Source organism: Tachyglossus aculeatus, chromosome 9 (genome assembly GCF_015852505.1).
Source record: "Tachyglossus aculeatus isolate mTacAcu1 chromosome 9, mTacAcu1.pri, whole genome shotgun sequence".
Taxonomy (NCBI): Eukaryota; Metazoa; Chordata; class Mammalia; order Monotremata; family Tachyglossidae; genus Tachyglossus; species Tachyglossus aculeatus.
Genome location: NC_052074.1, coordinates 62,593,667 through 62,665,755, shown reverse-complemented (window position 1 = coordinate 62,665,755; position 72,089 = coordinate 62,593,667). Strand labels below are relative to the sequence as shown.

The window sequence follows — 72,089 nt, the reverse complement described above, 5'->3', positions numbered from 1 at the left end:
TGACTTGCCCAAAGTCACACAGCTGGCAATTGGCAGAGCCAAGATTTGAACCCATGACCTCTTACTTCAAATCCCGGGCTCTTTCCACTGAGCCACGGGTAGATGAAAGGTCATCACGTTGTCCCACGTGGGGCTAACCGTCCTTATCCCCATTTTCCAGATGAGGCAATTGAGGCACAGGGAAGTTAAGTGATTTGTCCAAAGTCACACAGCAGACAAGCAGCAGAGCAGGGATTAGAACCCACTACCTCTGACTCCCAAGCCTGGGCTCTTTCCAATGAAGCCACACGGCTTCTCTGCCTGTTTCAATGCCTGTGTCCCCCCTTCTAGCCTGTAATCCCATTGTGAGCAGGGATTGTCTCTGTTACTGAATTATACTTCCCAAGTGCTTAGTATAGTGTTCTGCATGCAGTAAGCGCTCAATAAATGCAATTGAATGAATGAATGAGTTTAGACAACATCTGAAGTATCCTTGTATTAGGCAATGGCCACCCAGGCTTCAAAGCTTTGGGATGAAGGCATGTTTCTCCCCTAGGTTTCTCCTCTGTACTTGGAGACAAGGAAAACCTTGCTGCCATTAATAATAATGATGGCATTTATTAAGCGCTTATTTGCAAAGCTCTGTTTTAAGTGCTCGGGAGGTTACAAGGTTATCAGGTTGCCCCACGTGGGGCTCGCAGTCTTAGTTCCCATTTTACAGATTAGGTAACTGAGGCCCAGAGAAGTGAAGACTGCGAGCCCACTGTTGGGTAGGGACCATCTCTATACGTTGCCAACTTGTACTTCCCAAGCGCTTAGTACAGTGCTCTGCACACAGTAAGCTCTCAATAAATACGATTGATGATGACCTCTGACTCCAAAGCCCGTGCTCTTTCCACTGAGCCACGCTGCTTCTCCGACAAGCAGCGCAGATTTGGGATGAGAGACGGAAGCCATGTATGAGCACGCAATTATGAACTTAAAGTGTGAGCCAAAACCGCTATTAGATATTGTGAAGACATAGATTTGGATTGAGGGACATTGGGAAAGTCCTAGCAACAGATAGGAATTTGTATCTCAGGGGGATTTCACATTTCTGCCTTTCCCCTGAGGGCAGGGGTAACAAATTTTACTGCTGTTTTCAGCTTTGGCTGAGACTATCCCCATTGCCTCGGGAGCTGTAAGTTATTTCCCTACCCCTACGGGAATAGATAGTCAAGCCACCAGACCGAACTCTATCAGCTGTGATTGTTTGTAGCTGCAGAAGCTCAGGTCATCAATGCGATGCCATTTGTTTCAAGTTCTGTTAGAGCCTCTAGCCTGGTGTTTTCTTCTGAGAGCTTCTTTTTCTATCTCCTATGAGGATGGATGCAATTCTTAGAATCCCACCAGACTATGAGAAGATCTTTAGTATGCAGGTCCTTCTGCAGATTCATAGAGGAGAATAGAAAAACAGTCACCTTTTCTGTCCAGACAAGGAAGATCACCGCTTAGAGTTCACTTGAAACTCAGCAATATTAGCAGAAGAATCCTAAGTGATACAGGCGCAGTTTGCTGTGTATCCTTTAAAACCACTGTGTCCATGTCTAATGTGATTGTAAAATGTCAGATTTGATAAACCCAGGTACCCAGAATGAAGTCCTTATTTAGTCACAGAACAAGATCACTATTACTATTTATTCCCAATTTTCCTAAGTGCCCTTTTACCAAGGTCTTCTTTTTAAAGGAGGACCATCCTCTTTTTCAATGTCCATTTAATTTCTAGTCTTTTCATTCTGTTGTAATCACATCATGGACATGGGATGGACTATTATCTGACAGGTTTTGGCAAGCTCTGACTGCTGAGAAAAAAATTTCTAGTAAAACAACATGACAGTGGATAGAACACAAGCCTGGAAATCAGAAGGACCTGGACTCTAACCCCAGCTTCTTTGCATGTCCACTGTGTGACCCTGGACAAAATATTTCACTTCTCTGGGTCTCAGTTGCCTCATCTGTAAAATGCAGATTAAGACTGTGAGCTCCATGTGGGAATGGGAATCTGTCCAGCCTGATTTTCTTGTATCCCCCCATATCACTTAGTAGGGTACATAGTAAACACTTAAATACCATAATTATTATTATTACTGTCACAAACTCCGCCACCCCAGCTCATACCAAGCAGGACTTTCTTGGACCAGAGGAGCCTCAGTGACACATAGTAGAGGCAAACAATATCACTGATCACCAAGGTTACTGAGGAAAAATTTTTTACTCACTTTTACAAAGGGGCAAGGGAGTGCTACATACATACTCTCTCACTCCACCAAGGGTCCAGTACCAGCCTGCTGGGCAAGGGAGTCCATTTGGCTGATGTCTCTTCTTTCAAGTACAACTGCTCTTCTCCTTCCCTACTTACTTCTCCCTCCATGCTTACCTCTCTCTCCCTCCTCCACTGCTACTTTCTCCCAATTCAAAACGACCGCCTTTTATCTGCCTTAGGGGGTCACAGCTGTGGTTCTATGTGGTGGTCATTGATTGAGCAAGGCCAATTACAAGGTAGAATGGGGAGAGAAGGCCACACTTCCCTCCATGCTCCACCCCAACAAGCCAGCAATCACCTGTCTCAGGTAAAGCCCATCACTGCCTTCCCCAGTCTCTTCCTTGTTGTCGTTAGCAGGATCACAAACAGTCACTAATAAGGCAGCTTGTTCATTCATTCAATCATATTTATTGAGCACTTACTGTGTGCAGAGCACATACTAAGCGCTTGGGAAGTACATGTTGGCAACATATAGAGACGGTCCCTACCCAACAATGGGCTCACAGTCTAGAAGGGGGGCTCGTTGTGTGGGCTCACCACAATTATTACGAAGAATACAATCTGTCATCATTCATTCATTCAATCATATTTATTGAGCACTTCCTGTGTGCAGACCACTGCACTAAGCGCTTGGAAAGTACAACTGGGCAACAGAGACAGTCCCTACCCAACAACTGGCTCACAGTCAGCTTCTAAGTCAAGCTGAATTGCAGTATATACTATTCTTAGCATTTCTATTGCTAGGGGTGGGAAGTAGCATATTTGGCTACAAAGAATCCCCTCAATCCTGTGGTAAAGCATCTTCCACAATGTTGTTGCTGAGACCATCATTAGGGAAATAGAAACGCATAGTATCACAACTGCACCTTGTTTGGATATGATAACATGTCAAGCGAAGCAGTGTGGCTCAGTGGAAAGAGCCCGGGCTTGGGAGTCAGAGGTCATGGGTTCGAATCCCAGCTCCTCTGCCTGTCTGCTGTGTGATCTTGGGCAAGTCACTTAAGTTGTCTACTAGCACTGTTGCATTGCACCTGTATATATGTATATACCTGTATATATGTTTGTACATATTTATTACTTTTTATTTATTTTACTTGTACATGTCTATTCTATTTATTTTATTTTGTTAGTATGTTTGGTTTTGTTCTCTGTCTCCCCCTTTTAGACTGTGAGCCCACTGTTGGGTAGGGACCGTCTCTATATGTTGCCAACTTGTACTTCCCAAGCGCTTAGTACAGTGCTCTGCACACAGTAAGCGCTCAATAAATACGATTGACCGACTGACTGACTGACCTTTCCAATCAATCTGTTAATCAATCAATCATATTTACCGAGCCCTCAATCCTGCAGCATCCACTCCACTCGGCTACTATGAATACTAATAATAACTGTGGTATTTGTTAAGAACTTATTATGTGCCAGGCACCATACTAAGTGCTGGGGGGAACACAAACTAAGCAGGTTGGTTACGGCCCCTGTCCCACATCGGGCTCTCATAGTCTTAATCCCCATTTTAGAGATGAGGTAACTGATTCACAGGGAAGTGAGGTGACTTTCCCAAGGTCACACAGCAGGAGAGTCACAGAGCCAGGATTAGACCCCATGACTCTGGGCCCATGCTCTAGCAGCTAGGCCATGCTGCTTCTCTGACCCAAAGGTTATGCTGATCAGTTATCCTAGGCCCAGTTCTTCCACATTTGTCTCTTCCCTTCTAGATGGGGGTAGTGCTTTGCACATAGTAAGCGCTTAATAAATGCCATTATTATTATTATTATTATTTCCTTGGGACAGGTGGTAACGTCTGGCTGAATCAGTGGTACGGGTCATCAGCAATGGACATTCCTTCCTATTTAGACTGTGAACCCTCTGTGGGACCTGATTATCTAACATCTACCTCAGTGCTTACCGTGTGTGTGAAGCACTGAGGAGGATACAAAGTGATCAGGTTGTCCCACGTGGGACTCCCAGTCTTCATCCCCATTTTACAGATGAGGTAACTGAGGCACAGAGAAGTTAAGTGGCTTGCCCAAAGTCACACAGCTGACAGCTGACAAGTCACAGCTTCTAGACTGTGGACCCGCTGTTGGGTAGGGACCGTCTCTACGTGTTGCCAACTTGTACTTCCCATGCGCTTGGTACAGTGCTCTGCACACAATTAGCGCTCAATAAATACAATTGAATGAATGAAGTGGTGGAGTCGGGATGATATTTACTATTCTATTTATTTTGTTAATGATGTGTATCTAGCTTTATTTTATTTATTCTGGTGACTTGACACCTGTCCACGTGCTTTGTTTTGTTGTCTGTCTCCCCCTTCTAGACTGTGAGGCCATTGTTGGGTAAGGACCATCTCTATATGTTGCCAACTTGTACTTCCCAAGCGCTTAGTACAGTGCTCTGCAAACAGTAAGCACTCAATAAATACAATTGAATGAATGAATTCTGAGGGTAACATCAGGCCTCCTGAACTCATCATAGTACCTAGAATAGCATTTCCATATTGCTTTCCTAGTCCCTTACTTCTTACGAATCATTTTTACTGAGCATTTACTGTGTGATGGATTGATTAATTGATTGATTAAATGATGAAGCTCTTAGGAGACTGAGCCCCCTTTTTCCTCTCCTCCTCCCCATCCCCTCTGCCCTACCTCCTTCCCCTCCCCACAGCACCTGTATATATGTTTGTACAGATTTATTACTCTATTTATTTTACTTGTACATATTTACTATTCTATTTATTTTGTTAATGAGGTGTATCTAGCTTTATTTTTATTTATTCTGGTGACTTGACACCTGTCCACATGTTTTGTTTTGTTGTCTGTCTCCCCCTTCTAGACTGTGAGCCCGTTGTTGGGTAGGGACCATCTCTATATTTGTCAACTTGGACTTCCCAAGTGCTTAGTACAGTGATCTGCATACAGTAAGTGCTCAATAAATATGACTGAATGCATGAGTGAATTTTAGCAATATAACAGACACATTCCCTGCCCACAGTGAGCTTACACTGTAGAGGGGGGATAGACATTAATATAAACAAATAAATCATGGACTCATACATAAGCTGTGTGGGACTGGGAGGGGGGATAAATAAAGGAAGCAAGTCAGGGACACAGAAGGGAGTAGAAGAAAAAGAAAAGAGGGCTTAGTTAGAGAAGGCCTCTTGGAGTAGATGTGACTTCAATAAGGCTTTGAAACTGGGGAGAATAATTGTCTGCCGGATAAAAAGAGGGAGGCATTCCAGGCCTGGATGTGAGTGAGACGTCATTGGAGAGATAAATGAATTTGAAACACGGTGAGTAGGTTGGCGTAGAGGAGCAAAGTGTGCAGGCTGGGTTTTAGGAAGAGAGTAGCAAGGTGAGATAGGAGGAGGCAAGGTGATTGAGTGTTTTAAAGCCAACAGTGAGGAGTTTCTTTTTCATGAAAGTGGTGGCGATTTGGGGGAGTGACTATTCTTGGACACTGTATTGGCTGACATTCAACATCTGGCACGCACATAGTCCAGTACACTCATTCATTCATTCATTCATTCAATCGTATTTATTGAGCGCTTACTGTGTGCAGAGCACTGTACTAAGCGCTTGGGAAGTACAAGTTGACAACATATAGAGACGGTCCCTACCCAACAGTGGGCACCCAGTCTGGAAGGGGGAGACAGAGAACAAAACAAAACATATTAACAAAATAAAATAAATAGAATAGATATGTACAAATAAAATAAATAAATAGAGTAATAAATACATACAAACATATATACATATATACAGGTGCTGTGGGGAGGGGAAGGAGGTAAGGCGGGGGGGGGTGGAGACGTGTGTGACCGCATCTCTACCCGGAGACCTCGTTATCACTCAACCCATTCTGACGTTTCGAAAACGTCATTGTCCCATTTCAAATAAATACCGGGAACAATTGCCCAAATCAAGGGAAAAGCAATTTTGGCTTTTGACTTTTAATTAAGAGGAAAAGCTTGCTCCAGTAAGTCATTTATTCTGTGTTCATTTTCTATTTAGCTTTCCCACATAACAATCCACTTAAATCTGCAAGCTTAGTTTTGCAATGGCCTAGTCATCCAGAAGGGAAAGCTCCCTCAACCCTCCTCCTGAAAGAACTCAAGGGTTTCAAAAAGAAAAATCCCCTTTTATAGGGAAAGTAGGTTGTTAAACATCTAATTTTGCTACAAACGTGCTGCCTCATCCAACCAAGAAATAACAATTTTAAAAGATTATAGGAACCGTTAACATTCAAATAATTTTAGGAACCACCTCTCGTAAACAAGCAGAAGTCCGCCTATAAATAATATTAATGTATAAGAGAATCTTTGAACTTGTCTATGATGAGGAAAAGAATTTCTAAAAACTCTACATAGATCAAAATCCAAAACCCAAGCCACTTAATTCAATTACTGACTTTATTCCGTTATAAAACTTTCCTTCCAGTCACTGCTTCCATTAAAAAAGGCAGAGAAAGCCTGATCTAAAGATTGTCATTTCCTCCTGACCTGATCACACAAATTTTAGATCAGTTCTAGGACCGTGGAGCTGAACAGGAATATTCTGTAAGGAGCTAATCATGGGGCTGGAACACAGGCTGAGCAACAGAACTTTTAAAACAGCATCCCTGACTCCAAAGACACGTCTGCTGTGTGACCTTGGGAAAATCACTTCACTTCCGTGTGCCTCAGTTACCTCATCTGTAAAATGGGGATTGTGACTGTGGGACAAGTACTGTGTCCAGCATGATTTGCTTGTATCCACCCCAGTGCTTACCACAGTGCCTGGCACAGAATAAGCACTTAATAAATACAATAATAGAAGAGTCCATAAACCTATATTGTATCAGCTCTTCTACTGCTCCTTGCCTCATGAAATGTCATTCAAAGTTAGGAACATTCTCAATCCTAGGCAACTTGATCCCCACATATATTTTCTTTTCCTTTGATCCAGATGTCAGAAACTCCTACTTTTTAAGCACTCAGCAGAAATAACAGAAAGATTGTACATAATACCAAGATAAAGATTTGAAAATAACCACAGATGCTTCACATGGCGAAAGGCAATCCATAAATTGCACCTTCTGTGAACTTCATTTATGAGAACCCTCCTTTAAACACTTGAAATTCCCTCCACCCTCAGCCCCACGGCACTTAGGTACAAATCCGTAATTAATTTGAATGTCTGTCTATCCCTCTAGACTGTAAGCTCCTGATGGGATGCCAACGTGCCTGCTAACTCTGTTGTATGGTACTCTCCCAAGCTCTTAGTAAAGTGCTTTGCACATAGTAAGTGCTCAATAATTACCATTGATTGACAAATAGATTTTTTAGCTGGTGGCAGGAAAAGGTTTTTTGGTCTTCCGAGTTACAAGGAATGTTTTGTAGCTGTGCCGTGTCCATCTGTTCTCCTTTAACACTAAATGTTAGAGAAAAGGGATAGAATAGCAGCAGGGAATATTTGGATATGGCCTTAGGAACTGAGAAATTGCAAACTGTGAGATTTGAGCGCTATAGAATAAACTGTTAAGGCAGCTTCTTCCCTGGATATTGTGAAGAATCCAATTCAAGTCCTATATGTACTAGACTGTAAGCTTGCTCTGGGCAGGGAATGTGTCTACTGATGCTCTTGTACTCGGCCAAGCGCTTAGTACAATGCTCTGCACCTAGTAAGCACTCAATCAATACTATTGATTGATGGAGGCTGGGAAAGGTGACTTCTCAAGCAAACTCATGACTTTAGACTCCCTTCCAAATCCATGCACTATGTTTGTGTTTCCAAGCGCAAGAAGGTCCCATCTTTTAAATAAAAAGATGAATAAATTGCTGTATTTATGAAGTGCTTACTATGTGCCAAGCACTCTTCTAAGTACTAGGGCAGATACGAGATGATTGGGTTGGACATAGTCCCTGTTCTAGAGAGGGCTCAAAGTCTCAATCTCCATTTTACAGATGAGGGAACTGAGGCACAAAGAAGTTAAGCTCAATGCCCAAGCAGACAGATGGAGAAGCTGGGATTAGAACCCACATCCTCTGATTCCCAAGCCTGTGCTCTTTCCACTAAGCCACGCTGCTTCCTTTTTACTCCGCAGAGCCTCAGTACATTCCACCCCAGTCCACGGACCTTAGGAGTTTGTCTTGACTTGGTTTGCACATCCAACTCAAGGATCGGGGGGAAATTTAAATGGGAACACTTCTCCTCGGGTAATTTGTCCTGGGTGAGAGCAAGGGCAAACAGAATGAAACAGAAAGGAAAGGAGAATTCTTCTATTGACTGAATATAAACTGGCATCTTTATTGATTTCAATTCCAGCAACCCAACCTCTTTTCAGAAAAGGCTGGGAGATGTTGGGAGGAGAACTGATTCAACTGTCCATTCCACTCATCTCTGTTCAGATGGCCCCGTCCCAGCTGGGGCTCTGAATCTGATGCTTGTTCTGAAACTGGCTCGCTCTTTCTGACACGGAACGAGTTCTTTTACCAGGAGGGTCAGGGTACTTTAGGAGGAGAGGAAAAGGTCCGCTAAAAGTTTCTCTTTGTGAAACTTTTAATGATCTTCAAGTGCCTCCCAATTCCTCAAAACAGTCTACTTCACTTGGGTACAATCTACAGTAGTGAAAGGGGAGAAAAGTGAAGAAATCATAACAGCAGGGCCTAGTGAAAGAGCACAGTGCTAGGCCTCAGAGGACCTGGGTTGTTTGCTGCGTGATCTTGGGTGAGTTACTTAACTTCTCTGTGCTCCAGTTACCTCATCTATAAAAAGGGAATTAAGACTGTGAGCTCATGCGGGTCATGGATTGTGTCCAACCTTATTCATTCGTTCATTCAATAACATTTATTGAGCACTTACCATGTGCAGAGCACTGTACTAAGTGCTTGGAAAGTACAATTTGATGATGGTATTTGTTAAGCACTTATTATTCAGCAACAGATAGAGACAATCCCTACCCAACAACAGGCTCACAGTCTAGAAGGGGAAGACAGACAACAAAACAAGTAGACAGGCATCAGTAGCATCAAAATAGATAAATAGAATGATAAAGACATCATCAATAAAATAAATGGAATAATAAATATGTACAAATATACACAAGTGCTGTGAGGGGAAGAAGGGGATAGAACTGAGGGAGGGAGTCGGGGCGACGGGGAGGGGAGCAGGAGCAGAGGAAAGAGGGGCTCAGTCTGGGAAGGCCTCTTGGAGGAGAAGGGCTTTGAAGTAGGGAAGAGAGCTAGTTTGGCAGAGGTGAGGAGGGAGGGCATTCCTGGCCAGAGGTAGGACGTGGGCCAGGGATCAACGGTGGGACAGGCGAAAGCGAGGCACAGTGAGGAAGCTAGTGGCAGGGGAGCGGAGGGTGCAGGCTGGGATGGAGAAGGAAAGAAGGGAGGTGAGGTAGGAGGGGATGAGGTGATGGAGAGCTTTGAAGCCGCGAGTGAGAAGTTTTTGCTTGATATGAAGGTTGATAGGCAACCACTGGAGATTTTTGAGGAGGGGAGTAACATGCCCAGAGCATTTCTGTACAAAGATAATCCGGGCAGCAGAGTGCAGAAGAGACTGAAGCGGGGAGAGGCAGGAGGTTGGGAGATCAGAAAGGAGGCTGATGCAGTAATCCAGTCGGGATAGGATGGCTGATTGTACTGACAAGGCAGCAGTTTGGATGGAGAGGAAAGGGCGGATCTTGGCGATGTTGTGAAGGGGTTAAATCCATTTCAATCCTCTAGACTGCAAGCTCGTTGTGGGCAGGGAATGTGTCTTTTATTGTCCTATTATACTTTCCCAAGCTCTTAGTACAGAGCTATGCACACAATAAGCACTCCAAAAATATGACTGGATGAATGAAAGGCAGAAGAGGTAGTTGTGATTAAAGTGTCCCTGACTGGAAAAAAAACTGGCAAGGGGGATTTTGAGAGGGAAAGAGGAGGGCTTAAAGGAGTAAATGTAGACCTGACTGAGGAATAATGGAATCTGGTTCATTGTATGAAAGATGTTGAATGGTTGTCCAAAACCACGAACAATGATAAGCACTAGTAAAATGGTTAGAAAACAGGATCCCTTATCCTGAAATCCCCCCTCTCAGGGTCGCACCTGGAAAGTTTCCAGGACTCTACTAGTGTTGGCTACAGGAGGGAGAGTCAAGCGGAGGCATACCCATTCCATTCCTGGCCAGTGGCTAGCAAGTGGAAGGCAATCTGCTACAAGTCAAAACTCCCCTGTGTTGGGCAGCAGCGGCCTGGAAGAGAGTCCAGAGCAGAGATTCAAGTTGACTGCGCCAAAGGAGGCAACTGTAAACCACTTCTGCAGTTTTACCAAGAAAACTCTATAGATCCACTACCAGAACGATTGCAGATGGAGGTGGGGTGTTCTGGGAGAAATGCATCCATGGCATCACTATCGGTCATGTAAATTGAAGAGCCGGGCTTGGAAGTCAGAGGTCATGGTTTCTAATCCCGGCTCCGCCACTTGTCAGCTGTGTGACTTTGGGCAAGTCACTTAACTACTCTGTGCCTCAGTTACCTCATCACTAAAATGGGAATTAAGACTATGAGTCCCTCATGGCACAATCTTATCACCTTGTATCCCTCCCACCCCAGAGCTTTAAACAGTGCTTCACACATAGTAAGTGCTTAACAAATGCCATCATTATTATTATAGCTATAATTGTATTTATTTTGGTGGTATTGACCCTCATCTACTTGTTTTGTTTTGTTGTCTCTCTTCCGCTTCGAGACTGTGAGCCCGTTGTTGGGTAGGGATCGTCTCTATATGTTGCCGATTTGTACTTCCCAAGTGCTTAGTACAGTGCTCTGCACACAGTAAGCGCTCAATAAATAAAATTGATTGATTGATTGATTGATAGAAAGAAGCCCATTAGCACAGCACAGTGCTCAGAACAGTGTCTGGGACATAGTAGAGGCTTAACAAATACCATAAAAGAAAGGGCAGGAAGGATCTATACTTTGGGATCAGTGATGTGGGAGAGAATGCCAGTCAAGCAGCAGAGTTTGCAGCCCCACTCAAAGTCAGGAAAAACACCCCATCATCAGTAGCACTATTTTAGAAAACATGGATAACTATCAATCTACTGATCTAGGAATATAGTCTAAAGAATTTTCCAGGAGAAAATTCCACTTCTTGCCCGATTCTGCACGGATCGGTCCAACATTTGAGGGGCAAAACGGCTGACCTTAGCGAAAATCCCCCTGGCCCTTCAGGACAGCCAGAAGCAACGCCCGAGACTCGGTTGCATAATCCTTTGCTCAGCTAGGCTGCGGTACAAGTGAAAGCTCAGAAACCAAATCCCCAGAACGAGTACGGGCTAGCCGCTCTGCTACGATTAATGCGGCTGAAAGATTAAAAGAGGATTTCCTGAAGTTTTCAGCCTGCTATTAGATTCATCCTGCGTACACACGCATATCCAGTCTCTAAGATATAACTTTTTTGAATCAATCAACTTCTTGAGTTAACTATGTGGATCTTGGCAATCAAAGCAGATCCTGGATCTGTATTCCCAAATTGTTTCTTCTGACTTTCCCGAATAAGGATTCATATTGGTTTTCTTGGCAACTTTGAAGTGCTGATTCAGATGCCATATATTAATTACAGCAGTAACCCAACCTAGCAAGTAGTAGTAATACTGGTGTTTACTAGTAATAATGATGCTATTAATTAATAAGGATAAGTCTGCTAGCCCCAAGTAGAACAGGGTTTGTGTCCAATCTGCTTGTGTATTATTATTTCTAGTATGATATTTGTTAAGCACTTATTATGTGCCAGGCACTATACTAAGCGCTGGGGTTTGTCTGACTTATGCCGTCGAGTTGTATCCGATCCATAGCGACACCATGGACACATCTCTTCCAGAATGCCCCACTCTCCATCTGCAATCGTTCCGGTATTGAATCCATAGAGTTTCCTTAGTAAAAATCGGGAAGCGGTCTACCAGTGCCTCTTTCCACACAGTAAACTCGAGTCTCCATCCTCGACTCTCTCTCTCTCTCAGGCCTCTGCCGCCCTGTATGTGTGAGATTAGAGAAGCAGCATGGCTCAGTGGAAAGAGCACGGGCCTTGGAGTCAGAGGTCATGTGTTCAAATCCCGACTCCGCCAGTTGTCAGCTGTGTGACTTTGGGCAAGTCACTTAACTTCTCTGGGCCTCAGTGACCTCATCTGTAAAATGGGGATGAAGACTGTGAGCCCCCCACCGTGGGACAACCTGATCATCCTGTAACCTACCCAGTGCTTAGAACAGTGCTTTGCACATAGTAAGCGCTTAATAAATGTCATAATTAATTAAATACGATTGAATGAATGAATGAATGAATAAAAACACTATTACTGTTATTATTATTATTACTGTTATGTCAGGGAGGGATTTGGCAGTAGTCAAAGTAGGAAAAACAAAGTGGAAGGGCCAAATCCCCTCTAGGCTGTGAACTTGTTGCGGGCAGGGAATGTCCCTATTTAATGTTGTATTGTACTTTCCCAAGCTCTTGGTACAGTGTTCAGCATGTAATAAACACTTAATAAATAACATTGAATGAATGAATGAAACCATGGGTAGAAATGACCACTTCCTTTGAACCCAAGTTCTCTCCTTGTATTCAGAAGGTGAAGAGGAGGAAGTTTCAGATCTAGAAAATTCTAACATGGTGAATTTAAGGATATATTCTTGCCCATTTGGATGGGAGCCAGATAGGAAATCAGAAATCATTTGAATAAACTTCCATTTTCTCTAGCACCCCCGGAATCGCCCCAACAAGCAGATGCCAGCCTTACCAACCCCAACCCCCTTTAATACTAAGAAATCAATATGATCACTATCCTAGTGGAAATTGGCCAACACCAGAGAAGAACCCCCAGTGGGTTCAGGAGGACACCCAGAGATGAATAGGAATAAAGAGAGCCAAAGCCTTCTCTCAAACAGCTACCTAGTGATATACCCTGTCACCTAAACAATGGACAATTTTGTCCCTCTCTGCTAAGGTCAAGAGTGAAATGATGATGCCCTTCCCTCCTCCCCCCTGCCCAAGCCCTCACCAAGGCTCATCAATTTCCCAAAGCGAATCAGAATGACTTTGAACCCCTTGGAAGCTACTGCATACACACTTAGCAACAAGAGCCATCTCGCTTGTCTTCTAGGGAGAAAGAAAATAGCCTCGAATCTCTAAGGCAGGCCAGGTTAGTCCCAAGAGGAGAAAGAAGAGCAATAAATACTGAGCTAGAGCATTTCTTGTCAGAAAGAGGCTAAGAAGGAAGCTTCTCTGGGGGGCTTTCGTTCTCCTGAGGGTCAGGGGTCACGACTCCAAGTTCCCCGAGGAACTTGGAGGTGTGGCTATTCCTGAGGCAGACTAATTGTGTTTAACATAAAATACGGACGTACTAGAAATTCACATAGAGGAATTATCAATCCAAGCCGAATTGTTCCTCTTTCTAAAACCCGTTGCTTAATCTATGTGGTTGGTAATAAAGCTGGTCCTCCCTGGGTTCCCCATTAGCAAGTAACCCCTGTGGGTTTAGCCGGGATGTGGAGCAGAGCTCGTCATTAATCCTCCTCCACAGACTATCCTCCCCCAGTTATCCCACAGCGAGGGACAGAGTCGTGTGAATACAGTTGCGGTTATTCCCTGGGTCGCGTGGCAGACCCCGGCTCCACAGCTGGGCTCTGTCTCCCATCGGGGCTCATATTTTTATGACCGGGTTTCTCGTAAGTGCCTCCCTGGGGGTAGAGCGATCAATAATCAATCAATCAAGCAAGCAAGCGATATTGGTAATTTCCCTTCCTGCCCACACAGTCTACCTTGCAGGCTTAACATGCTCTTCTATGTTACCTATGCTTAGACATGATGTTTCAAGTGAGTCGCTTGTGACAGAGAAATCATTATCACTGCACTGTGCATGTTTGGTTAATTAATCAGTTAATCTGTTATTTATTGAGCTCTTACTGTGTGCAGAGCACTGCATGAAACACTTGGGAGCAGCATAGTGTTGTGGATAAAGTATGGGCCTACGAGACAGAAAGTCATGGGTTCTAATCCTGACTCCAACATATGTCTGCTGTGAGACTTTGGACAAGTCACTTCATTTTTCTAGGCCTCAGTTACCACATCTGCAAAATGGGGATTGAGACTCTGAGCCCCACATGGGACAGGGACAGTGTCCAACCCGATTTGCTTGTATCCACCCCAGTGCTTAGTACAGTGCTTGGCACATAGTAAGCTGCTGAATTGTACTTTTCAAGCGCTTAGTACAATGCTCTGCACACAGTAAGCACTTAATAAATACGATTTAATGAGTGAACAAATACCATTATTGTTATTACTAATACAAAGGGTGGTTGACATTATCCCTGCCCTCAAAGAACTTACAAACCCGAGGCAGAGACAGAGAAGCAGTGTGGCGTAGGGGAAAGAAAACAACTGGATGTCAGAGGACCAGAGAAGTTAGGTGACTTTTCCAAGATCAAACAAAAGACCTGCCAGGATTAGAACCCAGGTCCTCTGATTCCCAGTGCCGCTGCTGTGTAATCTTGGATAAGTTTCCTAATTTCTCTGTGCCTCAGTTTCCTCACCTGTAAAATGAGAACTAAGACCGTGAGCCTCACGAGGGACATGGATTGTGTCCAAACCGATTAGCTTGCATCTACCCCAGCAGTTAGTCACTTAAATTCTCTGTTCCTCAAAGAATTCCTTAATTAATCCATTAATCAGCCACATTTATTGAACACTTACGGTATGCAGAGCATTGTTTGCAGCTCTTGAATACAATATAACCAAGTTGGTAGACACGTTCCCTGCCAAAATGATAACCTTGGAATAATAATAACTGTGGTATTTGTTAAGCACTTACTGTGTGCCAGGCACTGTAATAATAATAATAATAGTATTTGTTAGGCGCTTACTATGTGCAAAGCACTGTTCTAAGCACTGGGGAGGTTACAAGGTGATCAGGTTGTCCCACGGGGGGCTCACAGTTTTAATCCCCATTTAACAGACGAGGTAACTGAGGCACAGAGAAGTTAAGTGGCTTGCCCAAAGTCACACAAATGACAGTTGGTGGAGCCGGGATTTGAACCTCTGACCTCTGACTCCAAAGCCCGGGCTCTTTCCGCTGAGCCATGCCGCTTCTCTAAGCGCTGAGATGGATACAAGCAAATCAAGTTGGGCACAGTCCCTGTAGCAGTCTCAATCCCCATTTTACAGATGAGGTAACTGAGGCACAAAGAAGTGAAGTGACTTGCCCAAGGTCACAGAACAGACAGGTGGCGGAGCCAGGATTAGAACCCAGGTCTGTGCTCTATCCACTATGCCATGCTATCTACCCCAGTGCTTGCCACATAGTGAGCCCTTAACCAATAAGGTAATTATCAATGGGATTATTATTGCCATTACTCTTACAAGAAGTTTGCACTTTAATGACATGTCTGGGTTCAGGACTCGGAGAATACAATTTCCTGCTGGGTTCATATTTCTGGAGTTCTGAATCAGGTTGCAATAGAAAGAGACTTTTCTTCCCTCTTATTTTGCGACATCATTCACTGTAAAAAGGCAGGAGATTTGACCGGTAGAACTAGTTTATTCATCTGTTGCATCCAACCCTGCCTTCCTATCAGATGTGTCAGTACCAAATTCATTCATGCAAAACAGTGCACCTGGCCACCCTGAGGTTATAAATCTTCCATCGGCTCTAGGCTACAATTAAAGAGGCTCCAAACATCCTGAAATGGAGCATGGTGTCAGCCGGCTAGAAACGCTGTCGCCCTGCTGTTCTTCACCTTGATGCCACCTTTTCTTTGGCAGGATAAAGACACGACTGTCAATTTTTACATTCAGTGAGGAGTGTGTTATTCTTATTCCTCTGACTAGTTTTCTCCGTGCAATTATGGCCAACAACCAGTCTCTGGAAAGGAGTTAATCTCCGCAAGAGAGCAGAAAAAAATATTAGCGTCCGAGGTCCATTAAGGCAGACTCAATCCATCAATGGTATTTACTGAGCACACAGAGAGTTTAAGTGACTCCCCCGAGGTCACACAGCAGACAAGTAGCAGAGTAGGAATCTCTACTGAGAGTAGTAGACTCTCAGGTCTGTTCTCTATTCACTAGGCCATGCTGCTTGGTATTTGTGAAACACCCTCTTTGTGCCAAGCACTGTACTAAGCACTGGGGTGGATACAAGATAATCAGGTTGGATATAATCCCTGTCCAACATGAGACTCACAGTCTGAATAGGAGGGAGAGCAGAGATTGAGCAGGAATAGAGAATCAGCTTGGTTTAATGTATAGCGCACAGGCCCGGGAGTCAGAAGGGCCTAGGTTCTAATTCCAACTCCGCCACTTTTCTGCTGCTTTTCTGCCGTGCGACCTTTCTGCTGTGTGGAAAGGGATCGCATCTACCAATTCCATTTTTACTCTCCCAAGTGCTCAGTAAAGAGTTCTGATCGGGTAACCACTCCATAAATAAAATTCGATTTTAACTCTCCCAAGTGCTCAGTAAAGTGTTCTGACAGGGTAACCACTCAATAAATACTACTGATTGATTAATTAATCTTCTAGGGGAAACCACACTCACAGAGAATGTCTTGATGAATTATCTGTTGCACAGACAGGACACTGAACCTTAAAGAAGAAAAAGACTTCCCACCCAACTACTCATTAACTTGTGTTATCCCTCAAGACTAATTACCGATAACATCACTGAAACTCAGTCTTGAAAATTAAACTTCAATCCTTTAAGGGACTCTAGGCTTAATAATAATAATAATTAATAATAATAATAATAATGGCATTTATTAAGCACATACTATGTGCTAAATACTTAGCACTGTTCTAAGCGCTGGAGAGGTTACAAGGTGATCAGGTTGTCCCATGGGGAGGTCACAGTCTTAATCCTCATTTTACAGATGAGATAACTGAGGCCCAGAGAAGTTAAGTGATTTGTCCAAAGTCACACAGCTGACAATTGGCGGAGCCGGGGTTTGAACTCATGACCTCTGACTCCAAAGCCCGGGCTCTTTCCACTGAGCCACGCTGCTTCTCAGGGCTTCAGTTTCCTCATCTGTTGAAGGGGATATCCACCCTTCTCCCTCCTAGACTGTGGGACATATCCAATCTGACTGCTCTGTTTCCTCTATCTCTAATCTACTTTAACGTCTGTCTTTATCTGTAAACTGTAAGCTCCTTGTGGTTAGAGATCATATCTAGCAAACTCTCTTCTGAGCACTCAATACAGTGCAATGAACTCGGATAGTATTTAATAAGTGCCACCAATTGTCCGGTATCTACCCGGATGTTTAGCTCTAAGTAAGCCCTTAATAAATAACATTATTGAGAGCCTCGTTTTCCTGGAATTGAAAGGTTACCAACGTCAGCAACACAATGCTACAAATGATTCCGCTATCTGGCGATTAGCTCCCCGTCTGAACCATAAGAAGCCATTCATCTAGGTAGATTTTCTGTCAGTTTAATTGCCCTTTTTGCTGGAAGAATGGCGAAGAGGCAGGAGTCTGACTGACTTGGTAGGCTGGATCCCCTAGGAATTTTCCAGCACTTGTCAGTTGGAAGGCCTGTCTTCACCAAATGTTTTCTTCCTCAAAGCTCCAGAGGAAATTTAGTAACATTTAGAGGCTCACAGGCGACTGTTGAGAAAGCACTGCTTTCTTTTTTTCAGCCTCCCTTTTTTTAAAGCTCATTTCATAAACAATAGTGGCATCTGCTGGTAAACCGCAATGTTTAAACCCTAACAAGTTTCTTCAAAGCCGAAAGCTAGTGCGAGGCATCTTTTCTAGATGTTGTAACTTGGCTCCACCAGTTTTCATCACTGGAAAGAACCCAGAAAAGTCAGGTACTAATTGCCCAGCACCGTGAAGAGCATTTTCCTGCAATGTTGGCCTGAAACCTTGCAGAAATACTGTATTGTACAAATGGCATATGCCAAACAACGCAAGGAGAATCAACACCTCTACTCTGCATTAATTTATCTTTTAAAAGACTTGGACACTCCTGGCAAACTTGGGCTCTGGCTACTATTAACCAAGTTTAGATGCTTTCAGGAGCTCTCCAAGTTTCTCAGTCTAATCACTCGAGGTTTGACCAAACCCATTTGAGCGAATTGATTTCGTCCCATTCGTTCCCCTTCCTCGGTGGATCAGTCCACGAAAGGGAACTAATCAGCGCTTATTCTTGTCAGAGCACTGTATTAATTGCTTGGGAGGGTACAATAAAGTAAGTAGATACCATCCCAGCCCTCCAAGAGCTCACAAAATAACGACGGAGGCAGACACTAAAATAAATTTCAGGTAGAGGGAAATGAAACCTGTCCTGTCCAATGGTATCACATTCACTGAATTTATCTTTAGTAGCTTCATTGGAGGACAAAAGGAGCAATGCTAGTATTAAACTGAACACTCAGAATCACTGAAAACTTTCAACTTAACCAGCTATTGGTCTTTTTGAGATCATCATCATGGGGCTTCAGTCTGCGATGATGGACGGTTTTATCAACAATAATAATAATAATCATGGCATTTGTTAAGCGCTTACCATGTGCAAAGCACTGTTCTAAGCACTGGGGGGATTCAAGGTGATCAGGTTGTCCAACGTGGGGCTCACAGTCTTAATTCCCATTTTACAGATGAGGTAACTGAGGCTCAGAGAAGTTAAGTGACTTGTCCAAGGTCACACAGCAGACATGTGGCAGAGCAGGGATTCGAACCCATGACCGCTGACCCCAAAGCCCGGCTCTTTCCACTGAGCCACACTGCTTCTCTCCAATGTTAGGAGAAGCAACTCGGGCCAGCGTATGGAGCAAGAGTTTGGAAGTCTGTAGGACCTGGGTTCTAATCTCGGTTCCGCAACTTGCCTGCTGTGTGAACTTGGACAAGTCACTTCATTTCTCTTCTCCATGCCTCAGTTACTGCATCTGTAAAAGGGGGATTAAGATGGTGAGCTCCATGTGGGACTTGGACTGTGTCCAGTATGATTAGTTTGTATCTACTCTAGCAAAAGTAAGTGCTTAACAGATGCCATAAGAAAAAAAAATGCTATTGATCAGGAATAAGTACTTAGTACAGTGCTTTGCACACAGTAAGTGCTCAATAAATATGATTGAATGAATGCATGACTAAACCTGAAGACAAATAGCACATTTCCTAAGAGGCCTTCCCAGACTGAGCCCCTTCCTTCCTCTCCCCCTCGTCCCCCTCTCCATCCCCCCATCTTACCTCCTTCCCTTCCCCACAGCACCTGTATATATGTATATATGTTTGTACATATTTATTACTCTATTTATTTATTTATTTTACTTGTACATATCTAGTCTATTTATTTTATTTTGTTAGTATGTTTGGTTTTGTTCTCTGTCTCCCCCTTTTAGACTGTGAGCCCACTGTTGGGTAGGGACTGTCTCTATATGTTGCCAACTTGTACTTCCCAAGCACTTAGTACAATGCTCTGCACACAGTAAGCGCTCAATAAATACGATTGATTTCCTGAATGACTAAACTGATTACTGTTTATGCTTCAGTAGAGGTTGACTCTTCCAGGAGGCTTTCCCTGATATTGATTCTTCTAGGTCATCAGGATTTATTCCAACACCTTAGCACTAACCCATTCATAAGCCACCTGTAGGCCCTTTTGGCATAAAATTTCACACATTCTTCTCCATCCTACATGTGAATTATTGTGTGACTGCCCATTAGGTTGGAAAGCCTCTGAGTCCGGTCACATATCCACTATCTCTGAGAGTCAGCGGATTGAGAGGCAGCATGGCTGAGAAGCAGCATGGGTCAGTGGAAAGAGCATGGGCTTTGGAGTCAGAGGTCATGGGTTCAAATCCCGGCTCCGCCAACTGTCAGCTGTGTGACTCTGGGCAAGTCACTTAACTTCTCTGTGCCTCAGTGACCTCATCTGTAAAATGGGGATGAAAACTGTGAGCCCCCTGTGGGACAATCTGATCACCCTGTAACCTCCCCAGCACTTAGAACAGCGCTTTGCACATAGTAAGCGCTTAACAAATACCATCATTATTATCTGGGTTCTAATTCCAGCTCCACCAACTGTCCACTGTATGATCTTGTATGGCTCACTTAACTTCTCTGTGCCTCAGTTCCCTCATCTGCAAAATGGGGAGTTAATACCTGTTCTCTCTCTTCTACTTAGATTGTGAGCCCCGTGTGGGACCTGATCATCTTGAGTACAAAGTGTTCCACGCAAAGTGGGCACTTAATCAATACCATTGATGGATTGATCGGTAAGAGAAATACCTGCTGAATGAGAGGAAAGCAAAGCCACCTGGTAAAGAAGAATAACATCAGGCTAGATTACAAAAACTGAAAAAGATAGCATATGTCTGGTGATCTGTACAGCTAGTTATTTTTTTAATGTTATTTGTTAAGTGCTTACAAGGTGCCAGGCATTGTTCTAAGCCCTGGGGTAGATACAATCCGGTTGGACACGGTTCATGTCCAGCATGGAGCTCACTGTCTTAATCCCCATTTTACAGATGAGGTAACTAAGGCACAGAGAATGCCCAAAGTCACACAGTAGACAAGTAGCAGAGTCAGAATTAGAATCCAGGTCCTTCTGACTCAGAGGCCCATGCTCTGACCACTGTGTATGTTTGTTTTTTATATCTAGATGTTTAAACTGAATTACAAGCTCCTCACTAGACTATGAGCTCCTTGAGAAAAGGGTCATTTTTACTTTGGCAAAGCGTTAGTATCCATCAATCAATCATATCTAATGAGCGCTTACTGTGCTAAGAGTACTGTACTAAGCACTTGGGAGAGTACAATATAACAACATAAAAAAGTTGGGAGACACATCCCCTGCCAATGCAAGTGCTTAATAAATACTTTTGATTGATTAATTGTACTTCTGGTTGATTGATTGATTGAAGATTTCCAGAAGAGATGCCATAAAGTCTTTCCTTAACCAATTCCAGTTTTTAGAAATTCAGACTGAAAGACATTTTTTCTTTACTTGTTATGAATCCCAAGGCCATTGGGTTCTGTTTTAAATCAGGAAGCAGCGTAGCCTAATGGAAAGAGCAGGGGCTTGGGAATCATAGGCCCTGAGTTCTAATTCTGGCTCCGCCACTTATCTGCAGTATTATCTTGGGCAAGTCATTTAACGTCTCTGTGCCTCAGTTCCCACATCTGCAAATTGGGGATTCAAACCTGTTCTCCCTCCTACTTAGACTGTGAGTCCCATGTGGAAACTGTTTATACTATATCTACCCCAGCACTTAGTACGACACTTGGCATATTAGTAAGTGTTTAGCGAACGCTATCGTTATTGTTATTATTATTATTTCCTCTTGATTCCTATATTCTTTCAGGAAACAGTACTCCTAATTGACACAGGGCCTTAAGGCTAACTATAGCCGTAAAATGAGTTCAGAAACAGGATTAGAGATCCAATTTTTAAATTCAGCAGAAGATTTGCCCTGACTGTAACTCAAGCCTTCTTTTATGTGCACTCTTGATACATGTTACTGGAAAGTTCAAAGGATTTGTGGACAGGGAAAATGTCTACCAACCCTGTAGTATTGCACTCTCCCAAGCATTTAGTACAGTGTTCCGCACACAATAAACACTCAATAAGCATCACTGATATATTGATTAGGCAATTCCACAAAAAAGTCAGGTGTGTCATTGTTCGTGAGGGACAGTGGCTTGGTGTATTCATTCATTCAATCATATTTATTGAGCGCTTACTGTGTGCAGAGCACTGTACTAAGCGCTTATGACATTAGTCAAGTCACCCAACCTCTATGGGCCTGTTTCCACCACTGTAAAATGTCTCTTTCTATTTCAGACAGATGTAAGGCTAAAAAGAGATAATGCACTTTGGAAAAAAATTAAAACACTATACAAAAAACAGGGTATCATTATTATTATTACAAGGCAAGAGGGGTATCATTGAATCTCTAGAGTAGAAATTCCAATCTTTAATATCAAAATGATTGCAGTAAGACTATTATATAGGCTGCTGACTAGGAACAGGAAATGTTAGATTAGAGTGGGAATAGTACAGAGCTAAGTACAGAGCAAATGATAATAAAATATTTCAATTATCCTTACATGGTCTGACAGAATCTCATTAAGGTAGGAAACCGACATAAAGATCCGGTACAGGAAAAATATTGTTTATACGGAGCAACTAGCCCCACAGATCCAGTAGAAAAAAAAATAGCATATTGAATGGACTTCTGAATAATGTACAAGAATTGGTGCAGGATACGTAGTTGAGAGAAAAACTAAGAGCCATCCTGTCACAATGAAGTTTTACACTGATTGTGAAGTGAGAAGATCTAACAAAATTAACATTAGTTAAAAGGGATAATAATAAATGTGGTATTGTTAAGTGCTTACAATGTGCCAGGCACTGTACTGAGCACTGGGGTAGATACAAGTAAATCAGGTTGGACACAGTCCCTGTCCCACATGGTCTCACGGTCTTTATCCCTATTTTACAGATGAGTTAACTGAGACCCAGCAAAATGAAGTGACTTGCCCAAGGTCACACAGTGGACATGTGGTGGAGCCAGGATTAGAACCCAGGTCCTTCTGACACCCAGCATGGTGCTCTATCCACTAGACCACACTGCTTTTCTAGTAGTAGCAATAGTAGTGTTTATTAAGCTCTTGAGGGTTGGCTGTTTTCTAGGCAGTGTCAGGAAGGAAGTACCAGTGAAGTAATTAGTCAATCAATCAATTAATTAGATTTATTGAGCGCTTACTATGTGCAGAGCACTGTTCTAAGAGCTTGGGAGAGTACAATACAATTTAGAGCTTAAGGTCTAGGGGAACTGTAGTAAATGAGGAGAAAGTATAAGGCAAAGAGACTTCCTGTTCCAAAATCCTTTTGATTTGTGGCCTTGCTTTCAGGTAAGATTGGTATGTTGCCAACTTGTACTTCCCAAGTGCTTAGTCCAGTGCTCTGCACACAGTAAGCGTTCAATAAATACGATTGAATGAATGAATGAATGTCACCTTGGGCCTGTCAATCAAGCTGGGTGACCCAGGCTGTCATTTCTTGACTATGGTCTCATTGCTCTTTTCTTTTTTTAAGTGGAATTTCTCAGGTGCTTACTGCCGTAAGTGTTGGCAGAGCCCGTCACGGTCTTCTGGGGGTCTGTAATAAGACCCCCAGAGACAGGTGGCCCATGCTTCCCCCCAGCTCAGGACATGGCCCATCTCTCCCACATGGCATCCAGCTGCAGATTTTGGTAGGAGATCGGCTGAGGTGATGAGACGGGATTCTCCTCCCTGGTTGTCTTATGCCGCCAAATCATCTCTGTCCCATAGGATGCCATGGACACATCTCTCTCAGAATGCCCACCACCATCTGCAACCATTCTGCTCATGTATCCATAGGGTTTTCTTGGTAAAAATCCAGAAATGGTTTACCACTGCCTCCTTCCGCGCAGTAAACGAGTCTCCGCCCTCGACTCTCCCAGGCCGCTGCTGCCCAGCATGGGTGAATTTGGACTTGTAGCAGATTGCCTGCCACTCACTAGCCACTGCCCAACCTAGGGATGGGATGAGTAGGCCTCTGCTTGACTCTCCCTCCCATAGTTGAGGCTGGTAGAGTACTGGAAACTCCCTAGGTGAGATCCGGAGAGGGATTCCCCTCCCTGGTGGGAAAGAAAGAATCGCCCTCTCTAAGTAAGGCACAGGATGGGTGATCAGAGCGGCAAGGACCCAATCACACGAGGGGGCTTTCTGGCTCCCTTGGGGGTGGTCCCAATTTGGGGGTATCATATCACTGGCTTATGTTGCCAACTTGTACTTCCCAAGCGCTTAGTACAGTGCTCTGCACACAATAAGCGCTCAATAAATACGAATGATTGATTTCTGGGAATTGGTAACCACCTGCCCGGCCGAGATTCCAAGTGCATTCCAAGTCCATTGCTGCCAGGTGATCCGGAGAGCTGCTTCTATCCTTGCCAACTTCCATCCCTCTCTCGCCCACCCGAGCAGTGAGAGGTCAGAGAGACATCAGCTTCCCCTCCATCTCCCCTGGCCATCTCTGTCCTAGATTTTAGTTCGGTTGCAGCTGTAGTTCTGAGCTGGTGCTGATGTGAGGGATAACAACCTCTCGTTGTCGCCCAAAGCCCTGCTCAAGAATCACATTTACATCCAAGGAGAGCCAGGCTTGGTGTGAGAGTATAGACTCTAGGCTGTAACTCACTGTGAGCAGGGAATGTGTCTGTTATATTGTTATTATTGTGACGGAGAAGCAGCGTGGCTCAGTGGAAAGAGCACAGGCTTGGGAGTCAGAGGTCGAGGGTTCTAATCCCTGCTCTGCCACTTATCAGCTGTGTGACTTTGGGCAAGTCAGATAATAATAATAATAATAATAATAATGGCATGTATTAAGTGCTTACTATGTGCAAAGCACTGTTCTAAGGGCTGGGGAGTTTACAAGGTGATTAGGTTGTCCCACGGGGGGCTCACAGGCTTCATCCCCATTTTACAGATGAGGGAACTGAGGCACAGAGAAGTTAAGTGACTTGCCCCAAGTCACACAGCTGGCAATTGGCGGAGCTTGGATTTGAACCCATGACCTCTGACTCCAAAGCCCGGGCTCTTTCCGCTGAGCCACGCTGCTTCTCTTCTCTGTGCCTCAGTTACCTCATCTGGAAAATGGGGATTAAGACTGTGAGCCTCATGTGAGACAACTTGATTACCTTGTATCTCCCCCAGGACTTAGAACAGTGCTTGGCACATAGTAAGTGCATAACAAATACCAAAATTATTATTATTATTATAATGGCATTTATTAAGTGCTTACTATATGCCAGGCACTGTTACTCAGCGCTGGGGTGGATACAAGCAAATCAAGTTGGACTCAGTCTGTGTCCCACATAGGGCTCACAGTCTCGATCCTCATTTTACAAATGAGGAAACTGAGGCCCAGAGAAGCAAAGTGACTAGGCCAAGGTCCCATAGTAGATAAGTGGTGGAGCCGGGACTAGAACCCATGACTTTCTTACTCCCAAGCCCGTGCTCTAGCCCCCACGCCAGGCTGCTTTATTGTGCTGTCCTCTCCCAAGCGTTTAGTACAGTATCCTATACGCAGTAAGAGCTCAGTAAATAGGATGGATTGATTGAGAGCTCTGCATTGGTTGCCAAAACAGCTCTAGAGTGCAAATTCCCCTCTCCATACCCCCTGCAGAGGACTAATCTAGGGTCTCTGGTCTGAAAGAGGGTGAGATCTTTGAAGATCACCCCTCTTCATTTAGCTTTCCTCAACTTGGGCGCTCGTTCTCCTGGGGGGGACTGCTGACATTTATTGAGGACGTTCTCTGCATTTCTCATGTCTCCTAGTAATATAGTTTAGGAAATTGGATTCTCTTGAATTCCCGTAGGAAAAAAAAAGCAACTCAGGAATACAAAGGAATACACTACCCGTCGAACGTTTAAAAATCTATTTTTCTTTGGGTTTTTTGGTTTGTCTTTTAATGGGATTTGTTAAGCACTTACTACGTGCCAGGCACTGTACTAAACTCTGGGGTAGGTGCAGGTTAATCAGGTTGGACTCAGTCCCTGTCCCCCATGGGGCACACAGTCTTAATCCCCATTTCAGATGAGGTAACTGAGGCACAGAGAAGCTAAGCAACTCGACAAAGGTCACATAGCCGACAGGAGGTGGGGCTAGGATTAGAGCCCAGGTCCTCTGACTCCTAGGCCCTGGAGTCAATATTATAATATTCTTTTATTATATAACTTTATTATATATACTTTTATTATGTAACAATATATTGTTATATTATCATAACTATAACCCAAGTTCCATCTGTGATTTCAAATGACCCGGAAACAAAAACACAATCAGTTTGGCCTGATTTATTCTAATGTGATTTCTCTAATTATCTGGAACAACACTTTGGAACTCTTTGGAAGCTCTTTGGAGCTAACTAAGAGCTAGCAACTCTTTGGAAAATGACAACCGAGCATTAATCGGGTTAACTTCATCATAAATGGTTGCGGATCATAGGCATGTAGTATATTTCATTAAATAAAGACCATAACGTCAAAATACAATGAAGAAATGTAAACTAAGGCAGTTATGTTGTACAAAAGAACAAGTGATATGCAGCTCAAAGTTATAGGTTGCATAATGCAAAGTAATGATTCTTAGGAGCACAGTGAGAGCATAGGGAGTCTACGCTGAGATCAGGCGCTCCTGAAATGAGACTTGAAATAAAGATTTAATCTCAAAAATGATTGAAAGTAGTTGTGAGGATCTGATTAATCTCTTAATCTCTAAGCACTCTGCCTGTTGCTTCTAGAATTGATTTAAATCTAAATGAACTTAGAAAAACCTTCCGATTTTCACACAATACTTTATTTTGTATGGAAAAACAAAGTTGATAGAATCTCTTCCCTTGTTAAAAGAAACGAAATGCTCAGCTTGAACTCAACACAGACCGATAGTTATGAATTTTTTATGGAGAACATTGGAACAAATAAAATTAAAATTAGCTGGCCAGAATCTCTTTTGATGTCAAGCAATAAATCATTTGATGATATTTATTGAGTGTTTACTGCATGCAGGGTACTGTATTAAGTACTTGGGAGACTACAGTAATGCAAAGTTGGACACATTCCCTGTTCCACATGGGGCTTACAGTCAAGTAGGAGAGAGAACACTTATTGAAACCCCGTTTTGCAGATGAGGGAACAGAAGCACAGAGAAGTTGGGTGACTAGCCCAAGGTCACAAAGCAGATACATGCCAGAGCTAAAATTAGAATACAGGTCCTCTGATTTCCAGGCCTATGCTCCTCCTACTAGGACATGCTGCTTCCCATTATTTATTATTATTAATTATTATTTAAATACTAATTTAATACTAGCTTTCAGTAATAGTAGAACAAATGGCAATTTTGACATTCCTTGAGGTGTTAACCCTTTCAGAAAGCTTCTTCACTCTTGGGCAGAGAATTGATTAGTGTCAGATGCTACCCATTCATTCATTCAATCACATTTATTGAGGGCTTACTGTGTGCAAAGCACTGTACTAAGCACTTGGAAGAGTACAATAGAACAACAAACAGACACATTCCCAGCCCACAATGAGCTCACAGTCCAGAGGGGGAGACAGGCAATAACATACAAAAATAAATAACAGATGTGTAACATATGTGTTGTGGGGATGGGAGGGAAAATGAAGGAAGGAAGCAAGTCAGGGCGACACAGAAGGGAGTGGGAGAAAAGGAGAGGAGGGCTTAGTCAGGGAAGGCTTCTAGGAGGATATGTACCTTCAATAAGGCTTTGAGATGGGAGAGAGCAATTTTCTTTCTGATATGAGGAAGGAGGGTGCTTCAGATCAGAGGTAGGATGTGGGCGAGTTGCGGGTGGTGAGATAGATGTGATTGAGTTCCAGTGAGAAGGTTAGCATTGGAGAAACGAAGTGTGAGGGCTGAGTTGGAGTAGGAGAATAGCGAGAGGAGATTTTTACACCTGTCTACATGTTTTGTTTTGTTGTCTGTCTCCCCCTTCTAGACCGTGAGCCCATTGTTGGATAGGGACCATCTCTAGATGCTGCTGACTTGTACTTCCCAAGTGCTTAGTACAGTGCTCTGCACACAGTAAGTGCTCGATAAATATGACTGACTGACTGAATGAATGAATGAGATAAGAGGCTCAAGATGATTGAGCGCTTTAAAGCCAATGGTGAGGAGTTTTGTCTGATGCGGAGGTGGATGGGCAACCACCGGAGTTTCTTGAGGAGTGGGGAAACACAGTCTGAATGTTTCTGAAGGAAAATGATTCAGGCAGCAGAATGGAGTATGGTCTGGAGTGGGGAGAGACAGGAGGCAGGAGGTCAGCAAGGAGGCCGATACAATAATCAAGATGGGATAGGATAAGTACTGGCATTAATGTGGTGGTAATTTGGATGGAGAGGAAGGGGTAGATTTTAGCGATGTTGTGAAGGTAGAACTGACAGGATTTAGTAATAGCTTGAATATGTGAGTGGAACGGGAGAGGGGAGTCAAAGGCTATGGGCTTGTAAGATGGCAAGGATGGCTGTGCTGTCAACAGTGATGGAAAATTGAGCAGAAGAACAGGGTTTGGGTGGGAAGATAAGAAGTTAAGTTTTAGCCAAATTAAGTTTGAGGCAATGGAAGGACACCCAAGTAGAGATGTCTTGAAAGAAAGAGATGAGAGACTGCAGAGAGGGAGCGTGATCAGGGCTGGAGATATAGATTTGGGTGTCATCAGCATAGAAGTGAAAGTTGAAGCTGTGAGCGAGTGAGTTTTTCCAGAGGAGTGGATATAGATGGGGAAAAGAAGGGGACCCAGACCTGAACCTTTAGGGACACTCACAGTTAGGGGGTGGGTGGCAGAGGAGGAGCCCGTGAAAGAGACTGAGAATGAACAGCCAGAGACATAGGAGGAGAATGAGGAGAGGACAGTGTCAGTGAAGCCGAGGTTGGATAATGTTTCCAGGAGAACGGGGTGGTCAACAGTGTCAGAGGCAGCTGAGTTGTCATGGAGGATTCGGATGGAGTAGAGGCTGTTGGATTTGGCAAGAAGATCATCACTGTAGGCCTTTGAAAGGGCAGTTTCTGTGAAGTGAAAGGGACAGAAGCCAGATTGGAGGGGGTCAAGGAGAGAATTGGAGGAGGGGAATTTGAACAAACCTCGCTCAAGGAGTTTGGAGAGGAATGGTAGGAGGGAGATGGGGCGATAACTGGAGGGAGCCATGGGGTCAAGGGAGGGTTCTTTTTTACGATAGGGGAGGTATAGGCATGTTTAAAAGCAGTGGGGAAGAAGCCATGGGAGATTGCACAGTTGAAGATGGCAGTTAGGGAGGGAACAAATGTTTCTCTGAGCTGGACTATTTCCCAGATGATGTGGATCATGGTGTAGTGAGAACTCACACCTATTTCTGTATCTAAACAGATAGAGGAGAAAACAATTTCATCCATTTGTTGGTGGTTCAATTTAAGAAATCTCTGGGCTCTCATAAAACTTGATAGCTAACACTCACTTCGGCGCTAGAGCAATCCGCTCCTTGCTTCTAAAATAACTTTCTGATGATGCGTCTGTATGTCTGGTCGCATTAAGAGCTTTGCCTGAAGACCCGTCTTCTGAAATGGGGGGGTAGTTTGACTCACTATCAAGTGGAAATATCGCCCAAGCTATTTTAAAGTTGAAGCAGAAGGTGTTTCAGCTTTGGGTGTTTGACAAGATCCATCACTTCACTTTTCCATGCCTCAGTTTTCTTATCTGTAGAATGGGGATTAAGATGCCTCAGTTGCCTCATTTGTAGCATGGGGATTAAGATTGTAAAATTTGGTCCAACCTTGTATCTACCCGAGTGCTTAGAATAGTGCCTGGCTCCTAGTAAGAGCTTAACAAATAGCATTTTAAAAAATCTGTTATACCGTACTCTCCCAAGCGCTTAATACAGTGCTCTGCACACTGTAAGTGCTCAGTAAATACCATTGACTGATTGAAAAGAATAAGAAGCAGCATGTCTGATGAGAAGCAGCATGGCCCAATGGCAAGAACACGGGCTTGGGAGTCAGAGGTCATGGGTTCGAATCCCAGCTCCACCAATTGTCAGCTGTGTGACTTTGGGCAAGTCACTTAACTTCTCTGTGCCTCAGTTACCTCATCTGTAAAATGGGGATTAAGACTGTGAGCCCCACGTGGGACAACCTGATCACCCTGTATCGTCCCCAGTGCTTAGAACAGTGCTTTGCACATAGTAAGTGCTTAACAAATGCCAATTATTATTATTATTATTATATTGTCTGTCTTCTCCTGCTACCCATGGCTCAACTCTTCATTCCACCCAAACTCACTTGGTAGCCATCCTTTTTATTCCACTCTCCCTTTATCGTCTTCTACAAGCAGGGACAGATCTATACATTGTTTCGGTAAGGAATCCTGAAATAGAAATAATCAAAACTGAACCAAATAGAAGCCTGAAAATGATATCAGAGGGCAAGTGAGATAATTTCCTAAAAATCAAAGAAATTGCCCTGAAAAACCAGCAGAGGAGAAGCAGGATGGCTTAGTTGAAAGGGCATGAGCTGATAGAGAGCATTTTTTTAAATTGTATTTGGGTTGTGCTTACTATGTGCCAGGCACTGTACTAAGCGCTGGGGTAGATACAAGGTAACCAGGTTGGACCCAGTCCCACATTGGACTCACAGTCTTAATCCCCATTTTTTACAGATGAGGGAACTGAGGCACAGAAAGGTAAAGTGACTTGCCCACAGTCACATAGCAGACATGTTGCAGAGAGCTTAACAAATAACACAATTATTAGCATTATTATTGGACACGGTCAGCGCTTAACAAATAACACAATTATTAGCGTTATTATTGGACACGATCCATGTCCCACATGGGGCTCATGGTCTGAATCCCCATTTTGCAAATGAGGTAACCGAGGCACAGAGATCAGTGAATCAGTACAGTGCTCTGCACACGGTAAGCGCTCAATAAATACGATTGAATGAATGAATTACCCAAGGTCTCACAGCAGAAAAGTAGTGAAGCTGGGTTTAGAACCCAGGTTCCCTCACTCCCAGGCCTGAGTTCATCATCATCATCATCAATTGTATTTATTGAGCGCTTACTGTGTGCAGAGCACTGTACTAAGCGCTTGGGAAGCACAAGTGGCAACATATAGAGACAGTCCCTACCCAACAGTGGGCTCACAGTCTAAAAGGGGGAGACAGAGAACAAAACCAAACATACTAACAAAATAAAATAAATAGAATAGATATGTACAAGTAAAATAAATAAATAGAGTAACAAATATGTACAAACATATATACATATATACAGGTGCTGTGGGGAAGGGAAGGAGGTAAGATGGGGGGGATGGAGAGGGGGATGAGGGGGAATTCTTTCCACTAATCCCAGCTCAGCAACTTGCCTGCTGTGTAGCTCCAGGCAAGTTGCTGAACTTCTCTGCGCCTTAGTTTCCTCATCTGTAAAATGGGGATTCAATGCCTGTTCTCCTTCCTACTTGGGCTGTGGGCTCCCTGTGGGACAGGAACTGTGTTCTACTTAATTAACTAGGGATTGTCTTTTTCATTCAGGCATATTTCTTGTCAGCTGTGTGACTTTGAGCAAGTCACTTCTCTGTGCCTCAGTTCCCTTATCTGTAAAATGGGGATGAAGACTGTGAGCCCCCCATGAGACAACCTGATCACCTTATAAACTCCCCAGCTCTTAGAACAGTGCTTTGCATGTAGCAAGCACTTAATAAATGCCATTATTATTATTATAATTATTATTACACCTACCCCAGCGCTGAGAACAGTGTAGATGCATAGTAAGTGCTTAATAAATACCATAACTATTATAATTATTGGAGGAAACACATATTCGAGAGTAAGGGGTAAGGAAATTCTGTACAACAGGTTATAAAAGCAGTAAAGGAACCGTTTTAGGGTAGTACAAATAAAACAACAGTGAGTGGAATGTGTGAAGGAATTTAAGTGATTTTTATCTGACCAGGGCCACCAATTAGTTTATTAAAAAATGCAACATTGTCTGAAAGACAAAGAACTCACTGAAGCAAAAATACTTTAAACAAGGCACCATGCACCTATAAATAAACCCAGCTCTCTCTTAAGTACTCAATGAGCCACTTGATACTTACCAAGATAATATGAAAAGCAGCTTGCTTGCCTGCACTCTAATTGTTTTTGCTCTGGTTGCATGAATTAATTTGGAAACAAGTCTCCAGTCAACTTTTCAGGTGTTTAGATATTACGGAATCTGGGCTGGGGAGCAGAGAAGGTGAAACACAAAAAAATGGGGCTTCCGTAGCAATAGTTCTTTGGGGAATGACTGCCAGAAAGTGTTATGCTTTTCATCTTCAAACAACTTTACTAGACGTTGCTAGGAGGCAGGTGTAACATGCTTTTCTATGGCAAAGGCTAATGGGAGACCTCTCTTTTAGACTGTGAGCCCATTGTTGGCTGTCTCTATATGTTGCCAATTTGTCCTTCCCAAGCGCTTAGTACAGTGCTCTGCACACAGTAAGCGCTCAATAAATACGATTGATGATGATGATGGGCCCTAGTTGCCTAGTAATAATAATAATTATGATGGTGTTTGTTCAGCTCTTACTATGTGCCAGGCACTGTACTTAGTGCTGGGGTGGATACAAGCAAATCGGGTTGGACACATCCCCTGTCCCCCGTAGGGCTCACAGTCTCGATCCCCGTTTTGCAAATGAGGTAACTGAGGCACGAAAGTTGAGTGACCTGCTTAAGGTCACACAGCAGACAAGTGGTGGGGGCAGGATTAGAACCCATGACCATCTGATTCCCATGACCATCTGAGAAGCAGCGTGGCCCGGCGGAAAGAGCCCGGGCTTTGGAGTCAGATGTCATGGGTTCAAACCCCGGCTCTGCCAATTGTCAGCTGTGTGACTTTGGGCAAGTCACTTCACTTCTCTGGGCCTCAGTTACCTCATCTGTAAAATGGAGATTAAGACTGTGAACCCCCCGTGGGACAACCTGATCACCTTGTAACCTCCCCAGCGCTTAGAACAGTGCTTTGCACATAGTAAGTGCTTAATAAATGCCATTATCATCTGATTCCCAGGCCTGTGCTCCATCTACAATGCTACGCTGTTTCTCAATAAGACTCCGACCATTTGATTCAAGGCACTCCATCGCCCATCTCTCCCGTTCTCTTTTTTTTATTTTGCTTTGTCTCCATCTCTCATTGTCTCTCCATCTCTTGCTATCTCTCATTCTCTCTCCAACTCTCGCTCTTTCCATTTCTCTCTCCCTCCATCTTCTGTTCTCTCCATCCCTCATTCTATCTCCCCAAATCTCTCTCCATCTCTCCAACTCCCACTCTGTCTCTCCATCTCCCTCTCTCTCCATCTCTCATTCTCTATGCCCACTTCTCCATCTCCCACTCTCCATCTCCTGTTCTCTCCTTCTCCATGTCCCACTTTTTAATGGTGTTTGTTAAGCGCTTATTGTGGGTCAAACACTGTTCGAAGCGCTGGGGTAGGTACAGGTTAATTAGGTCAGACTCTGGAGGACCTGGGTTCTAATCCAGACTCTGCCACCTGTCTGCTATGTGTTGCTGGAGAAGTCACTTAACTTATCCACGCCTCAGATACCCCACCTGTAAAATGGGAATTAAGACTGTGAGCCCATGTGGGACATAGACTGTGTGCAATCTGATTATTCTGTAGCTACCCCAGTGTTTAGAACAGTGCCTGGCACGTAGTAAGTGCCTAACAAAAACCTTAAAAAAAAAGAGCGGAAGCAATCCAGGAGACTAGGTGAAACAACAAGCATTGCTCCAAAGCTCATTGCTGGCAGGCAACCTGATAGTTAAGCAACAGACGAGAGGCCATGTCTGAAGCGGAGAAAAGCAAATATGTTGGAGATAAATAATCAGGATATTATTTAAAGTGCATCACTTATTTATATGTTTTTCCATCTGCACTCTCAAATAACTTTTCAGAAATAATGTGGTGCACAATCACACAAGATCAGTTTACGGACATGATCATAATGCTACTTAACTAGGCTCCGAATCGGTTCAATGAGTTGCCAAAGGTCACATGCAGAACCGGTGACGGGGAATAGAGGAGTCATTGTTTAACAAATACCGCATTGCAAAATTAAAACATTGCTCAAAGCCAAGGATGGAGGCATGACGGTATAATTGCTTTGCCCGAGTTTTTATCTTTCAGACCAATCCTGGTTTATCGGGATGAACATTAGATCTATATTTGCTTAATTGCATATGGAGTCTTGATTATTCCTTCCTTGACGTTCCCTCAATCAAAAGCAATTGTACAAATCATTAGTTGTCCTTTGTTTTTCCCATTCCCATTCCAAGTTTTTAATGGCTGGGTACAGTCATTTATCCTTAACAAACTGGATGCACTCTGAAAGATAAATGCCCGATTGATTTTGACTCTGTATTAAATTATCAGCACCGTCTGCATAAATGGCTAGCACGTTTGACTCCAAAGATGAAGAGGAAACATTTCGCATTACTTCAAAGGCACATCAAGCAATTGTGCGAATTTCTAGATTCCAACTTTAAATTACATATTAGCTCATTTGTTCTTCTGACCAGTCCATTTTGGTTACTAAAGATATCATTCAACTTGGGAAAAATAAGTTGCTTTGTTCCAGGCTTATCAATCGATGGTGTTTCTTGTATGTGGAACTCTCTGCTGTGAGCTTGGTAGAGTACAGTACAACAGATTGGAGATGCATTCTCCTCCCACAAGGAGCTTACAGTCTAGGGCTTTTTGTGCATTTGGAAATGTTCATTTCTTTTCAGACATCAAGGCTCCACTCCCGACGTTTGCATCATAATCTTGGGTGAGAAATCATATGAGTCACCAAATATAATGCTGCTGTTACCCAATTACCAGCACAATATCATTAGGGGCAGTGATATTTCCTGGCCATGCTCAAAATCAAATTGATTAATTTGATCGTATTTATTTAGTGCTTACTGTGTGACTTTGGGCAAGTCACTTAACTTCTCTGTGCCTCAGTTACCGCATCTGTAAAATGGGGATTAAAACTGTGAGCCCACCGTGGGACAACCTGGTCACCTTGTAACCTCCCCAGCACTTAGAACAGTGCTTTGCACATAGTAAGCACTTAACAAATGCCATCATTATTATTATTATTACTAAATACTTGGAAAAGTATGATACAACAATAAACAGCATTCTCTACCCACAATGAGCTCACAGTCTAGAGTTGGGGAGACAGACATCAACACAAATCAATAAAATTATAGACATAAGTGTTTTGGGGTGGGAGGGGGGAAGAACAAAGGGAGCAAGTCAGGGTGACACAGAAGGTTGTGGAAGACAAGCAAGACAAGGTCCCAAATAATGAAATTCTGGAACGTAACATCGAAGTTACGCTCACCTCGGTGCAACTAGATGGGATGGGACCTGTGAGGAGAACGGGGACAGCAGACCTCCCAAAAAACTGCCGGATTTAGACCTGAAGTTGGGAAACCGAAAGCAAGAGGGCCCCGCCATCAACCCCCGGCCCACGTCCTCCCCTTGGCCCGGAATGCCCTCCCTCCCCACATCCACCAAGCCAGCTCTCTTCCTCCCTTCAAAGCCCTGCTGAGAGCTCACCTCCTCCAGGAGGCCTTCCCACACTGAGCCCCCTTTTTCTTCTCCTCCTCTCCATCCCCCATCCTACCTCCTTCCCCTCCCCACTTCACCTGTATATGTGTTTGTACAGATTTATTACTCTATTTATTTTACTTGTACATATTTACTATTCTCTTTATTTTGTTAATGATGTGCATATAGCTTTACTTCTATTTATTCTAATGACTTGACACCCGTCCACATGTTTTGTTTTGTTGTCTGTCTCCCCCTTCTAGACGGTGAGCCCGTTGTTGGGTAGGGACCCCACCTCTATATGTTGCCAATTTGTACTTCCCAAGTGCTTAGTACAGTGCTCTGCACATGGTAAGCGCTCAATAAATACGATTGATGATGATGATGATGTTGCCAACTTGTACTTCCCAAGCACTTAGTATGGTGCTCTGCACGCAGTAAGCGCTCAATAAATACAATTGAATGAATGAAGGGGGTGGAGGAAAGATTTTAAGGACAGAGTAAAACAAAGCCTCAGGCAGGTGAAAACTGAGAGCCAATTGCTTAGGACAGATGCGCATGACACACTGCCAACAAAAAGGGAGTGGGTCTCTGACCAAAGGTTTCATATACAAAAAAACGGAGTCAGGCATTACAAACATTAACTATGAGAGTCAGCCATTTTGTGTGCCCAGTGTGGTTGAAGCTGGGAGTCCCTCTCTGATTCCCACACGTACACACTCACACACACACAAACACACATGTTTTGTGTTGCCAATTTGTACTTCCCAAGTGCTTAGTACAGTGCTCTGCACACAGTAAGCGCTCAATAAATACGATTGATGATGATGACATATACACACATGCTCTTAAGTGAACCCCTTCTTCAGTGGTGACTCCTTGGAATATGAAGGACGTCTGTAAATAAGTGGTCAATCAAAACACCTGATTATGGAATTAGGGGCTGTTAGGAGGAATAGCGCAGGATCTATTCTTCCACACAATTACCTTTCCCCCCTCCTACCTCACCTCGCTACTCTCCTTCTACAACCCGGCCCACACATTCCGCTCCTCTAATACTAACCTTCTCACTGTACTTCAATCTCGTCTATCTCGCCACCAACCTCTCGCCACATCCTGCTTCTGTCCTACAATGCTCTCCCTCCTCTTATCTGACAGACGGTTACTCTCCCCCGCTTCAAAGCATTATTGAAGGCCCATCTCCGTAAGGCCTTCCCTGACTAAGCCCTCCTTTCCTCTTCTCCCACTCCCTTCTGCATCCCCCTGACTTGCTCCCTTTATTCATCCCCTCTCCCAGCCCCACAGCACTTATGTACATAGCTGTAATTGATTTCTTTATATTAATGTCTGTCTCCCCCTCTAAACTGTGAGCTCGCTGTGGGCAGGGAATGTGTCTGCTTATTGTTATATTGTACCCTCCCAAGCATTTAATTCAGTGTTCTGAACACAGTAAGCGCTCAATAAATACAATTGACTGGTATTTATTAGGTGCCTACGATGTGCCAGGCACTGTACTGAGGACTGGGGTGGATACAAGCAAATCGGGTTGGACTCAGTTCCTGTCCCTTGTAGGGCTCACAGTCTCAATCCCCATTTTACAAATGAGGTAACTGAGGCACAGAGAAGTGAAGTGACTTGCCCAAGGTCACAGAACAGACAAATAGTGGAGCTGGGATTAGAACTCACGACCTTCTGATTCCCAGGCCAGTGCTGTATCCATTAAGCCAAGCCCAACACAGGTCACGATTACAACTAAGTAGTGACAATCTAGAAAAACATCGAATCAGCTCTTCAACTATTCCCACAGTTGAGTAACTTGGACATCTTAAATTTCCCATAAAAGCCTCCTCTGCCGAGAGACTAATTGTTATTGACAGAAAGTGTTGGCACTGAAAGGCTAAGATCTCCTTCATCCAGACTTCAAATCTGAGGAAAGGTGAGTGTGGTCAGATGTCGGAGTACAAGCTGAGCCTATTTAACTCCCTGATCTGAACTCAGAGAAGCAGAAATCCAATTAACCTACCACCAAAGCGGGCATTCTGTGGTCAAAAAAGAATTCATTGAGTCACTAAGCTGTAGTACACCCAAGGGATGATAAATCGCATTTAGTGGTTAATTAAGAGTTAATTCTCTCGGCTTGCGCTCCCACTAGGACTGAAAGAAATATAATATTGCTTGCTGGGGAGAGGTCTGACGGAGCGGTTAAAAAGACCTGACCAACAACATACATAGACAAAATTCTACAGAAAATCAATTGTGCCGCTGATTAACTAAAAGAGAAGTCGCAGTCATCAATGATTAGCTTTAACTAAAAGAGAAGGTGCAATCATCATTGATTAACTTGTAAAAACAGTGGGTCATTGTCCTCCTAAATTTTACTTAATCTTCAAACCGCTGCAGAATATGGAGGCAACCGATTAAAAGAAATTAGGAGCTCACACTGTTAGAAGCTGCTGAACCCTAAAAACTTTCTCATTTTGACACAGATGAGAATTTTCTCTTTTAACGTTAAATTTCTCCAGTCACCACATTTCTGCTTACGGAAACCAGAGAAGTGTGTCTGCGGATTTGGTTCAGAGCTACGAAGCCTTGGTCCTTTAGGGATCTTGATGCTTTGATGTTATTTCTATTGGTCTTCTCAATGAAAGTCAATGTCCTTGCTGCATTAAACTTCAGTGGGGCCTGAGAAGAACATCAAGTTAGGCCTGGCGGAGGGTCTTTGATCCTGCTACCTGCTAAATCACTTAGCTTCTCTGTGCCTCAGCTTACCTCATCTGTAAAATGGGGATTCAGACTGTGAGCCCCACGTGGGACAACCTGATCACCTTGTTTCCTCCCCAGTGCTTAGAACAGAGCTTTGCACATAGTAAAAACTTAACAAATGCCATCATCATCATCATCATTATTATTATTATTATTATTAATAGCAATCCCCATACCTCCATTTAAGACCTTTTTATGACTCCAAGTGAGTGAAATCGTGACTTTTCAATAACAGATCAACTGAATGGACAATTCCAGATATCTACCAGAAAGGCTTCAAGAAAAGGAGCCTTTCTCTGCCAATTCTCCACGGATGAAGTAGCTCTCGTTTTGCCCGGGACCATAGCTAGACTCACTCTTCTTACATCTGCCAGGCAACAACAGTAAAAAAGAAACTGGAACTCTCGATTCAGCCTCTAGCCATGTGCTCTTCTACATATTCATTTGTTGTTTTCCCTAGATAACAAAAAAACAAGTGACTATTGAGGGACAAATATTTGAACAAACCTGACAAAATGGCTCATATTCATTAACAGCTGAAATAAACACTTCTGCTAACGGGGGAATGTATTCAACCACCAGAAACGAGGAGCCACGTGTCCTAGTTAAAAGGACATGGAATAGGAGTCAGAGGACCCGGGTTCTAATTCGTCTTTGGCCTGCTGTGTGACCGTGGGCAAGTTGATTAACTTCTCTGTGCCTCAGTTTCCTCATCTGTAATTTGGGTAATCAATAGCTTTTCTCCTTCTTATTTGGGCCGTGAGCCCCATTGTGGGACAGGAACTGTGTCTGGGCAGATAAAGTTGTATTTCATTCATTCATTCAATCGTATTTATTGAGCGCTTACTGTGTGTAGAGCACTGTACTAAGCGCTTGGGAAGTACAATTTGGCAACATATAGAGACAGTCCCTACCCAACAGTGGGCTCACAGTCTAGAAGGGGGAGACAGAGAACAAAACAAAACATATTAACAGAATAAAATAAATAGAATAAATATGTACAAGTAAAATAAATAAATAGAGTATCTGTCCCAGCACTTAGAACAGTACTTGACAAATAAGAGAAGCAGCATGGTTCAATGGAAAGAGCATGGGCTTGAGAGTCAGCGGTTGTGGGTTCAAATCCCAGCTCTGCCAATTGTCAGCTGTGTGACTTTGGGCAAGTCACAACTTCTCGGGGCCTCAGTTCCCTCATTTGTAAAATGGGGATGAAGACTGTGAGCCCCATGTGGGACAATCTGATCACCTTGTATCCTCCCCAGCGCTTAGAACAGTGCTGGGCACATAGTAAGCGCTTAACAAATGCCATCATCATCAAATAAAGAGGACTTAATTATTATTCACCTCTCAGGATGGCTCCTGGAGAGTTTCCAGTCCTCTGCCTGTCTCGACTGTGGGAGGGAGAGTCAGACAGAGGCTTGGCCATTCCATTCCTAACTTGGCCGGTGGCTAGCGAGTGGAAGGCAATCTGCCAACTTGTACTTCCCAAGCGCTTAGTACAGTGCTCTGCACACAGTAAGCACTCAATAAATATGATTGATTGCTACAAGTCAAAACTCACCTGTGCTGGACAGCAGCAGCAGGGGAGAGAGTCCAGAGCGGAGACTCGGGATTCCTGCATGGAAGGAGGCAGCGGTAAACCGCTTCTGTAGTTTTACCAAGAAAAGTCTATGGATCCACTACCAGAATGATCTCAGGTGGAGGCGGAGCATTCTGGGAGAGATGTATCCATGGGGTTGCTATTGGTTGGACATGATTCGACAGTATTAGACAACAACAAACAATTATCATTATTGTTGTTGTTGTTGTTATTATTATTACCTGCCTGCTAAACATCCCCCAGAGAGAGCTGCTAGTCAAGGAAAAGATACACTCCACGCTTGGGAGTCGGCACTGTTCTAAGCACTGGGGTAGATACTGCTTAAAGAAGCAGTGTGGCTTAGTGGAAAGAGCCCGGGCTTGGGAGTCAGAGGTCATGGGTTCAAATCCCGGCTCCGCCAATTGTCAGCTGTGTGACTTTGGGCAAGTCATTTAACTTCTCTGGGCCTCAGTTCCCTCATCTGTAAAATGGAGATGAAGACTGTGAGCCCCAAGTGGGACAACGTGATCACCTTGTATCCTCCCCAGCACTTAGAACAGTGCTTTGCACATAGTAAGCACTTAACAAATGCCATCATTATTATTATTGTAAGGTTAAGTTATTCCTCCCTTCAAAGCCCTACTGAGAGCTCACCTGCTCCAGGAGGCCTTCCCAGACTGAGCCCCCTCCTTCCTCTCCCCATCCCCATCCCCCCACCCTACCTCCTTCCCCTCCCCACAGCACCTGTATACATATTTGTACAGATTTATTACTCTATTTTACTTGTACACATTTACTATTCTATTTATTTTATTTTGTTAATGTACTTTGTTTTGTTGTCTTTCTCCCCCTTCTAGACTGTGAGCCCGCTGTTGGGTAGGGACCATCTCTATATGTTGCCAACTTGTACTTCCCAAGCTCTTAGTACAGTGTTCTGCACACAGTGAGCGCTCAATAAATACAATTAAATGAATGAATGAAAGGTTGGATAGAGTCTCTGTCCCACATGGGGCTCACAGTTTCAGAAGGAGGGAGAACAGGTATTGAATTCTCATTTTACAGTTGAGGAAACTGAGGTTTCTTGCCCAAGGTGAAACAGAGGCAGAAGCAGGATTAGAACTCAGGTCCTCTGACTCTCAGGCTGGTACACTTTTCATCTGGTCTCATTGCTTCTCTAAGGCAAAAGTTTCACTCACCCCTAATGTTCCTGTTTTTCTAGTTTGATTAATCCTTGACTACTTTTCAAACGGTGTCTAGATGAGACCAACAAACTGAATCCCCCCAAAGGCAAGATGATGAGACTTTTCTGAAAAATCCATGGGCTCTTCCTCCTACTCCCTCTACTTGAATTCCATATTGCAGTCAGTGGGTGGTCTTCAGTGTGTCAGGCAAAATTGATCATTTCTAATAAAGCTAACTATTCATATCCTCCTAAGGAAAATCAAAACATAAATGAAAACACTCATTTTCTTTGTGCAAAGTATAAAACGGGAACGGTGCAAAATTGACTTTGAACAATCTTTCCGATGTTTACCCTTTGGTTGAAAAATAAAAAATATAGGTAATCAATCAATCAATCAATCAATCGTATTTATTGAGCACTTACTGTGTGCAGAGCACTGTACTAAGCACTTGGGAAGTACAAGTTGGCAACATATAGAGACAGTCCCTACCCAACAGTGGGCTCACAGTCTAAAAGGGGGAGACAGAGAACAAAACCAAACATATTAACAAAGTAAAATAAATAGAATAGATATGTACAAGTAAAATAAATAGAGTAATAAATATGTACAAACATATATACATATATACAGGTGCTGTGGGGAAGGGAAGAGGGTAAAATGGGGGGATGGAGAGGGGGACGAGGGGGAGAGGCAGGAAGGGGCTCAGTCTGGGAAGGCCTCCTGGAGGAGGTGAGCTCTCAGTAAGGTCATGAAGGGAGGAAGAGAGCTAGCTAGCTTGGTAATCATCTAGATGATGTCCATAAAAGTTACTGTTGTGGAGAGAGACCAAAGGAGCAGTGATATTGTCTTATGCTGTCCAGCCGTCTCTGACCCATAGTGAGTCCGTGGACACATCTCTCCCAGAACGTCCCACCTCCACTTGCAATCATTCTGGTAGTGGATCCGTAGAGTTTTCTTGATAAAAATATGGAAGTGGTTTCCCATTGCCTTCTTTCATGCGGTAAACTTGGGTCTCCACCCTCAACTCTCTCCCATGGCCCTGCTGCCCAGCACTGCTGAGATTGGACTTGTAGCAGATTGCCTTCCACTCGCTAAGCCACTGGCTAAGCTAGGAATGGAATGGATAAACCCCTGCTCGACTCTCCCTCCCAGAGCCGAGACTGATAGAGTACTGGAAACTCTCCAGGTGCCATCCTGAGAGGGGGCAGTGATATCAGGAATGTTTGTATTGTCGAGCCACTCAATCAGGTAATAATATTCAACGCCCATCTACTCCAAACCACTGCTGTGGCCTATAAAGATGTGGTCAATTCTGAGCCCCTTTCACCTCCGGATCACTCCGAACCTGCCTGGGGCTCTCATTAGGTCAGATGGCTCCTTTAAACAGCTACGCAGACTCCTGCAACCCTGATTTAGAAAGAAAGAGACAGGGAATCTGTTTCTCAGCTAGAAGGGATGAGACAGAAGTCCCAAAAAAGACATTTTAACAACTTGGACCTGAGAACCCATATATATTTTTATGATATTTGTTAAGTGCTTGTCAAGTACTGTTTTAAGCACCAAATCAAACAGATTGGACACAGTCCTCACACTACTTGGGGCTCACAATCTAAATAGAAGGGAGAACAGGCATTTAATCCCCATTTTACAATTGAGGAAACAAGCACAAAGAAGTTGTCCCGCCGTCACCTCAAACTAAACGTGTCTAAAACAGAATTCCTCATCTCCCCACTCAAACCCTGTCTTTCCCAACTCTATAGACAATACCACTATCCTTCCTATCTCACAAGCCCGTAACCATGGTGTTACCCTGGACTCATCTCTCTCATAAAACCCACTTAATCAATCTGTCACCAAATCCTGTCGGTTCTACAACATTGATTGATCAATTGATTGATTACGGCAACTTCACTACTGCATCAGCCTCCTCCCTGAGCTCCTTACCTCCAATCTCCCCTCTCCTCTTCCTGTGTCTGACATGATTATTTTGTGCCTTCCAACAGCACATAATCCAGTGCTTGGCATAGAATAAGAGCTTAATAAATATTATTATCATCATAATTATCATTATTATTTTTACTACTTCGTTTTGTTGTCAGGATAACTTTTCTCCAAAGTCATTCTGTGCATGTCTCCACATGACTCATAAACCTCCAATGATTGCCCATCTGTCTCTGAATCAAATAGAAGCTCCTCACCATTGGTTTTAAGGCATTCAAATGGCTTATCTAACTTTGTTCCTCTTCCACTAGATCGTCACTCCATCTATCATCATCAATCGTATTTATTGAGCGCTTACTATGTGCAGAGCACTGTACTAAGCGCTTGGGAAGTACAAATTGGCAACATATAGAGACAGTCCCTACCCAACAGTGGGCTCACAGTCTAAAAGAGTAACCTACTTACTAGGCCTCAGTCTCTTCTCTCTCATCATTAGCCCTTTGATTATCCCCTCCCTCATGTCTGGAACACCCCCATCCTTCATATAATGCTTGGCACATAGTAAATGTTTAACAAATACCATCATTATTATTTCCAACAACCCATCACTTTTCTCAACTTCAAAGTCCGACTAATATCTCATCTTCTCCAGGAAGCCTTCCTGGACTAGCCTTTCATTCCTCCTTGTATACTTTCTCCATCACCTGTGAGCCTGAGTCCATTTCCCTGAGCACTTTACTACTCACCAAAGCCCTTATATTCTATTATTTCCCCTAACTGTAATTTATTTTAAAGTCTGTCTCCCCCTGTAGACTATAAGCTCCTTATGGGGAGTGATCATGACTGCCAATTCTACTGTATTGTACTCTCCCAATTGCATAGTACACTGCATCGCACACAGTAAGTGCTTAGTAAAGATGATTGATTTACTGATTAATTGCCCCATTTACCCCCTCAATAAATGCCTCCAGGCAACTCTGTTTTTCCTGATGATATTGATGAATTTACTCTGTAAAGTCAGAAAAAGGTATTCATGTTTAAATGAAATTGCAATAAGATTGTTAAACTCTAATTAGGCAATATGACTTTCAATATGTAAGAATTAAAATTTCACATCCATATAGTTTCCTCCTTAGAGGCCTAGAAGTATGCAATATGACTTTCAATATGTAAAAATTAAAATTTCATGTACATACAGTTTCCTCCTTAGAGGCCTAGAAGTGTAGAAAATACAGTTCTTGATTTTTAAAACCGAAAAGTTTAATTTGTTTCGAGCATTTTAAACGCCATTTTGTAACGTGTGAAAATGTTTCCCAAGGTTCACACCTGTACTTACAGGGTGGAACTAGCCTTATGCGGCAATTCAAATCACATTTCTAAATGAAGCCTTTGGGGAAATCAGGATAGATCAACAGGGTGCACTGCTGTTGAGAAAGGAGCATCTCTTTTTGAGCAAAATTTTCACATCAATCGATCAGTGTTATTGATTGAGGGTCCACTGTGTGTAGAGCACTGTACTAAGCACTTGAGAGAGTAAGATAGAGTCAGCAGATACAATCCCAGCCCTCAAGGAGTTATGAAACGAGAGACAAGGAGGCAAAATGAAAACAGTATCGGTGCCAGAAAGGTTTAACGTAGAAACACAACAAAGAACAGACTTTTATTTGGGGGGTTTGGTTGGGGTGGGGAGTTCTCCATAGGCTTTTCACCCCAAGGTGAGTTCATAAGCAAACTTCACCGTCAAACCAATCAACCAGTCGATGATGATTTATTGAGTGCTTTCTAGGTGCAGAGCAATGTATTCAGCATGTGGAAGACTTAAAAAAAGAGTGTCTTTGAATATAGAGGACATTCCATGCGCAATCAGTTGCTCAGTCAATGACTTATTCCAATTACCCTATCTGTAAGTATTTTTATCCCTGGATCCCCTATCAAATAGTAAGCTCCTCCTGAACTTGTCTTGTACGTGCACGCCTTGTTTTTGTGTTTTAATTTCCCAAGTGCGTCGGACAGTGTATGTGAACAGCAAATCAATCAATCAGTCAATCAATCGTATTTATTGAGCGCTTACTATGTGCAGAGCACTGTACTAAGCGCTTGGGAAGTACAAATTGGCAACATATAGAGACAGTCCCTACCCAACAGTGGGCTCACAGTCTAAAAGGGGGAGACAGACAACAAAACCAAACATACTAACAAAATAAAATAAATAGAATAGATATGTACAAGTAAAATAAATAAATAAATAAATAGAGTAATAAATATGTACAAACATATATACCATATACACCACCATTATTACTACTTGTCAATCCTCAGTAGAGCTCTTGCAATTAACAGAGCTTGTTCTTGGCAGTCGGCGTATCCATTGGCCCCTGGTCCTCACAACTCTGTTTACCAGAATTAGATTACGGCTATCGGTTATGATTCTGGTGGAGTACACCCAGATTTTTGCAATAGACGCTAGGCAGGTGTCAGGAAGAAGGGGGACGGGTGCATCTCAGTGGCTTAAGCACTGAGAAACCTCGCCCAGAGAGGGGTGGGTATCAGGAATGTCGGGAGCAGAATAGAGACAGAACAGGGGTGAAGAGGGTGTGGTAAAATACCCCAGTTAGGTTGGGAGAGGAGGGTGGGGAGGGGGTCCCAATGCAGCATAATTTCATCTAAGAACCAACGGAGAAAACCCAGCTGTCAGGAGGGTTATTATTCCGACGCTGATGTGAGGATTGAGTGACATAGGCCAACGTTCAATCGACCCAAAAGAAAAACAAAAGGGAAAGAATCAAAAGTAAAGAACCAAAGACAAGTCACTTGAATTCCCTCAGACGTAGTCGCTGTTAAAAAGACTGACAGTTATATTTGCTTTGTGAATTTTCTGGCTACGCCAAACACGTTTATTTATTCATCCCTCTCCTCAACAGTCATATAAAACCAACTGTACAGTCGACCGCTTATTCTGGTTACTCTCTTTGTAAATACTGTTTGTGTCTGCCTCTGCCATTAGCTCCTTGTGATCAGCAACGTGGCGCAGTGGAAAGAGCACGGGCTTTGGAGTCAGAGGTCATGGGTTCAAATCCCAGCTCTGCCAGTTGTCAGCTGTGTGACCTTGGGCCAGTCACTTCACTTCTCCGGGCCTCAGTGACCTCATCTGTAAAATGGGGATTAAGACTGTGAGTCCCCCATGGGAAAAGCTGATCACCTTGTAACCTCCCCAGCGCTTAGAACAGTGCTTTGCACATAGTAAGCGCTTAATAAATGCCATTATTAGTAGTATTATTATCAGGGATCATATGCTTCTGTCGGCAGCATGGAAACATCTCACTGATTTTTTATGCCTAATTTTCTGTGTTAAAGGCAATATCATATAGAGAGTTGAGGAAACATTCAGAATATTTCTCAAGAAAGGAGAAATCCAAGATGGCTGTTTCAGGCATCATCAATCACTTGAACAGTAGATACTCCTTGCAATGCATTTATAGAGTTGGCATCCCTCCAAAATACTATATGTCTGGGTGCCATCCCTGGTCCATGGGATTTAATTGAATAAACCCTTGATGTATCCTGAAAATGTTGATAACATATTCAGTATATTGTTAATATATTCAGTCAACCCAGGTGGCACTCAAAACGTAATTCCGCGCGCGGCTCGTGAAAAGAAAACATTTTGGGAGCAATTCATTTCAGACCTGGAGGGAAGCCTTCTGAAACACCAGCTTTGCAATTTTGGACCATTTAGGGGAAAAAGATTCCCCAAGCTGACAACAGTTCTGCCAACTAATTACAACCTAAAGATCAAGTACAGCAAACCACTGCAAAGTCTCAAGACTCCGTTTTTATTGGAGCTGAAAAGAAAACCATTCTTTTGAAATGACAAATCTCTACATTTTCAACGTGCTTTCTTAAATTCTAGTTTTGCTCTACTGGTACACGGTCTGCCTTAACCCAGCTGATTATCTGTTGTGATTGATCTTTGACCAGGTTTTGATTTATTTTATCGGGTGCGTCTTGACTGTCTTAAAAATTGTTCATAGAAAATTAACAGAAAGGAAGGAAGAACATTTGGGGAAAATGTCTTTATTTTCAGTCATGTTGCCCTTTTCTAAGAAATAATTAACTAATGAAAAGATCTCAAGAACACTGCTGCTCCTAAAAGAGAACACTGCAGCACGATGAATGAGAATGAGACAAAGATCAAATGGAGGAGAGGAAGAAAGAGAATGAAAATGAAAAATAGAGATGAGATTCAATCAGTCAGTTGTACTTACGGAGCACTTACTGTTTGCAAAACACTGTGCTAAGTGCTTATATAAAGAAAGAATTATACACTGAATATTGCTTTAATAATAATAATAATGGCATTTTTTTAAGCACTTCCTATGTGTCAAGCACTATTCCAAGCATTGGGGTAGTTATGAGCTGATCAGGTTGGCCACAGTCTCTGTCCCACGTGGGGCCCACATTTGTAATCCCCATTTTACAGATCAGGTAACTGAGGCCCAGAAAATCAAGTGACCTGCCCAAGGTAAAACAGCAGACAAGTGGTGGAGCCAGCATTAGAATCCAGGTCCTTCTGAATCCCAGGCCCGTGCTCTTGCCACTATTCATTCATTCATTCAATCATATTTATTGAGCGCTTACTGTGTGCAGAGCACTGGACTGAGTGCTTGGGAAGTACAAGTCGGCAACATATAGAGACAGTCCCTACCTGACAACAGGCTCACAGTCTAGAAGGGGGAGACAGATAATAAAACAAAACTTGTGGACAACTGTCAAGCCATCAGAATAAATAGAAATAAAGCTAGATGCACATCTACATTAACAAAATCCACTAGTCCACGCTGCTTCTCTACTGATGGCATACTGGGACCTGATGGGCTGGGATCCTGAGTTGCCATTTGATGTTGGCTATGTGATCACAGTCTAGCTACTCACCTGAAAAAAAAAACCTTTCTCAGCTCTCAATGCATCCACCAGCTAAAATCCCACTGCCCTCATTCCCCCACTCCTGCACAAACTCTTTGGCTGCCTCTTCTTCCCCTCCTCCAACTCCCTTTCTGAAGCTCTTTAATCCAGTTTCTGCCCTATTCACTCCCAGGAGACCTCTTTCCAAGGTCTAATTCAATAGTATTTGTTCAATAGTATTTATTGAGCGCTTCCTGACTGCAAAGCACTGTACTAAGTTCTTGGGCGAGTACAATATACTACCAGATACATTCCCCACCAATTCATGCATTCAATCATATTTATTGAGCGCTTACTGTGTGCAGAGCAATTTATTGAGCGCTTATTGTCTGCAGAGCACTGTACTAAGAGCTTGGGAAGTACAAGTTGGCAACATATAGAGATGGTCCCTACCCGACAGCGGGCTCACAGTCTAGCCCAGAGTGAGCTCACAGCCTAGAGGGAGAGACGGACATTAATATACATAAATAAACAAATAGATGAATAAATAAATAAATTACAGATAAATACATATGCGCTATGGTGAAGGGAGGGAAAATGAATGAAGGAAGCAAGATGTGCCTTCAATAAGGATGTGCCTTCAATAATGTGCTTGTGTCTTCAATAATGTGCTTGTGTCTTCAGTCTTCAATACTCTTACCTTCTTTTTTACACTAATCCTCCTCAATCTCTCTGCTACCTCTGCCACAGTCATGCATTCCCTTCTCCTGGAAACATTCTCCAAAGTTGGTTTTACTATGCAGTTCTCTCCCATTTCTCCTCCTAAATCTCAGCACTGCACTTTGGTCTCTTCTGTGTGCTCTTCCTCTGCCTCTCACCCCCATCATTCATTCATTCAATCACATTTATTCATCATCATCATCAATCGTATTTATTGAGCACTTACTGTGTGCAGAGCACTGTACTAAACGCTTGAGAAGTACAAGTTGGCAACATATAGAGACGGTCCCTACCCAACAGCGGGCTCACAGTCTAGTAGGGGGAGACAGACAACAAAATAAAACATATGAACAAAATAAAATAAATAGAATAAATATGTACAAGTAAAATAAATGGAGAAATATGTACAAACATATATACATATATACAGGTGCGGTGGGGAGGGGAAGGAGGTAAGGCGGGGGAGATGGGGAGGGGGAGGAGGGGGAGATGAAGGAGGGGGCTCAGTCTGGGATAAAGAGGTGAGAGAGAGGTGAAAGATGAGAGAAGAGAGATGAGAGATACAGAGCAGAGAGATGGAGAGAGACAAAGAGGGAACAGAGAGGTGAAACAGAAGAGAGAAGAGAGACAGAGAGGAAAGATGGAGGGGGAAGAGATGAAGAGGAGAGAGAGAGGTGAAAGATGAGAGAAGAGATGAGAGATGGCAAGCAGAGAGATGAAGAGAGACAAAGGGGAGAGAGAGATGAAACAGAGAGAAGAGGGATGGAGACAGAGAGAGATGAAAGATAGCGAGCAGAGAGATGGAGAGAGACAAAGGGGAGAGAGAAAGAGATGAAACAGAAGAGAGAAGAGAGATGGAGTCACCTGCTCTACCAGAGATGGAGGGAATTCTTCACACATCCACAGCATTGCTTTAAACCCATCAGTGGGGTGTCCCTCAGGATCCATCATGGGTCCCCGTCTTTGTTTTTTCTTTTCTGGTATTTGTTAAGCTCTTACTCTGTGCCAGGCACTGTGCTAAGCACCGAGGGAGATGTGAGCTAATCAGATCGGAAACAGTCCCTGTCCCATGTGTCTTAATCCCCATTTTACAGATGAGGGAACTGAGGCCCAGAGAAGTGAAGTGACTTGCCCACAACAGCCAAGTGGCAGAGGCAGGATTAGAACCCAGGTCCTTCTGACTCTCAGACCTGTGCTCTAGCCACTGAGCCACACCGTTTCTCACTCCAGTGGTGAGATCCTCTCCTCCCAAGGCTTCAGCTCCAATACGGAGAGTTCCTCCTACAATTCAGGAGCCATGACACTGAAATGAGGGCTACTCATATCAAGGGCAAAGCAGGTAGCTTATATACTGCGTCACGTAAGCGGATGCCTCGAAACTGAACGAGAGTTTGCGGTGGTTCAAGTTTCCTCTCTGCAGACATTATCATTTTAAATTGCATTTCAAGTTAATATTGCGTGCGGCATAATGTTATTTGTCCATCTGGCTGCACAACTCCTATTTGGCACGAGTCAACCCAATTCGGGCCCAGAAATATTAGGCCTAAGGAGGCTTCTCCAGCCACGGAGCAGTAACAAGATGAGATCTGGGGCAGAGAAAACCACCAAGGCCATAAAATGCAAAAGCCTTGATGTGTTGGGAGTATGTTAGAGCTGGTCGTTGGCAGCAGAGAGCATGCTCAGAGAACTTGGGAAACAAAATGTGATTATTATAACCATAACTTTCTCCCTGAGATGGAACAATATTGGTGCCGTAAGAGATTTTCCTCAAATAGCCGAGATACATTTTTTAAGTTAAGCAGTATGCCAGGTGCATCTGAGCATTTTTCAAAGCTTAAAGAGGTTACATTTCTCCGGACAAAGTGGCCGACCTAAGGGGGAAAGAAAGCAGCAATCTTTGTCATCAGAAAACCAGGTCCTTACCTTAGCTTGGCCAGTTTCCAGCCTACTCCGATTTTACATGAAGACTTTGCCTCGGATATAAGAATTACTGCAGTTGGGGATTTATTGTTTAGCTATTGTTGGGAGATGAGGGAAAACCAATTGTGAGGAGTTTAAATTGACGTAGAGGGAAATTGAAAGCCAGTGGAGGGTTCTGAGGAGTGGAAAGATATATTTTGAGCAATGCTTCCGACGATTTGGGAAGCAGCATGTAGGTTAGCCTGGAGTGGGGAGGTTGGTGACAAGGAATGGATACAAAAGTCTAGCTCTGATGTGGAAGCAGCATGGCCAGTGGATAGACCACTTTGGAGTCACAAGGATCTGGGTTCTAATCCAGGCTCTGCCACTTGTCTGCTGTGTGACCTTGGACAAGTCACTTCACGTTCCTGTACCTCGACTACCTCATCTGTAAAATGGGGATTAAGGCTGAGCCTCCTGTGGGACAGGGACTGTGTCCAACCTGATTAGCTTGTATCTACCCCAGCGCTCAAAACAGTGCTTAACGCATAGTAAATGCTTAACATATACCATCATTCATTCATTCATACATATGACAAGAACTTTGGTCAGGAGAGTATTTGCTTGGAGAGGAATGAGTACGTAAGTACGTAGATTTATGTTGCTAAATCTGACAAGATTTAGCGGTAGATTGAATGCGAAAGTTGAAAGACGGGGAAGAGTTGAGGATGCCGGCCTCTGGGTAGCGGAGTGAAACAAAAGAGCTTGGCCCCTTTCATGAGCACTTAGTGATGAACGGCCGTGAACTGCAAGATTAGGCAAATTTACTGCAAGAACACCATCATCAGATAACGTAACTGTGGTGGAAATTTCAGTGCCAGAGTTGGAATTGATGTCCAATCAATTGATGATATTTACTGAACGCTTTCTGTGTGCAGAGAACTATACTAAATGCTTGGGAGAGTACAGTACAGCAGAATTAGCAGACACGTTCCCTGCCCATAACGAGCTTACAGTCTAGAGGGGGAGGCAGATAGTAGTACGAATAAATGAGTAACTTATTCTACATAATTTAAAGATATGTATATAAGTGCTGTGGGGTTATGGGTGAGAAGAATATCAGACGCCCAAAGGTCACAGATCCAAATGCACAGATGATGCTGAAGGGAATACAAAGTCCAATATAACAACATGGGTGGACACATTCCCTGAAGACAGAGAGCTGTAGAGGAAGGTCACTGGGACACATGGGTTGGGCAAACTTAACAGCAATGGCTAACGTTTGCAGATCGAATGTCCCAAATACATCAATTGATGGTATTTATTGAGCACTTACTTTGTGCAGAGCACTGTACTAAGCGCTTGGGAGAGCACAGCAGAGTTTGTAGACACCCTCTCTGCCCATAGGAGCTTACACACTCTACCATCTCATTAATCGATGGCATTGACTGAGCACTTACTTTGTAATCTCGTGGTCACAGAAAATTGAAAGAGAGAGAGTCAAGCAAGGTTGTTGCCAAGGCTAGAGAGATGGGAAGGATGGAAGCCAACTGTGATGGGAAAGTTAGATGACAGGAGGATTTGGGAAGGATGATGGAGAGTTCAGTTTTGGATGCATTGAGCGTGTAGTGCCAGCGGGACACCCAGGTAAAGTGGTTTTAAAATTATTTCATTGCCTGAGGTAGTTTGTTTTAATTGAATCATTTTAAAGAGCCCTGGAGAATTCATGTTCTCACTCTAGATATGTTCAGGAACCAGGAATCAGTCCATAACTGAGAGCAGGACAGGAAAACAAAGTCCCAGGCCTGAAAACGGCACACTTTACATGGACTGCCTAATGGATAGCACCCGGGCCTATCCATTAGTCAGAAGGACCTGGGTTCCAGTCCTGGCTCCACCCCTCGTCTGCTATTGGCAAGTCACTTAACTGTGCCTCAGTTACCTCATCTGAAAAATGGGGATTAAGACTGTGAGCCCCACATGGGACATTGACTGTGTCAATTTGATTAGCTTGTGTCTATCCCAGTGCTTAGTATAGTATCTGGCACATGGTAAGTGTCTAACAAATATCATAAAAAAAGAATGCAGTCTTTGATCCACAGTTCAGAACAGATTCTGCCCCTGACACTGCTCCTGTGGAATCCTTCCAGACCGTTCCTTCCCTTGTTTCAAATATCCCCATGTCCATTAATCCATTGGTTTTTATGGGACTTTTTCTCAATTTCCCCATATATTTTCCCTCAAAGTCCTGCCTTGGGCTTTGGAGAGTTCATGTTTGTCTGACCCTGAGGAAAAATGCTTTCATCTCGTGCCATCTCTCCTCCCAGTAGCCTGATTTTCAATATCTCTAATGGAATTTCCCACATCCACATCTGCTTTATTTGCTTGTTTACAGTGTATGGTGTTGGTACACACTAAAAATGTTCAAGTTCAAACCTCCTGTTCCTCTTTAAAAAAAACCCTTCCCCTTCCGCATGCTGGGACCACATCACAATACTGTATCCTCTCAATCTTTGTATTCTGGGAATCAATCCATCAGTTACAGGGGAGGTAGGGCTAACATATTGAGGGAAGGGAAGAAACATGACAAATTAATAATGAGCACCAAACCTGAAGGATTGCCTCCCTGAGGCTGTTTTGGAGTTTTCTTAGCTATGCCAAGATCTACTGAGTGCCCCTCCTTGATTTTTTTTCTCCTTGGGAAAGGGAGAAATGACTGTAGTAGTAATACTAGTAGAGGTAGTAGTAAAAATAATAATTGTGGCGTTTAAGTGCTCGCTATGTGCCAGGCACTTTACTAAGCGCTGGGGGTAGGAGTAATAGTAATTGTATTTATTAAGCACTTACTATGCTTGTACTAAGCATTGGGAGAAAATACTCAGGTGGCCCCTGTACCCTTAGGGGGTCACAATTAAGTATATAAGTGGGGAGAAGAGATTGGAGACCGACACCTCGGGAGTGATGAGACACAAAGCATACAAATACGCAAAATCGGCTCCAAGTCATCGTGGAGACGTCGGAGTCTGAGAGAACGTGGGAGTGACTTTCATCCCCGGTCCTGCGTACCTGGAGCATGCTGGGAGGGGGGGTCCTTGGTGATAATAATAATAATGACGGCATTTATTAAGCACTTACTATGTGCAAAGCACTGTTCTAAGCGCTGGGGAGATTGTCCCACGGGGGGGCTCACAGTCTTAATCCCCATTTTACAGATGAGGTAACTGAGGCCCAGAGAAGTGAAGTGACTTGCCCAAAGTCACACAGCTGACAATGGGCAGAGCTGGGATTTGAACCCATGACCTCTGACCCCCAAGCTCTTTCCACTGAGCCACGCTGCAGCTCTAAGCAGCAATGGATGGGATGGGAAGGTTGCCTTGCTCAGTGGAGATGGAGCTTAGAACAGTGCTTTGCACATAGTAAGCGCTTAACAAATGCCATCATTATTATTATTATTATTATTATAGAGGAGACCAAACTGGTGTTGGACAGAAACAGAGGGAGAGAGAGAGAGAGACCTCTGCAGTGAGGACCAACTTTCTCTAGCCGGGGCCCATGACCCTGACTAGCCCTGTCCCAAGCACGGAACCAACAAATACCATCATCATTTCTACTAGGTTATGTTGCATATGTATATGTATATTATATGTTGCATAAGATAATATGCATATTATATATACATATGCAACATAGCCTAGTATGTGTTATATATATATAATAGTGTATATATATATGTACATATAATAGTATATATATATATAATTATTGACTTTAGGCAATAGGCAACATAGCCTAGTATGTTATACATATATAATAGCATATATATATATACATATAATAGTATATATATATAATTATTGACTTTTTAAGAAATTAAAAGGTATCAGATCAGGAAAATATAAGGTATTTACCATCCTTATGACAGAACAATACTTATGGACTGCTTAATATTTCAGCAGAGAGCCACTGAGCCATGTGAACTATGGCTTCACAATTGGTGGTCATATAATGGAGGTTTAGAGCCTCGGTTTCTTGTACAGCACAAGACATGATAGCACACAACACCCCATCAGTTGCCCTCTGAGGAAAAAAAAGCATGGCTTCAGTGCTTTTGACCTTCCCCAGAGGAAAAGGAGTAGTGCTTCTGCATAAAAAGTGTGTTGGTTCTAATTTCCAACTGAAAAGGAGTGGTCTATTCTATAGAAAAAGAAATTTAAATAACCATTTGGTACTTAACCTTTCCTAGGGAAATCATTAAAGAGATTACTTAGAATTCTGAGCTGTCCCTCTCGTTTTAAATCGCTCATGTACTAGACTAGTAAATCTGTGATAGAATGGAAGAGCATTTCTTCGAGGAAAATCATATTCCTCAGATGTTTGGCTTAACGTTGAATTTCTTTAGTGGTTTGAAGCTCATATACACTGAACGGCGATCGGCACAGTGATTGATTATTAAACAGACAGCCCTGACTGAATGCATTTTCTCAACTAAAGCTTCCCTGTTCTGCGGTGGCATGAATTCATTATATATTGCAATATAAAGAGAAACACTAGGATCAAAAGTGGAATGTCGTCAGAACACGCCATGACTGTTTCAGACTAATGGATCCAGCCATCCCTGGATTTTTGCAGACAACAAGAGATTGGAGGAGTTACATAACCTTTCTGTAGACTGTGAGCCCCATTGAAGTCTAAAAGCCCCAGCTTTTAGACTGTGAGCCCACTGTTGGGTAGGGACTGTCTCTATATGTTGCCAACTTGTACTTCCCAAGTGCTTAGTACAGTGCTCTGCACACAGTAAGCGCTCAATAAATACGATTGATTGACTGATTGATTGATTGATTGATCAGCATCAGTATGTGTAGAGAAGCAGCGTGGTTCAGTGGAAAGAGCACGGGCTTTGGAGTCAGAGGTCCTGGGTTCAAATCCCGACTCCGCCATTTGTCAGCTGTGTGACCTTGGGCTAGTCACTTTACTTCTCTGGGCCTCAGTTCCCTCATCTGCAAAATGGGGATTAAGACTGTGAGCCCCCCCATGGGACAATCTGATCACCTTGTAACCTCCCCAGCGCTTAGAACAGTGTTTGGCACATAGTAAGCACTTAATAAATGCCATCACTATTATCATTATTATTATTATTGTCTACGCCAGCGCTTAGAACAGTACTTGACACAGAGTAAGCACTTAATAAATACCATCATTACTATTCTCCGTCCCTCACTTACTTCTCCTACAAAACGGGGATTCAGAGTGTGAGCTTCATGTGGGACAGGAACTGTGTCCAACCTGATTAGCTTGTATCTACCCCAGTGCTTAGTAAGCGCCTGGCACTTATTAAGTATTGAACAAATACCATTATTTTATTAAAAAATCATGGATTGATATATTAGTTCTGAAGACTCAGGACCGCCCCACCCCCACCATGCTGATTCTTTCTTGGTGCAAATGGGATTCCCTGAAAAACTCCTTTCCAAAATAACCCTGGTGCGAGCCAGATACAGCCCGTGTCTCATTTTAAATGTCATCTGGGATCTAGCACATTGTAGAAACTTCATTAAACACATTACGATCACGCCCATAATTCAGATGCACTTTCTCTTAAGCATTTAGAAATTAACAGATCTCTATCCCCTAAATAATAACGGAAAGGCAGGTGGAGTAATGAAAACATCACTGCGGGAGAGCGCCAGGTAGACGTATTTTAGAATCTGTGTTTTATATAGCAGGGAATGCATTTCGGCCAAGATGGGAACTTCCAATCACCAGCGCAGAACGAGAAAGTCTCAGACAGATGAATCATATTAAAGATAAAATGAGGAAAAAAAAAGCTGAATCTTTACTGGACCAATCTGTGGCCCAACAAGGTCCCTTTAATTGGATCTTACAGTAACTTTTTATTGCTCCTTTCTATTTGGAAAAACCATTGGAGAGTCTCACGGGGGTGTTATTGACTAATGGAGAAATGATAAGAATTAATAACCTTTGACCCAACGGTGCAGTTGTTTGGTGAATATCTTGATCTCTATATCAACATACGAAAGACTGGAGCTCAACGCAAACCAATAAAGAGATGTCCCCAGTTCATTTCCACCTGCTCTTCACCAAGATCCCAAGGATGTGAAAACACTGTCCCCAAAGGCGATGCCCAAGACAGAATTCCCAGAATGATCTATAAACGGATATATAACTATATAGTTATATATATATATATATATATATATATATATATATATAACTATATAGTTATAAACTATAAAATGGATTTTGGAACATGGAAGGGGGGTAATGGAGAAATGATAACTACAAGCCCTGGAGTTTTTTCGGAATCCAATCAGATTAGCGGGGTAGGGAAATCCCCGTATCGCGATAGAAAAATATTCATAGAAATCACCTCTGAGATTTGTTAGTATGGATTGAATTCCTTAGAGAGCGTTATTTACCTCTCTATAAATCTGTGGATTTAACTCAGAAGAAACTGCATGACAAGGACCAAGACTTTCCATCTTTCAATGCCATCATTATTATTATTATTATCTTTCCGGTAGTGTTACATGACACATGCAGCGTGACACAACAGGACTTTCAAAAGCAATTACCAAGCTTCCTTTGCTGGCAGCAATGCTCAAAAACTCCTTTTTTCAATGGTTCTAAATTTCCTCGAAAATTCCTCCAGGAATGATATTTCTTGACTGATCTCGCGGTGCCTGGAGGAAAGAATAAAATACGTCTACTTGGCTATTTCCTGTGTCACACAGAGAAAATATAAATTCCTTCCTTTTCCTTTCATTTATTATGTTACACTTTCAGTAGTATTAGTAATAGCAGTAGTAGTACTATTTATGCAGCATTTACTGAATAAATGTAATTTTAATTTATTTTTAATTTATTATGATATACTTTTAGTAGTAGTGGTACTATTTATTTGGCATTTACTGAATAAATGTAATTTTAATTTATTTTTAATTTATTATGATGCACTTTTAATAGTGGTATTTATTCAGCATTTACGAAATAAATTAATTTTAATTTATTTTTAATTTATTATGATACACTTTTAATAGGAGTATTTATTCAGCATTTACAGAATAAATTAATTTGAATTTATTTTTAATTTATTATGATGCACTGTTAGTAGTAGTAGTACTATTTATTCAGCATTTACTGAATAAATGTAATCTTAATTTATTTTTAATTTATTATGATACACTTTTAGTAGAGTAGTACTATTTATTTGGCATTTCCTGAATAAATGTAATTGTAATTTATTTTTAATTTATTATGATGCACTTTCAGTAGTAGTACTATTTATTCGGCATTTACTGAATAAATGTAATTCCAATTTACTTTTAATTTACTATGATACACTTTTAGTAGTAGTAGTACTATTTATTCAGCATTTACTGAATAAATGTCATCTTAATTTATTTTTAAGTTATTATGATATACTTTTAGTAGTAGTAGTACTATTTATTTGGCATTTACTGAATAAATGTAATTTTAATTTATTTTTAATTTATTATGATACTTCTAATAGTAGCATTTATTCAGATTTACTGAATAAATTAATTTTAATTTATTTTTAATTTATTATGATACACTATTAGTAGTAATACTATTTATTCAGCATTTACCGAATAAATGTAATTTTAATTTATTTTTAATTTATTATGATACACTTTTAGTAGTAGTAGTACTATTTATTTGGCATTTACTGAATAAATGTAATTTTAATTTATTTTTAATTTATTATGATACACTTTTAATAGTAGTATTTATTCAGATTTACTGAATAAATTAATTTTAATTTATTTTTAATTTATTATGATACACAGTAGTAGTAGTAGTAGTACTATTTATTCAGCATTTACTGAATAAATGTAATTTTAATTTATTTTTAATTTATTATGATACACTTTTAGTAGTAGTAGTATTTATTCGGCATTTACTGAATAAATTAATTTTAATTTATTTTTAATTTATTATGATACACAGTAGTAGTAGTACTATTTATTCAGCATTTACTGAATAAATGTAATTTTAATTCATTTTTAATTTATTATGATACACTTTTAGTAGTAGTAGTAGTATTTATTCAGCATTTACTGAATAAATTTAATTTTAATTTATTTTTAAGGTATTACAATACCCTTTAAGTAGTAGTAGCAGTACTATTTATTCAGCATTTGCTGAATACATTGAATTTTAATTTATTTTTAATTTATTGTGGCACACTTTTAGTAGTAGTAATAGCAAGCGCTTAGTACAGTGCTCTGCACACAGCAAGCGCCCAATAAATACGATTGAATGAATAGTAGTAGTGGTAATAGTGCTATTTATTCAGCATTTATTGTGTGCAAAACTTCATATTAATCGCACACAGGTGGAATAGGGTGTGAACCTGCTGTTGGGTAGGGACCGTCTCTATATGTTGCCAACTTGGACTTCCCAAGCGCTTAGTACAGTGCTCTGCACCCAGTAAGCGCTCAGTAAATACGACTGATTGAATGAATGAATACTTATTCATACTTATTCATACTTATACTTATTTATACTTATACTTATTCATTCATTCATTCAATCGTATTTATCGAGTAATGGGTTTGAGGGCTGACTATGAATTCAGAGTGCTTACTATGTGCCAGGCACTGTACTAAGCACTGGGGTAGATCCGAGCCAATCAGGTCGGACGCAATCCCTCTCCCGCATGGAGCTCACAGTCTCAATCCCCATTTTCCAGATGAGGAAACTGAGGCCCAGAGAAGAGAAGCGACTTGCCGGAAGTCACACGGCCGACGAGTGGTAGAGCAGGATTAGAACTCATGACCCCCTGGCTCCCAAGCCCGTGCTCTATCCACTACGCCCTGCTGCTTGTACATACTTGTCCATAATTGCTATTCTATTAATTTTGTTAATGATGTGCATCGAGCTTTATTTCTATTTATTCTGATGACACTCGCCCATATATTTTGTTTTGTTGTCTGTCTCCCCCTTCTAGACTGTGAGCCCGTTGTCGGGTAAGGACCGTCTCTATATGTTGCCAACTTGTACTTCCCAAGCGCTCAGTACAGTGCCCTGCACACAGTAAGCGCTCAATAAATACGACTGAATGAATGAGTGGGGCTCAGTGGAAAGAGCCAGGGCTTTGGAGTCGGAGGTCATGGGTTCAAATCTCAGCTCCGCCAAGTGTGACTTGGGGCAAGTCACTTAACTTCTCTGGGCCTCAGTTCCCTCGTCTGTAAAATGGGGATTAAGACTGTGAGCCCCACGAGGGGCAACCTGATTCATTCATTCAGTCGTATTTATTGAGCGCTTACTGTGTGCAGAGCACTGGACTAAGCGCTTGGGAAGTCCAAGTCGGCAACATCTAGAGACGGTCCCTACCCAACAGCGGGCTCGCAGTCTAGAAGGGGGAGCCAGACGACAAAACCAAACATATTAACAAAATAAAATCAATAGAATAAATATGTACAAATAAAATAGAGTAATAAATACATACAAACATATATGCATCACCCTGTATCCCCCCAGCGCTTAGAACAGTGCTTGGCACATAGTAAGCGCTTAACAAATACCAACATTATTATTATTATTATTATTATTATTATTATCATCAGCAGAAAGTGAAACTGGACCACCTGATGAAGGACAGCTCATGGAGGTGGGCGTCAGACGCACTTCCTTTTGGAAAAGTCTTCCCGCTTCAGAAGAATTCCTGGAAGGAGTTGGATTCGCTATCACACAGTCATTAACCCCTTCTAGACTGTGAGCCCACTGTTGGGTAGGGACCGTCTCCATATGTTGCCAACTTGGACTTCCCAAGCGCTTAGTACAGTGCTCTGCACCCAGTAAGCGCTCAATAAATATGATTGATTGATTGATTAATGTGGGTCTATCTTAGGGGAATATGCAACCGTCTCTAATAGTAGCTCTACCCCCAAAACCCAAGCATTTCGCTCCCATCACAAGCGCTTATGACAAATTGCGATGAAGAGAAAGATTGCTTCCATAAAGATTTAGACCAACTCGCCGGCGGGGTGAGGAATGTTGGACAAATTCATCTGAATGAGCGATTTTGATGCCGGAGTTGAAAGCGATGTCCGCACCTGGAAGAAAACCACCAGACCTCAAGGTCTTCTTTCGCTTGAGTGACTGTCCTAAGTGGGAGGAGTGGATGGGTGTGTCTGTGTCTTAAATGCACAGCCCGGTCCAGGGAGGGTCTTCTGTCCTGTTTTATTCATTATTAGCGTAATAATATTCATAGTATTATTATTATTAGCATAATAATATTCATGTTAGTATTTGTTAAAAGTGCTTACTATAAGCCAAGCCCCATTGTAAGCACTGGAGAAGATACAAGGTGCTCAGGTTGTCCCACGTGGGGCTCACAGTCTTCATCCCCATTTCACAGATGAGGTTACTGAGGTACAGAGAAGTGAAGTGACTTGCCCAAAGTCACACAGCTGACAAGTGGCAGAGGCAGGATTAGAACCCACGATCTCTGACTCCCAAGCCCGGGCTCTTTCCGCCGAGCCACGCTGCCTCTCTGTGAGCCCCATGTGGGACGTGGACTGTGGCCAACCTGATTAGCATGTAACTACCCCAACGCTTAGCACACTGCCTGGCATAGAGTAAACACTTAAAAAATGCTATATATAAAAAAAAAACAAACAGGTGAGGGCCAGGGGCACAGGAAACAGCATGAGAAGTCACATCCTCTGACGCCACCCTTCTCACTGCACCTCGATCTCATCCATCTCGCCGCCGACCTCTCGCCCACGTCCTGCAACTCTCTCCCTCCTCATACACAACAGACAGTTACTCTCCCCCCCCTTCAAAGCCTTATTGGAGACACCTCCTCCAAGAGGCCTTCCCTGACTAAATTTCCTCTTCTTCCTCTCCCTTCTACTTCACCTTGACTTGCTCCCTTTATTCAGAGGGAAGCAGCGTGGCTCAGTGGAAAGAACAGGAGCTTTGGAGTCAGAGGTCATGGGTTTGAATCCCGGCTCCACCATACGTCTGCTGTGTGACCTTGGGCAAGTCACTTAACTTCTCTGAGCCTCAGTTACCTCATCTGTAAAATGGGGATTATGACTGTGAGCCCCACGCGGGACAACCTGATCACCTTGTATCCCCCCCAGCGCTTAGAACAGTGCTTTGCACATAGTAAGCACTTAACAAATGCCATTATTATTATTATTCATTCCCCCTCCTAGCCCTACAGGACTTCCATCCCTATCTGTCATTTATTCATATTAACGTCTGCCTCCCCCTCTAGACCTTAACCTCGTTGCGGGCAGGGAACGTGCCCGCTTATTGCAATATTGTACTCACCCAAGCGTTTAGTACACACAATAAACATCCAATAAATACAATTGACTGACCGACTGACTTTGCCTGAAAGTAAAACTGCCACATTGGCGTGGGTCCCAACAGACTTTACAGGGGCTTGCAATTTATCTTCCTCTCACATCCTCCTTCTCGGATTCCCAATTCCGTTCCCAAGCTGTTTATTATTTTCTTTTTCTGTCCTGAATGTGGTGCCCAATGTCCTCCGTTGATTAACACCGGGCTGTCAGGGCCAGCTGACTTACCGGCCAGCCGAAATATTGATGAAACTTTGGTCTGACTCCAAGAATTTCCTCTAGGACGAGAGCTCCACAGCCCCGGGGGATTGCAGGTTGGGGAATACAGAAAACGTAATTTTTTTCCAAAGATTAAAAGTAGAAAACAAATAAATCTTAGATACCAATTTCAGAGGGCTCTATATGATCTTGCACCTACTAAGTTTCTTTCGCCTTTGGAGCATTTTTTTCTTTTTATATCTACTCTATATCTCTTATGCCGTTTTCTTCTTTTTTATCAGCATCTTTTACTGCAGAGAAATACCTTGAAAATTACCGAGGGATGAGAGGTGTAAAGATTCACGAAGTACACTTTGTAATTTCCACGCAACTTTCTTCTGTGACATACCCACCTAGTCATCTACGGCTGAATCTTGGGGGTAGAGTCTCAGGAAAGAAAACAAAATATCAAGAACTTCTGATTTTCAAAGTCCCGGGTCCTGGGTGGGCTTGAAGGTGCCGTTTTGATTTCCACTTTGGAACATCTGAGAGGAAAGGGGACAGGAAAAAAAAAAGGAAAGAAGGAAGACAGTAACTCCCTCTCAGGGGCTCAAGGAACTAAACTGAGAATTTGGTGGGCTTATTTCCTCCAAATCAGTCTGGTAATCTGCAGCAGCAGACCGTAACCTCGTCCTCTAGACTGTAAGCTCACTGTGGGCAGGGAATGTGTCTGTTATATTGTTATATTGTATTCTCCCACGTGCTTACTTAATACAGAGCTCTGCCCACACTAACCACTCAATAAATACGATCGATTGATTGATAAAATGGATGCTGAAAACTTAATTTACTTGTACATATCTGTTCTATTTATTTTATTTTGTTAGTATGTTTGGTTTTGTTCTCTGTCTCCCCCTTTTAGACCGTGAGCCCACTGTTGGGTAGGGACTGTCTCCATATGTTGCCAACTTGGACTTCCCAAGCGCTTAGTACAGTGCTCTGCACACAGTAAGCGCTCAATAAATATGATTGATTGATTGATTGATTAATAATAGTTGTGGTAGTTATAGTAACGTAAAGGATAGAGCACAGGCCTGGGGGTCTGAAGGTCGTGAGTTCTAATCCCAGCTCCGCCACTTGTGTACTGCGTGTCCTTGGGCAAGTCACTTCACCTCTCCGTATGTCAGATCCTTCATCTGTAAAATGGGGATTCGCTCATTCATTCAATCGTGTACGGAGCACTGTCAGATCCTTCATCTGTAAAATGGGGATTCATTCATTCATTCAATCGTGTACAGAGCACTGTACTAAACTCTTGGGAAACTACAATACAGTAATAGAGAATGACAATCCCTGCCCACGATGAACTCACAGTCTAGAGGCGGAGAGAGACATCAGTACAACTTTAAGTCCCACGCGAGACAGAAAATGTGTCCAACCCAATTAGCTTATATTCACCCCCTTGCTTAGTACAGTGCCTGGCACACAGAAAGCGCTTAACAAATACCACTCTTCTCCCCTGAAACTGCCTGGCCTGTCCATGAGACCACCCCTCCAGGCCTTTCTCCCTCCAGAAAGAAAAGCAGTGTGGTTTAGTGGACAGAGCACAGGCCTGAGTCAGAAGAACTTGGGTTCTAGTTCTGGATCTCCCACTTTCTGCTGTGTGACCTTGGGCAAATCATTTAACTTCTCTATGCTTCAGTTTCCTCATCTGTAAAATTCATTCATTGAATTCATTCATTCATTTGATCGTATTTACTGAGCACTTACTATGTTCAGAGTACTGTACTAATTGCTTGGGAGAGGACAATACAGCAATAAACAGACACCTTCCCTGCCCACAACAAGCTTATTGACTAGAGTGAGGGAGACAGACATCAATACAGATAAATCCGTTACAGATATGGACATAAGAACCACGGGAGCAAGTCAATGTGATGCAGAAGGGATTGGGAGAAGAGGAAAGAGGAGGCTTAGAGGAAGGCTTCTTGGAGGAGATGGGCCTTCAAGGAGGCTTTGAAAGGGGGAAGAGTAATTGTCGGATGTGAGAAGCGAGGGCATTTCAGACAAGAGGCAGGAGGAGGGCGAGGGTTTGGGGGAGAGATAGGTGAGATTGAGGCACAGTGAGAAGGTTTGCACTAGAGGAGTGAAGTTTGTGGGCTGGGCTGTAGAAGGAAAGTAGTGAGGTGATGTAAGGTGATGGACTGAATTAAAGCCAATAGTGAGGAGTTTTTGTTTGATGTGGAGGTGAATGGGCAGCCACCGAAGTTTTTTGAGGAGCAGGACGACATGTCTTTATGCTATTGATGCCTAATTGTTTTGTTTTGTTTTGTTGTCTGTCTCCCCAGTTCTAGACTGTGAGCCCGTTGTTGGGTAGGGACTGTTTCCATTTGTTGCCGAAATGTACTTTCCAAGTACTTAGTACAGTTCTCTGCACACAGTAAGCATTCAATAAATATGATTGAATGAATGAATGAATGAATGAATGAAAAGTATCTGTAGAAAAATGATCCAGGCAGCAGAGTGATGTATGGATTGGCGTGAGGAGAGAGAGGAGGCTGATGCAGTAGACCTGGCGGGAGAGGATAAATGATGGCATTTAACGTGGTAGCAGTTTGGATGGGGAGAAAGGGTGGATTGTAGTGATGGTGTGAAGGTGGGACCGACAGATTTTAGCAATGGATTGAATATGTGGTTTGAATGAGGGAGAGGAATCAAGGATGACACCCAGGTTACAGACTTGTGGGACAGGGAGGGTGGTGGTGCCATATACAGTGATGGGAAAGTCAGGGGGCGGACAGGGTTTGGTTGGGAAGATAAGGAATTCTCTTTTGGACATGTTAAAGTTGAGGTGATGGGAGAACAGCCAAGTAGAGATTTCTTGAAGGCAAGAGGATGTGTGTAGGGATTAAGACTGTGAGCCCCTGTGGGACATGGACTGTGTCCAACCTGATTAGCTTATATCCACCTCAGCACTTGGTACAGTGTCTGGCACATAGTAAGCGCTTAACAAATGCAATTTAAAAAAAAAAAAAACTGGCCCATCTCTAGAACCGGGGCCCCTTCGCAAGGAGTCACCCTCCCCCTTTGAAATTGCCAGTCTGGCCTTCCCAGACCGAGCCCCTTCCTTCCTCTCCCCCTCGTCCCCCTCTCCATCCCCCCCATCTTACCTCCTTCCCTTCCCCACAGCACCTGTATATATGTATATATGTTTGTACATATTTATTACTCTATTTATTTATTTATTTTACTTGTACATATCTATTCTACTTATCTTACCTCCTTCCCTTCCCCACAGCACCTGTATATATGTATATATGTTTGTACATATTTATTACTCTATTTATTTATTTATTTTACTTGTACATATCTATTCTACTTATTTTATTTTGTTAGTATGTTTGGTTCTGTTCTCTGTCTTCCCCCTTTTAGACTGTGAGCCCACTGTTGGGTAGGGACTGTCTCTATATGTTGCCAACTTGTACTTCCCAAGCGCTTAGTACAGTGCTCTGCGCACAGTAAGTGCTCAATAAATACAATTGATTGATTGATTGATTGATTGATTGCCACTCCCCCTTCTTCTAGCTGGGCTCTCTCCACTCCCCGCCACCCTCCTATTCCAAACCTTCCCTTCCCCACCCCCCCACCCGGTGAACCCCTCCCTCTATGACTCAGTTGTCTTTGTGACCTGCCTCTCGGGGGGGCTCGGTCCCCGACTTGGTGATGCGGATGGTTCCGCCCAGGCCCAGACGCAGGGTCCGGCAGGGCAAGGAAAGTCATCCCCGGCCTGGATAATGTGGGACTTCTTGGCAGCCCTCCTGTTCCCGATCCTTGCCATCCTATGGGTCAATCAATGGCCTCTCTCCGACGAGGGATTTGCCCTTCTCTTCCTGGCGCTGCTGCTCTGGCAGGCCCGAAGGGACTGCTTTGGGCTGAGGGAGAACCAAGAAAAGACCCACAACATGGTAGGGACCCTGGCATGACCCACCCCGTCCCCAGGGCCAAAGGGCCTCAGAGAACTGTGAGTTCCTCAGCCGGTTTTCTCAGGCTCCTCCTTCTATCCTCCTCACCGCTCGGGCCACCCTGCGACAGATGAGCAGAGCCCCAAGTGAGGATCATTCACCCCCACATCTGCAATGAGCCCTAGCCATTATTCATTCTTCATTCAATCGTATTTATTGAGCGCTTACTGTGTGCAGAGCACTGTACTGAGCGCTTGGGAAGTCCAAGCTGCCAACACAAAGATACGGTCCCTACTCAACAATGGGCTCACAGTCTAGAAGGGGGAGACAGACAACAAAACAAAACATGTGGAGGGTGTCAAGTAAAAGGAAAAATAGAGATAAAGCCAGATGCACATCATTAACAAAATAAATAGAATAGTTAAGGTGTACAAGTAAAATAAATAGAGTAATAAATCTGTCCAAACATATGTACAGGTGCTGTGGGGAGGGGAAGGAGGTAGGGTGGGGGGGATGGGGAGGAGGAGAGGAAAAAAGGAAACAACCTCCACAATACGGGGTTGGGGTAAGGGTTGGGCCTCCGTGGCCTCACGAAACTTGGTATCCTGCCAGTTGCCCGTGCTGGAAATAGGCAATTAGATGGACGTAGGTGGGTGTAGAGAAGCAGCCTGGCCTAGAGGATCAAGCACGGGCCTGGGAATCAAAAGGACCTGAGTTCTAATCCCGGCTCCACCATTTGCCTGCTGTGGGACCTTGGGCAAGTCACTAAACTTCTCTGTGTCTCAGTTACCTCATCTGGAAAATGAAGATGAAGACTGTGAACCCCAGGAGGGCCATGGACTCTGTGTCCAACCCGATTTGCTGATATCCACCCCAGCGCTTAGAACAGTGGCTGGCATTTAGTGAGCGCTTAACAAATGCCACTGGCGTTATTATTATTATTATTGCTCTCACTCTCAGTCTCCCCGCTGGCTGGCCCCCAAATCTCCTGAGCCAGAGGCCAAGATCCCCTTCTAGTGAAAAGAAGATCTCCTTCAAGGGGAAAGAATTCACCCTCAGTGATGGCCAGGGTTGGGAGGGGAGAGATAATAATAATAATAATGATGGCATTTATTAAGCACTAACTATGTGCAAAGCAGATGAAAAAAAAGAAAGAAGGGGAAGAGAGACACCAGGCATCCCAGGGAAGCAGTGAGGCAGAGTGGCAGTGCATGGGCTTGGAAGTCAGAGGACCTGGGTTCTAATCCTGACTCTGACACACACCTGCTTTAATACCTTGGGCAAGTCACTTTCCTTCTCTGTGCCTCAGTTCCTTCATCTGCAAAATGGGGACTCAATACCTGTTCTCCCTCCTACTTAGGCTGTGAACGCCGTGTGAGACCTGTTTATATCGTACCTGTCCCAGGGCTTTAGTGCAGTGCTTGATGCAGAATAAGCGCTTACAAATATCACAATGACGATTAAAGGCTCGGCCTTCTGCCTTGACAGAGACACCAGAGACCAGCCCAGACCCCCTCTAACCACGCTGTTTTCTTTCTGTCTCAGCATCGTCCCAAGAAGCGGCTGGAGGGTGCATCACCTAAAGGTACCATCCACCCCTTCCCTCTTGCTGAACAGGACTTTGAGTGCCCCCACCTCTAGCACCCTGGGGGCAGGGTCTCCTCCACCTGTCTGCTGTTTGACCTTGGGCAAGTCAGTTCACTTCTCTGGGCCTCAGTTACCTCGTCTGGAAAATGAAGATGAAGACTGTGAGTCCCACCTGGACAGGGACCGTGTCCGACCTGATTTACTTGTATCCACCCCAGGACTTAGTGCAGTACCTGGCCCATAGTAAGCACTTAACAAATACCACGATTATTATTATTTTTAGGACCAGGGCTTGGAACAACCAGCCTGGGTTGATGGCCCCAACCCCTTTAAGTCCTAGAGGCCTAGAACGGAGCCCAGCTGTAGTGAAGATGCTAAGGATCTTTGGAAGAAGGAGGAGAGGGGAGGCAGAGGGCAATTGCTCTCAGCGGGCTTTTTTCCCTTCTCTAAGGGGTACAATCCCGCTCCAAAAAGCAGGAAGCGGCAGATCCCACCCCTCCCCAGGAACCCCAAGTAACTCATTCTCTCGGTTTCTAGTCCGAAGCATGGGCCACGGACACCCCAAGGATCGAGCGGAAGTCGTGCGTCTCCTGAAAAGGTGATTGATCCTTCCTCTTTTCACCCCTCACCCCAGGCCCCTGCCTAGACTCTGAGATTCCTGAGGGTGAAATAGAGGGACCCAGGGAGGAGGGGTCCAGTGTGGGGTTGTGGGAGGGGGACGTTGACACGGGGGAGGTGATATGATTATGTCGGGGATGACTGGATATGCTGTGGTGGGGGTCAGACCCCGTGGGTGGGCACAGGCTGTGTGAGTGCCCAGGTCCCCGGGGCTCAGAACTCCCTTCCCGGCGGACGTTTGTCCCCCACCTTCTCAGGGGTTGGGATTGGCATCCCTTCTCATTACGGGTATGGGGGTCCCTCATTTCCTTGAGACTGCGACTGTGGATTGACTGTAGAGTGGTTGGATAAAAAGAGGCTTCATGGGATTGAACGTGGACCTTAGGAAATGAAGCAATTTATGAAATCAGAAACTCATTGTGGGCAGGGAATGTGTCATTGTTGTATTGTACTCTTCTAAGCTCTTAGTTCAGTGCTGACTGACAGTATAAATGGGAACCCGACCAATAGTGTCGATAGATCAGAGTGACCCAGCTGATAAGAACCCTTGTTGTTGATTTGACTGCCATTAACAATAATAACAGTAACAGTTCAGTGCCCGCTCTGGGACAAGCACTGTGCTAAGTGCTGGAGTAGATATAAGGAGTCAATGTCCCACATGGTTTCCCAATCTAATGAAAAGGGAAACCGGGTATTTAATCCCCATTTCACAAATACAAAGGCACAGAGTAATGAAGTGGTTTCTCCAGGGTTGCACAGCAGGCAAACGGTGGTGCCAGGATTAGAACCCATGTCTCTTGACTCCCAAGACCTTGCTGTTGTTTTTGAATTGGTATCTGTTAAGCTCAGACTATACATATACAAGCACTGTACTCATCACCAGAGTAGACACAAGGAGGGATACGGTCCATGTCCCACGTGGGGCTCACGGTCTCAATCCCCATTTTACAGATGAGGTAAGGCACAGAGAAGTTAAGTGACTTCACCAAGGTCAGAAAGCGAACCAGTGACAGGATTGAAACCCAAGTGGCCTGACTTTCGGGCCTGTGCTCTTTCCACTAGGATACATTGCTTCTCAGTTGTCGTTGTGTTGTTTCCTGCTCAGACTGATGAGTCTGGCTTGTCCTGAAAGGTGTCTGGGGATTCTGTACACGTGGTAGTCCTAATCCTGGCCTTGCCACATTCTCTCCTCCGCCTACTCTCCATCAGACAATCACCTCCTTCCTCTTTCCTCTCAGCTCCAAATAATTCCCAATGCCTCCATGCCATTCAAATCCTAGTCCCTGTCCTGTCAGCTGTGGCCCCCGGCTCAGCCTGGTGATCGAGGGGTGGGAATCCCTCAAGAAAAGAGAATGAAGCTAAGAGCCAGTTGCTGAAGACCCAGAGCTGGAGTGCTGGTTCTGTCGGTGACCGGGAGTCTGTTTTCCCTCAGCTGGAAAGAGTGATTGTTCTTTTACAGGCGTGATATGGGCATGTTCTGTGGAAAATCTGGTCGTACCATCTGCCAACGCTTCAGAGAAGAAGCCCACGGCGTGTTCTTAGAAGACGGTACCCTCTATCGCGCGCTCCCTCTGCCCCCGGCCGGCAGGGAGAAGCTGACTCGTCCCGGGTTATCTTTCCACCGTTCCCGGGAGACCGCCTCCCGGCCCCACGTCTCCAAATCGGGCAAATGTTCCTGTAGTTCAAAGATCATGATCCTCCCTTCAGACGAAGGGCCTCAAACTCCTCAACTGGAGGAGAAGCGTCAACAGCACCGAGAGCCGGGTTTTCCACCTTCCGGCCACAGAACATCAGAGGTCTCTGAAGAGGAAGCCCACAGCGATGCAGAACGAACATCTCCTAAGCGGCAGCGAGAGGCTGAGGGCTCGACCCTGGGAATCGAGCCCCCCTCCCAGCCCTCTCTCCTCAACCCCAAGACCCGCAGCTTCCTGGAGCAGCACCTGAAGGCCATGCTCCATTTCCAGCAATACGGGCTGCCCAGTTGGGTCATGGAGGCCCAGAGTCAGTTAGCACCTCAGGCGGGAGAACGAGACATCCAACCTGGCTCTCCCTGGAGAAAAGATTCGGTCGTGCCTGAAGACTCCCGCAGGGTGAAGATGCTGAAGAGCAAAAAGGAGGCCCTGGAAGAGCATATGGCCCAAAAATGCCATCAGCTTAGACATGGGGAAATCCCCTCCGAAGTGCACAATGGTCAGGGTGACACCAGCACCTCACCGCCGCTGGCCCTCCCCGCATCGCCGGGCCCCCCGACTCTCTCCGGCCCCAGAAGTCCAGCCCCCATCATAGAAGCCTCCCCGCCTCCAGGCCTTCTAGACACCGGGCCTCAGTCGCCGGACCAGGGGACCGCTTCTCCGATGCTGAGCTCAAGCCCCAGGTTGCGGGAGGATCAATCTCTCCCGGTGGAACCATCTGACCTGCCCGAGGCTTCGATGAGGAAGAGCCTGGAATCAGTCACGCAGCAGAATCACGTGGATGTCGTCTCTGGGTGTGACGCACACTACGGTCTGGCTGCCGACGGGGCCGGCTCTCCTGCAGGACCTGTCCAGACGGCAGTGAGCCCAGAGGATGAGCCAGGCCCGGACACAGACCTTTCAGGATGCAGCGTGGTAGATCGGGAGAAGGAGGGGACAGCTGAAGAACCGAAACTCTCCCCCATCGCCGAACACCCCGTGATTTCAATGGACAGCAGGGCAGATGACCATTCTCACGAAGTCGGGGACAGCGACGGGCCTCAGGATCCTACCGCCCAGGTCCCGGAACAAGAGAGAGAGGGGCCCGGTCTCCTGGGTTCCCGCCACTCAAAGCCTTCGCCCTACCCTCCCAAGACCGCATTTAGCCTGAGGGCCCCCGTGAGCAACCAAAGAGGGGAGAGGGGCCCCGACCAAAGCCACAGCAAGGCCTCCGTCTCTTCCTTGGCAGAAAGGGGCCCAGCTCCCGTCACGTCTTGCGGCCCTGGAGTTTCCACATCACGGCCAGTAAGCAACAGAAAGGGGCAACAGCCGCCTCCCAGAGCCTCGTTTTCTGAACAACTGAAGACGTGGTTTGGCTCCAAAGGCCAGCAGGCAGACATCAGCCCCAGGGCACGGACGACAGCCGCCTTAGGAGAGCCGGGCAAGCGGAGCTCAGCATCACCGGGGACTACTAAGCCATCCTCCCCGGCGGGCTCTCCGCCCCGCCAACCCATGGGCTTCACTTCCCACCGCCACCGCCCTCGGGACGGATTCCCGGGTCGCAGTCCAAATAGGCCCAGGGCCCCATAAACTCTGCACGAAGATCAAGATTCAACGGAGACTTTGCGGTGCGTTGGCAAATCAGCCCGGTCTCCCTACAGCATGGTTTATAATTTCGTTCACCATCTTGATCTCTGTTAAAAGAGACTCATCTTCCTGCAGGAGAGCTGTGTGTTCTGTCTGTCATCGTCTTCCCTGGGATCGGGTCCTGAGGAGCTTTGGAACTCAGTCCCCAGATGTAGCCAAGTCTGCGTGCTCGGGGGGAGGTTGAGGTGGCGTTTGTCTCCCTGGGTGTAGGGGAGGGGAACCAGAATATGGAGTGCGGGGTTGTGCAACTCAGACTTGTGTCATGAGGGGCCAGTCAGGCCCTACCCAGCTCAAATTCCTCTATTCCAGTCTCTACGGCCGTGGCCTTGGCAGTGACCCCCCAGAAAGGGCGGTCCGGGCTGAAGTACTTCAGAGTTGGGGCGGGGAGGGTTGGATGGGATCGGTATTGGAATCATGGCACAGGCCAAAGAGACCAGATGAAGGACAGAATCAGTCCCAGAGTTTTACCCGGCATGCACTTGACTCTTTGACTCGTCTCTTTCATCCAACCCACGTATTCAACCATCACTAAATCCTGTAGGTTCCACCTTCGCCACATCGCTAAAATCTGCCCCTTCCTCTCCATCCAAACTGCTGCTCCGCTAATCCAAGCACTTATCCTATCCCGCCTCCTCTCCTTGCTGACCTCCCTGCCTCCTGTCTCACCCCACT

General features: G+C 43.9%; 1 protein-coding gene and 1 non-coding gene across 3 annotated transcripts; one reads left to right on the top strand and one right to left on the bottom strand.

Moving 5' to 3' along the window:
- Positions 1-41,978: 41,978 nt before the first annotated feature.
- LOC119932673 lies at positions 41,979-42,117 on the bottom strand. Its single transcript, XR_005452415.1, has one exon. It is a non-coding gene; the product is annotated as a small nucleolar RNA SNORA7 (small nucleolar RNA).
- Positions 42,118-65,673: 23,556 nt separating this feature from the next.
- LOC119932472 (calmodulin-regulated spectrin-associated protein 3-like) lies at positions 65,674-71,487 on the top strand. 2 transcript variants are annotated; one of them, XM_038751686.1, is made up of 4 exons: positions 65,674-65,898; positions 67,441-67,480; positions 68,020-68,080; positions 69,560-71,487. In XM_038751686.1, exons 1-4 carry the CDS (start codon positions 65,728-65,730, stop codon positions 71,358-71,360), a joined length of 2,073 nt encoding a protein of 690 aa, XP_038607614.1. In that variant the 5' UTR covers positions 65,674-65,727; the 3' UTR covers positions 71,361-71,487. The 2 variants fall into 2 exon arrangements, with proteins under 2 accessions (XP_038607614.1, XP_038607613.1); XM_038751685.1 differs by having other exon boundaries at positions 67,384-67,480.
- The last annotated feature ends 602 nt before the right edge of the window (positions 71,488-72,089 follow it).

What these genes read in the sequence shown, in the direction of transcription:
- LOC119932472 (XM_038751685.1), top strand. Translation starts at nt 65,728, where the DNA reads ATGTGGGACTTCTTGGCAGCCCTCCTGTTCCCGATCCTTGCCATCCTA. An exon ending in AAGAAAAGACCCACAACATG is followed by an intron (nt 65,899 to 67,383) that starts GTAGGGACCCTG and finishes CTGCCTTGACAG; the next exon opens with AGACACCAGAGACCAGCCCA. An exon ending in GTCGTGCGTCTCCTGAAAAG is followed by an intron (nt 68,081 to 69,559) that starts GTGATTGATCCT and finishes GTTCTTTTACAG; the next exon opens with GCGTGATATGGGCATGTTCT.